We start from the raw sequence: 72,089 nt of genomic DNA on the forward strand, positions 1-72,089 counted from the left end.
AGTAACGTAGTATGTAGTACGAAGTGTAAATTTATAATTCAACGTCTTGAATTGAGTAATAGATAAGTAAAATGTACTAGGGAATATGATTTTGTACTTTTATTAAGTATATTAATAGAAGGTAGTATAATAACCCAGTGGGTTCGAATCTGGTCCGGGGCATGCACCTCCAACTTTTCTGTTGTGTGCATTTTAAGAAGTTTAATATCATGTGTCTCAAACGGTAAAGGAAAACATCGTGAGGAAACCTGCGTACCAGAGAACGTTCTTGATTCTCTGCGTGTGTGAAGTCTGCCAATCCGCATTAGGCCAGCGTGGTGGACTTTTGACCTAATCCCTCTAATTCTGAGAGGAGACTCAAGCTCAGCAGTGCGCCGAATATGGGTAGATAATAATGATAATAACAGATTTATGATCTGGTCAAATCACTATAAAATATGTGGGTATAAAACAGTTTATAAGCTAGGAGCATAATTTGGCACCGCTTTCGGAATTTAATTTTCGAAACGGTGCCAAAGAACAAAATTCATTCCCATATGCTTCCCTTCTCTTGGTTAAATGTCAAGCCGTCTTCAGAGTTCAGAGTAGCCTACATGTGGTGTCGTAATATAAAATAATAACATCTCTTTTGGCCTGGGGCCAGCTGTGGATGAAAGTGGTGCAAATACCTTGCTAAGTAACGGCATTTTCCGGACAAAATTCCGTTATAGCTTGAACTTACAAGAGTGGTCTACGTTTTAAGTCAAAGTTATGCCTTAAACTACCAGACTACAGGTATTCGAGCAGCTTATTTTTATTTGTTTATAAAAAGAATATATATTCCCCCAATATTCCCCTCCAACTTAACTAATACAAACTACCAACAACTTTTTTCTTGGATATTTTTTTATTAGCGATTTCAGTCTCTACTTTCATCAGCAAAACTCTACTGAAGGAATGAAAACAAAGATATTTTCACACAATAGAACACATAGCTGCAAACGTCACGTATATTATTACTTGATGACAGTTGACAATGTCAATGTCTTAATTTTCCGCCATTGTGTATTGTTAACCTGTACCTCTATTATAAAAATAATATTCTTTACTGCAAATAATACTATAGTAAGAAACAAACTGTATGCAATAACTATATTGTCACTCTTAACATATTGAATTACTGTACTAAAAAAACAGGAAAAAAAACTACTGTACTTATACTTAGCTAAGGCGTCATACATTTCTGAAACAACTTTCTTGATATATAAATTGTTAACTTCCTGACATGGAAAAACTGAAAAATCCATATACCAACGCATCTCTGAGTCTGAACCAACTTAATATTCACATTGAAAGTTTCACTTTGACACCGTCACATCTTCAGAAGATATTGGCAATATCGACAATATTCAATTGCTAAGTCAAAAGATATCGCATGTTATAGTTGAGATTGAACGAAATAAAGCCAATAATCGACCTTCTCACGGAAAAAAAAAACATTTTAATTATTTTTTTATTTTTAACTGACCAAAAAATAAAACTGTAACATGTCCAATTCTGTACATTGAAGAAATTTTGAAAATTTTGTTGGAAGACGATATAATCGGTAAGGAATCAAAAACATATATTTTTTTTATTTATTTGTCGTCTGTCCGTCCATGTTTTTGTTGAAACTTGGCATGATTTGAGACCATAATACGGTTATGTGACACTTTTATTTATTTATCCCGAAAATATAATCATATGGGGGTGAAATAGGGGTTGAATGTTTGTATGGAAAGTGCTTAATTTTTCTAGTTAGGTATAATTATAAAAATTGGTATAATATGTATCTACTACTAGAAAAATACTAACCAACCAACCCCAACCCCTTAAGACGTGAGCACAGCGATGCTGCTTGGCAGCAGAAATATTCATGGCGGTAGTTCCTAAGACTATAGTTCGCACACCGAATGATGATCCCTATGACGTTTCAACTGACAGTTGTATTAGTGATGCGAAACAATTTCATAACAGTCATAACATAAAGTCGATAACAGCTTGACAACTTAATTTAGATGTCAGCACGTACACGTGCTGCAAAAGTTACGTCGTCAAGCTGTTATCGACTTTATGTTATGACTGATAAGAAATTGTATCGCATCACTAATACAACTGTCAGTTGAAACGTCATAGGGATCATCATTCGGCGTGCGAACTATAGCTCGTAGTATAATGAACAATGTACCTACTATTGAGTTTATTGCCGGCGTTTCTCAGCAGACCCGTCTGTCTTAAAAACCGGTAACGTCGAAATAGTCGTTACAAAAGAACTTGTAAACTAAGCCTAATTTAGAATTTGAATTGTATCTGGGTAATTAGGTATAAAGTTGCTTTTTAAATCATTTACTACCCGGCCTTGGTATTTTGTAAGATGCTTATATAACACTCAAGTAATTTTTCAACGGCACGAATCCATGAATTTCAAATATGTTTTTTCGGGATGGGCCGATGTTAATATAAATTACGATTACGAAGAGTAACCACGCGAGCTCGACCCGGCCGTAAAAATTATAAAACGAAATACCAAAAGAAGAAAATCGTGTACAGTCAGTTCAAAATAATTTAGAAGTTGAAACTTTCGTTTGTTTTTCACAGTAATTAAATTAGATGTAAATTATTGTTTTGATGATATTATTATAATTAAGTAAAGGATTGCAAATGAGAATAAGTTTAATAACAGAGGACCTCAGATATGATTGTAACTTATCGGGTACACATCATTATGTGTTGCCAAGTGAAAAATTAATTCATTTAACTGAAGCAGATTATTTAGACAGCATCTATGAGTTGTTCAACTGAACAGGATTATGAAGACGTGACTTAAAATCTACCTTGTAATATACTTTTTACTACTAAATTGAAAAAAAAAACCATTAAAATTATTTATTATTCAGTCATTTTGCGAAGATCTCCGTAAATGTTAAACGGATTTTCATGCTTTCTAGACTGTTAGATTTTATTATATTATGACGGGTTTATTAAATCAAGATCGTAAAAAACAAATCTTTTTTTTATAAATTTATTTGGGTTAACAGATTAGATTTAATTTTTAAAATATCAATAACTTATAAACTAGATCGTCAACCTGCACCGTTAACCACAGATTAAAACCAGATTAAAAAAGTTAATATGAAAGAAATTTCCACAGAGAGAGTTGTGGATGCCTGCTAGTATTGGTACTAAAACATATTTTTTATAGATTCAAGTTGGTTCTTAGGTATTTACTTTACCAATTCAAATGTTACGAAATATCTGAATAATTACGTTAGGACTACTTACAATCCGTACATTGATAAAGATCTGACGTCAACTGTACACGAAGTTATACAGATTTTATATTTCCTTTTATGATGAAGCATTATTTTTATACGGTGATCCGCAGTTTATTCGAAGTTAAATGTAAATTCGATTGCCGCTGGAGACATTTGAATATATTATCCTCTGCACACAAGTACCTATGCTGATTTGAATACAACTTGACGTAACCTTTTTATGCTAATTCTGTTTTATTCCTCATCCGTTTGTATATTTTGATCTAATTACGCACAATTGTTTTGCTATTGTTAAATGTTAGCACTTGGTTGCTTAAATACAAAACATTTCTCCTTTATATATAATAATTTATTTATTTTGCTATTATCCGCGAAAAGCCGACGAACCCACGCGGCAACGTCACCCAGGTCCGACGAAATACAATCAACATTGAACTGAGGATGCTCCGGTTTCGGGGTGAAACGTAGGGGAGACCGGGGCTGGTTGTGACATTTTTTTTACAAACTGTCATATTTTTTATTGGTTTGATTGTTTTACCCGAGTATAGGCTTATTTGATAAAATAACTATCCAAGATCATTATTTAAAATAAAAGTTATATTGTAGACTAACAGTAATGACATATATGTGTGATTTGTGGAAAAAGAACCGTGTAACATTCAATAATTCCTTTTATATATAATAATTTATTTATTTTGCTATTATCCGCAAAAAGCCGACGAACCCACGCGACGTCACCCAGGTCCGACGAAATACAATCAACATCTCCTGAGGATGCTCCGGTTTCGGGGTGTAACGTAGGTAGAGAGTTTTTCGTCGGACCTGGGTGACGTTGTCGCGTGGGTTCATCGGCTTTTCGCGGATAATAGCATAATAAATAAATTATTATATATTCATGATGAACTTCCGCAAAGTAACGCCTGCTTCTATCCAATATCTCCTTTTCACATTCATATAATTGACAAACCATATTCAGCACACTGTTGAGCACGAGACTCCTCTCAGAATGAGAAGGTTGCCTAGGGGAATGCTCATAAATTTAGGCAAATAAGCATACTAATGTTAAAATGTATTAATGTGTCAGATAGATTAATATTATCTAGATTAGTTATAGATACAGAAAGTACAAAAAAATATATATTGAGTATTATTGTTCATCAATTTTTATAGAAGGTAAAAACATAAATTTCCCGCCTTGTTAACGATTCATTATGTGGGAACCAATTCACAAGGGGAAGGGCGGATCTCATACAAACAATTTTACAAGGAAAAATAATACTTGACGGCCTTTTTGCAAATTTTTTGAAAAAATAATGCTCCACACAAATGACGTAATCTTATTGAAAACTTTGAACTTTCCAATTTTGGAAGTATTATGTGGATACTTATTTGATTATTGTAGAAATTCAAATTTGCAAGAGTTGGTATGATTTGTTTGACTATACAATATATTTTACTCAAAATTATATTAGTTATGAAGTACCATTTCAATGGTGTGCTACAGGGATTATCATCATCATTAACAACCCATATTCGGCTCACTATTGAGCATGAGTCTCCTCTCAGAATGAGAGGGGCTAAGCCAGCTTATTTTAAGAAATTAAATATCACGTGTCTCAAATGGAGAAGGAAAACATCGTGAGGAAACCTGCATACCTAAGAATTTTCTTAATTCTCTACGTGTGTGAAGGCTCAACCCCTCTCATTTTGAGAGGAGATTTATGGTCAACAGTGAGCTGCATAAGGGTTTTTGATGATGACGATTGTGATATTCAAAATTTTAAAATTTAAATAGTCGAGGAATAAACTTATTTGCTTGAGTGATCTCTACACTGGAGACTCGAAAGTAAATTTAGCCGAGAGCCTTCATAAACATGGCTCACAAAATACCGCAAAACAAGGCAACGGCTGCAATATGCTCCATTTTAGAGCATAAACAAGATAGCACACGATCCAACGAACAAGTGCCCCTTGACATCTCTACAGCTGCAGACGATGTAGTCCGTAGTCTGTTAGCGCCCCATACATAAACAGCTGAAACGAAAGCTGGCAACTCCATTTCTGACTTCGTTACATTTTATGCTGTAAAACTTCTTTTTAATTTTGCAGCTCAAGTGAGTGTGAAAAAATGCTGACTGCTTGCTGAGTTTCAAAGGAGTGAAAGGCTTTGTGTTTGTGAAAACGCTTTATTAACGGACATCAAAAAGGTGGAGTTTTATACGTATATACTAGCGGACGCCCGTGACTTCGTGCGCGTGAAATTCTGTTTTTTACAAATACTGTAAGAGCCATGTTTTTCAGGATAATAGCCTATATGTTGCTCCATAACCTCCTCTATCTTCCAATGAAAGGGACCAATCTGGAAGTATACTCTTTCAATCAAAATAAGAATTGGTTAATAAATTAAGAAGTTCTAAGGTAACAACCATTAAACAAAAAAAAAAACATACGCGATGAATTACAACACCTCTCCTTCTTTTAAGGTTAAAAATAATTTTTATCTAAATTTATTAGAACGTACAGAGAAAATAGTACAACATGAAATGTAAGTTAGATTTAACGTGCAATGAAGTCAGTAGGGGTGCTTTTATTACTGTAGTCGTTACAATAAATAACTCGTAAGTCTCTTTAGTCAAGACAAACAGAAAAACATTTAGCCATTTCTTTAATCTCCGCTGGTAACGTTGCAAGAGCGCCTTAGTAGTAAGTCTGAACGACACAGAAAAAATAAATAAAGCAGCAAGATACAAGGAAGGTATTTATTTCAAGCTAGCATTTTTGTCTAGAGGGATTATATACTTACAGAACAGCCTGCGTAGCCAGACGTACTTCATTTTGAAGCTAAAAGTTCGTTCGCTAAAAACCTATGCTCCTACACTATTTAAGTAACTAATAATTATGGTAATAACAATAGGGTTTAATCGTTCTAATATTATAAGCGCGAAAGTTTTTATGAATGTGTTTGTTAGTCTTTAACGCCGTTACTACTTAAGCGATTTCGCTGAAATTTGGTATGGAAATAGATTTTACTCTGGATTAACAAATAGGCTACTTTTCATCCCGGAAAAATGCATGGTAATATATAAAATAATTTCGTATAGTACATGGAATAAGGGTCCGAAATACATCGATATCAATTTATAAAAGTCAAGCTAAATTTATTCCGGCTCTCTCTCGCAAAATACTTCTTAAGCGAACGTCTACTAACTTTAAACTACCTCCCTACCAAATTTTAACTTTGTACGTCAAGCGGTTTCGTTGTTATTTCGTTACTTAACATATTCGTGCAATATAAATACAGAATGTATAGACAGATTAATTTTATGGAATCCTCTTACTTGAATTTATTAAAACAGAAGCGTTAAGTGAGGGTCGAAATAAATTCCAGTTTTTTTATTCCCCTTTTGAATGCCTTTGAAATGGAAATTTTAATAATGTCTCTCTCCTCAGGCTGAAGCATCTAATTTCTTTAGACATTCCCACATTCATATTTTGTATGCTTTAGTTTTGAAGTATATTAATAATCTACTAATTTGACATTTTTTTATCTTGAATTTAATATACTTAAGATTCACTTATACATCCAACTTTTCATCAAAATCCAAAATTTCATTTTATAAAATCTATATAAGAAAATATAGATTTTTTTAAATTCTAATTATAATTGATCCACTATGTTATGTTTAGGTCCACACAAATTTTCTTTTCAAGTCCGCACGAGTAATTTTTATAAATAATTATATTGTTGTCTGAAACAAATCTATTTACTCGCAGTCGTAGTAGCAGTTAATACTTTTTTCTATTATTCGTAGTATGTTCTGTATATATTTTTTTGTATGTATATTTGAGCCTCAATAGCTCAACAGTAAGAGCGGTCGAACTCATCACCGAGGGGTAGTGGTTCGATCCCCGCCCGTTGGTCTATTGTCGTACCCACTCTTAGAGTCTTTCCCGACTAGTTGGAAAAAGATATGGTAATTGTTTTTATAACACAAAATTAAAAAAATGAATTATTTTTTGATATTTCCATGTACCTACTTACGAAATATAAGCAGTATATTTCCACGCAGACGAAATCGCAAACTTATGCTAGTCACAATAACAACAGAAAATTAGGTATTTTTCTCTGTACGCTCTTATTTTTATCGTAATTTTTCTTCATTCGTAATTCATAACATCTAACATTGTTATATTCTTAATAAGCTATGGTTAGGTACAGTTTTAATTCCATTTTGAGTATATTTCTTATGATGTGGGTCTCATTAAAAAGTTCTTATTCGAGTAAATCTCATGTCAAGGGATTTTCTGTTACGTTGTAATTACTCTGTACCGCGAAATCGCTTCCCGGGAAACATTGCCTCATTTGAAGCAAACGAGCTAACCGAACTTGTTACAAACCAAAAAAAGAATTTCGTGGTTCACGTGCCATACCCTCTTGATCATGATCATCATGGTTCTTAGCGTTTCTTCAGTTGATTTTAAATATTACTTTTTATTATTCGAATCATTATGTTAGTACAAGAGCAGGGTTAACATTATCATTATCAGCTTCTGTTGATGGCCTCCGTGGTGCAGTGGTATTTACAAGACAGAGGCCCTGGGTTTGATCTAGTTTTGGTCCAGGTCTGGTACGGCTGGCAAAGACATATCGCCAAGCGATTTAGTGGTCCGGTACGATGTCGTGTATAAACCAAAACGGGTGTGAATTTTCATCCTATTCCTTGTTGGAATAGTTAGCCTGCTTCCATCTTAGATTGCATCATCACTCACTATCAGTTGTGATTGTAGTCAAGAGCTAACTTGTAGAGAATAAAAAAAACCGTCTACTACAGCTCTCACTTTATAAATAAATGAATAAATATACTGTTGAAGCCGTGATAGCCCAGTGGATATGACCTCTGCCTCCGATTCCGGAGGGTGTGGGTTCAAATTCGGTCCAGGGCATGAACCTCCAACTTTTCTGTTGTGTGCATTTTAAGAAATTAAATATTACGTGCCTCAAACGTTAAAGGAAAACATCTTGAGGAAACTTGCATACCAGACAATTTTCTCAATTCTCGGCGTGTATAAAGTCTGCCAATCCGCATTGGGCCAGCGTGGTGGACTATTGGTCTAACCCCTCTCATTCTGAGAGAAGACTCGAGTTCAGCGGTGAGCCGAATATGGGTTGATAACGATGACTTTTGGAAATAAGTAGTCTGAAAAGGGTATGACGTCACTCGACTATTGTCGGAATCATTCGGCCGGCTTGTGCTGACGCTAGGTGGCGCTAGTTGTTTCAGTTGGGAATAGTGAGTAGGGGCAAACTGGCGGGAGTAGCTTGTGATAACCCAAACACTGGAAAACACCTTTTCTCATTACACAAACATTTTCCAGTTGTGGGAATCGAACCCACGACCATGGATGCAGAAAGCAGGGTCACTACCCACTGTGTCACGAGGCTGTCTGAAGCCGCCCGTTAGATGGAGTTTAGATCCACTACGCGACTCTAATGCATGTTACAAACATTTTTATGAAGTAATAAGTCTATAACTGTGTCATAAAAAACTCTACTTCTGAAATGTAAGTAGGTACATAATGGGGTTAATATAATTGAATGAGTTTACACTTTTCACGTGGACGAAGTAGCGGGCATTTGCTATTCTATTATATTTTCATTATATTTTTTCTTATATATATATATTAATCTATACTTATATTATAAAGCTAAACAGTTTGTTTGTTTGTTTGTTTGATTGAACGCGCTAATCTCAGGAACTACTGGTCCGATTTGAAAAATTCTTTCTGTGTTAGATAGCCCATTTATCGGGGAAGGCTATAGGTTATATATTATCCCCGTACTCTTACAGTAACGGAAACCACGCGGGTGAAACCGCGCGGTGTCAGCTAGTTCTATTATATATTTGACATTTCAAATCAATGATTTACAATGATAGGACTAGGTACAATATAATGTCGTTGAAAAGGATATTGAAAAAATTATAACCAACAACAATCGCATATTTTGGAAACACATATTTTCTTGAGGAAAATTGAAAATGATTAAAATAAACACTCGAACGAAAACAAACCCAATATTGGAATACAAATTATTTAAAAATATTTTTGTTTAAATTTACATCAATATACCATCGAATATGAAAAGCTCACCGCTTGACGCTTGACGAGCCATTTTTTGTTTTACAAGACACATGCTCGATACTCGATCGAAAATATAATTTGTACATTTTTTCTTTCGAATAAATGCCCGATCAGATAAATTTCAGTCAAAGTGTCAATAACGGTTTCAACTCACTGACTCAGAAATCCCTTTCCGGTATCATTGCAAAATTGATCTTTATTTCTGTCCATTGATGTAGAAATTAAGCTTTAATTTTCGTGTTGTTAAGCAACACGGAATTTTCCATTCGAGCATATGGATCGAAAGCCTGCGAGGACCTGACTTACCTCAATTTAGGAGAGATAGAGTTGGTTAACTATGGTCCTAATCCTCTATTCATTATTCGTCATTATCGAAAGAGGGTAACTACGGTAGCCAGTACTGGAGTTTAGATCGTGAAGGCATTTTTTTGACTACAATCTCACATGATGATGCAATCTAAAATGGAAGCGGGCTAACTTGTTAAGAGTAGGATGAAAATCCCTTTCGGTTTCTACACGACATCGTGCCGGAACGCTAAATCTCTTGGCGGTACATCTTTGCCGGTAGAGTGGTAACTAGCGACGACCGAAGCTTCCCACCCCATCAGCCAAAAACCTTTACAAGGTAGATACATGTTTCAAGGGTTCTGTCATGTCATAGATTTGTGAAATCATCTCTACAGTCGTCAGACCATCAGCTTAGTGCCAACCCTTCGCTACAGACTCTTAGAGTTTCCTTAAAAAAATCTTTAATGGTATTTTTCGATGGGTCACCGCAAGTACCGTAATAGTTAGCGAAATACTAAGATTAAGTAATAATTGAATGTTATTTAAGTTTAGATTAAAGTTAAATTACTAATTATTCACATAAGTAGGCTAGATTGTAATCCTATGAAGTACCAAATTGGTATTTTACAACAGAAAAAAAAGCTAAGCGGCTATTTATATATATATTATAGAGGACATGATCCTGAATTAACTGAAATTAATTTATAAATATTACATTCAAGTAATATTATTTAACTAAAATTTGATTAGGGTTTTACTTACTATGCGTTAAACAATAAGACCTAGAATTTACGATTAACGCTGATATAATTTACAGGGCATGTTTGCCACACGACCCGAGGGAAATTATATTAAGATGAAGGTCATGTCCATCGGGAGCTCAGTATTAAAACAGTATTAATATTATCTTAGTAAGAACTTAGGAAAATTTTCCGCCGTCCATATGTTTTATTCATCGCCTTACGCTTTTCAAACATTACGTAATATTTTAATACATTTTGTAAATTAAATTAATTTACACAACAAAGTTTTTGTCATTAAGCAGGATTTTCTTTATATAGGTATTTTGTTCATATAATTGTTAATCTACTAAAGGCGCTACTATTATTATAAATATCTACTAATATAATAATAATAATAATAATAAAGGTTTTTTAAAAATCCTAAATCCTTGGCGTTTAGTTCTAGTTGATCTTTGAACTTAATGTTATTAAGTTTTATTAGTATTTTCTTTACTTACAATTTTTTTTCTTTTACTTTTTAAAAGAACATAGGTTTAAATTGTTAGCTAAAAATTACATTCTTTTTTGAATATTATTAATTTAGAGTATCTTAATTCCCTTATTATTAATTTAGAATTGAATATACAATTTTTTTCTAATAATAAGGTTGCCTGTCAAATATAGCTGTTGAGCGATAAGGCCCCCTTTATATCTGAACTCTTTATTTTATTTATTTATTTTTATGAATTTATAAATAAAGAGAAAAATTATAAATAAATTAAGGTATTACTGTATCTTTTTACTCACACGATTACAGCTAAAAGCTATAGGTAAGTACTTGCACAGGTAAAATAATTTGCATAAGCATTTTCCAGCTTTATAGCTTGCGTCACGGCATCTTTAACGACGGAGAAGGTATTTTGCGACGCCTTTAATGCTGCAATTAGTGCCTCGGGTGTTAAAAGTGTTTTTACTAAATAAAGCGAAATACTTTGTTGCAATACATTATTTCGGAGTTTTATTTCTTTCTTTTATAATAACGTAAGAAATGCATTATGACGATTAAATAGTTAATAATAGTTCTCTAAAATAAATAAAAAAATCTAGGCTTTTGTTTTATTTATTGTTTGACCATAAATGTGACCAATTCTTCTTTCTCTTCCAACTATGCCTAAAGCCTGTTGTACAGAAATGTTCATACCCACATGCAGGCAGCATTTGAGCGAATAATATGTCAATATCAATATCAAAGCCATTATTACTTCATAACAATAATAATTGTTAAGAATAGAATAATTCTAGGTATAATTTTAATAAGTGATTCTTTAAATTTATTAACCCATAAACATAACTAGATAATATAGGTCAATTAGACATAATAGTCTCTCATTTAATTTAATATGTAATAACGTATAAAGTTAAAAAACCTTACAAGGTTTTTGAAGCTTCTCAAAACACACACCAATTCAAAGATTACCTGCCTTCTGTTGCCCGTCTTTGATCATTTTCTCATCATCATCTTTTTTTTTATTTTTTTTGGATGCTTCGTGTTGGTCGAAGCTTTTCACAATAAGACTTTACCCATTGATTGAAATGACTATCGGAATAATAATGATGATCCAACATCTCACATAATTATAACAAAAAGTTATAGTAGAACCCGAACGAACGAAGACGTACCGCCAAGCGATTTAGCGTTCCGGTACGATGCCGTGTAGAAACCGAAAGGGGTGTGGATTTTCATCCTCCTCCTAACAAGTTAGCCCGCTTCCATCTTAGACTGCTGCACTTACCATCAGGTGAGATTGTAGTCAAGGGCTAACTTGTAAAGAATAAAAAAAAAAAGAACTGTAGAGAATTCAATTTCCTACAAAAATGTCTTAAAATTAATGTTTATGAGTTCTGTAAGTATGTTGCCCACTCGAGCGTTGCAACTTCGCGGCATATGTTTAGGAGTTAACATCCCGAAAACTTCAATTTATGCTGAGATTATGGTGAAACGAAAAAAAAATTATAATTTTCCGGAAAACGCACTGTTGGTCAACCCTCCACTAAGTGGACCGAGGACATCCGGCTGGTTGGAGGGAGCCGCTGGATGCTGGCGGCTCGTCAGCGTCGTATTTGGAAATCCATGCAAGAGGCCTATGTCCATGAGTGGACGTTCATCGGCTGTTAACGATGATGATGAACGTTGTGGAGTTTGCTATGGGCTCTTCTCGGACCAAGGCGCTTTTGGAACCCTCGTAACTTTAATTGTAATTTTTCCTCTATTATTACCACCATTAGATTAAATTGAATTTTGAATTTTTTGAATTTTGATAATGATAAGTTTCCAATGGTCAATGTAGTTTTCAATGGCGATAATCTCGTGAGCAACGTTTAAGTATTAGATTACTTTTTCCTTTTCAGCTTTTACTTATTTATTACAGTTAGATAAAATAACATTAATATAAAAATTTTGATTACCATTACAATGTGCGTAACCGTGAACGATGATGGCACAAGCGGGTTAAGGCTGTATAAGCCCAATTATTTTTTTAACAAAAGCTGTTTTATATTCGAATCAGGAGGCCTACTTAAATTTGCATGACGTTGTTCAACAAAAACACCATTTGTTTTTGTACACCCTGAGGGAATTAACACTTTAGATTATATCTAGGTAGGTACATATAATACTGCCTATTGCCTGTATCTTTGTCTGCTGGAAAAAATCGTAATGCACGCCATTGACGATCAATTATTCTCACGTTTCTGCAGCACTCACGACTATAACTGATCGTGTATTGGTCACTGCGTGCATGACGGCTCGACTTATGATGACGAGAATGATTGACCGTCAATGGCGTGCATAATGACAAATCGTTTCTAACTTTCTGTAGTTTTTAATAATGACCCCAAATTCTTTGTGAGGCAAAAAGTAGAAAAGAACTAACACTCAATTCAATCACCGAACACAAACCTATAAATCATTCTTCTATACTTGTAATATATCTAGCAGGAAGCAGTTGTAGAAAACGCGTATCTGTACCTACAGTAATATCAAAAGAGTTAAAATACTATATAATTGGATATTATTATTTACATTTATGTACAAAATTATTCTTGAAGGATTTACTCGTATATTAATTATAATTCTTGCCACCATTCCACGTGGGCATGATTTGTATAGTTATTAGGATAAGTTAGCTTAAGTTCCATATTGTATTCATTATAATTATTAATGTAAAATATGACATTTGCCTTTGATTCGGAGGGCGTATGTTCGAATGCGGTCGTGCATCTCTAATTTTTCAGTGTTTATTTTAATAAATTGAATATCACGTGCCTCAAACGGTGAAGGAAACACATCGTGAGGTAATCTGCACACCTCAGAATTTTCTTGATTCTGTTTGAAGTTTGCCAATTTGATTTAGGCCAGCTTGGTGGACTATTAGCTTAATCCTTATCATTCTTAGAGGAGACTCTTACTCAACTGTGAGTCGAATATGGATTGTAAATGATGACGATGTAAAAACTCATGTGTGAAGTATGTTTTAGCTTAGATATTTTACGAGACTATATTTAGGTGTAGATCAAAAGTGCAAAAAAGTAATTTTGAGAAGTACAGAGTTTTAGGCCGACAAAATACCATGCATAATATGAGAGTAATATTATTAGAGTAATATATACTTTTTTAATACACGACTCTTGTTCAATATTGTACCAAAAACATGATTCGAATAATGTTTTATTCATTTCCTCTTCATGGGGATATTTGAAGATTTTTTTATTCTGTTAAGAGTAACAATTTCTATTTTTTTTATGTTGATTCCCTCCTTTGAGATTTGTCGTTGTTATTTGTTACATTGAAAGGCCTATACTGTTTATATTATGTTCTACTTAACTCAAATGTTTCTTAACAACTCTTAATACATAATCTTAAAAGCGTAAGAGGGTGTTTCGACAATTGATTCACATTAATAATAAACGATCTCTTTACCAAATAATACAGAAAAAACAAAACTCCCATTGCTTATGCGAATTTCCCCCCTCGTTAATAGATTCGGCTAATCTTACAAAATCCCCTTACTTATTCAGTCGATGAGGAAGAAAAAAGCCGAGAAAAACTTCGTCCCTGAGTTGAATGTTTGATTAGGGTAAATTAAATTATTGGAGATTGGGAGTAATTACCTACGCGGTAAATGAATTACTTGAGCGTTGATTTATATTTTTTTTTCCCTAGTAATTACAAAATCAGGTAAAAAAACCCTTTGAAAGTCTTTTTTTACACAGATCTTCTATTTGGAGAAAAGACGTTAATAATATTAATAATTACCGCGGGCGATGGAGAAAGCTTTAACCGGAGTTTTTTTGATACAACTTGTTGTGTTATGTCAAGCATACTGACTTCCACAACTCTACAGACCGATAGCCTGCAAGCCAGACCTACCTCATACCAGAATACCACTTTATAGGAAGACTTAAAGTTTGCCAACCATATTTAATCTCGTAGGTAGGTATTACGGTAACCAAGTATAAAGTTTTGACTGTCGTGGCTTTGGAAGTTTAATTGTCTAAGTATAAAATGTAGTATTTTGATATTTTAAGGATGTGAAAACCCTGTTAATGACTTACGCTTCAGGGTGAAACTGGCGTAAAGGCGGAATTATATTTGTCTGACGTGTCGTGTCGTGACACATCAGAACAGAATGGGTATCATACATTTTGTATAGCAACGTTTACAACTTATGTGTTGTGACATGTCGTGATGGCTTCTGATGTGTCGCATACAAAATGTATGATACCGATTCTGTTCTGATGCGTCACGACACGACACGTCAGACAAATATAATTCTGCCTTTAAAGGATTTTCTCTCGGATAGGGGTGACGTTGTTGCTTGTATCGTTAGGTTTGTATGGGCGTTCAAACAAAATTACTAATATCTTTGTTATTTGTGCGTTTATGTTTATAGTTCATTTATTGAAAAAGTCACATTTAACGTAAGGAAGCTAAAACTGTATGAATTTTCATCTAATGACGATAAAAAAATTAATAGATTTTGAAATTTTATAATCTTATTTATTTTGCAAATATCCAGACAATCATTGCTTTTTATGTATAAATTAGTTAACATTGACCTTATTTACCCGAATGTATCATAAAAATCAATATATTCAGACCTAGTCATCATCCCCATTGTCAAATTCATAAAAATTAAACGGTTATAAAACAAAACCTGAAAATTGGTCACAAAACAAACGCCTACCAGTTTTAACCCCGAATAACAACAAAAATACCCACTGATTAGCAGGTATTAACTGGAGTGCCCAGCGGAACAAAGGCCTTGATTTTAACAGCGTAAATGGATTACTGGGCTGATACCCGTACCCGTTTCGATTGTCAGCTTAATCACAGCCTGTATTGTGGTAAATGCACAAACGTTGTATCGGTTCACTTAGACGCCCACCCTTAACACAACTCTCTCATTTGCTGAAAAATAACCAAGGACTGTACAATCTACCTCATAGATATTTAAAGGGGCTCGAACTTTTTTGTATGGAAACTTTTTTGTATGAGCTGCTGCCCCTTGGATTTTTTTTGTGGTCACGCGATGACGGCCTCCGTGGCGCAGTGGTATGCGCGGTGGATTTACAAAACAGAGGTCCTGGGTTCGATCGCCGGCTGGGCAGATTGAGATTTTCTTACTTGGTTCAGGTCTGGCTGGTGGGAGGCTTCGGCCGTGGCTAGTTACCCTACCGGCAAAGACGTACCGCCAAACAATTTAGCGTTCCGGTACTACGCCGTGTAGAAACCGAAAAGGGGTGTGGATTTTCATCCTCCTCCTAACAAGTTAGCCCGCTTCCATCTTAGACTGCATCATCACTTACCATCAGGTGAGATTGTAGTCAAGAGCTAACTTGGAAAGAATAATAAAAAAAAAATGTAAATGGTCTATGTATTAGAGGACACTTATACAAACAAAAAATGTCAAGTATGATACCCCAAAGTGTCACGATAACGTAAATTTGGAAGCAAAGGTCAACATAATAAGTAAAATTACACTATAGGTATATTGTATACTCTACATATCTCCAAGCCGTGTCAGCCCAGTGGATATGACCTCTGCCTCTGATTCCGGAGGATGCGGGTTCGAATCCGGTCCGGGGCATGTGTGTCCAACTTTTCAGTTGTGTGCATTTTAAGAAATTAAATATCACGTATTTCAATCGGTGAAGGAAAAACATCGTGAGGAAACCTGCATACCAGAGAATTATCTTAATTATCTGCGTGTGTGAAGTCTGCCAATCCGCATTGGGCCAGCTTGGTGGACTATCGACCTAACCCCTCTCATTCTGAGAGGAGACTCGAGCTCAGCAGTGAGCCCGAATATAGGTTGATGACATATCTCCAAAACGTGCCACTTTTAAATCTCCTAATCTATTCTTGTCTGAGACGCATACTCCTGCATTAGACCTGATATAGACAGATGATGACGAAGTGGATATTTCAAATTACGCTAATGTTAAAACAAAAATTAAGTCATTCTTTGTACCAATCACAAGTTCCTGTGTATCGTATAATAATTAATTAATATTTTCCGACTGTAACTCAGCAGTTTGGTACAAGCAGCTCAACAATTACACCATTAATTAATATAATTGTACGAGTATCCAATATCAGTTTCAACACGATACTTGACCACAACATGGTATCGAATCAGCGCGTACGTGTCATTTTCGCTATTTCTTTATTATTGCTATGTATAATGTACACAGTTTGCGTATTTTGCATGTTTTTTTTTTTTTTTTTATTTACATGTTAGCCCTTGACTACAATCTCACCTGATGGTAAGTGATGATGCAGTCTAAAGATGGAAGCGGGCTAACTTGTTAGGAGGAGGATGAAAATCCACACCCCTTTCGGTTTCTACACGACATCGTACCGGAACGCTAATTCGAAGAAACGAGATTTCGTATTTGACCCGTATGCACCAATGCGTTTTCGCAATATTTTCTAAAACTATTGATACCTACTATTTTCATGGGGTATTTCATTATTTTCATGCATATTTTTAAGATTTTGGTATGGTAATTGGTAGGTCTTTAATACTTATTATTTCGTAAATAAAGGGAATATTCAGTTACATTGTAAAATATATTCGCGCATTATAGAAATATGAAAATAATCTAAACAATCTATAACAGAATTTACGTTCAAAAACCTTACGACAAACTTAAGTATCATATTAATAATACATCAATAATTTACGTTACGTATTCCTACGTTCGTTACTTATACACCTTCTACTCGTATTACATTATAGTATACTAGCGGACGCCTGCGACTTCGTCCGCGTGGAATTTAATTTTTCACAAATCCCTCGGGAACCATGGATTTTTCAGGGATAAAAAGTAGTCTATGTATTAATCCAGGCTATAATATATCTTAAAACCAAATTTCAGCTAATTCGGTTCAGTAGTTGAGGCGTGAAAGAGTAACAAATGTTCATATCATTAAAATCATCAGTTTTCGCAAATCTTAGGAAACCATGGATTTTTCGGGATAAAAAGTAGCCTATGTGTTAATTCAGAGTAAAAACTATTTCCATTTCAAATTACAGCCAAATCGCTTCAGTAGTAGCGGCCTTAATGAGTAACAAACATCCAAACATCCATACAAACTTTCGCGTTTATAATATTTGTATGATAGTTTAGGATATACGACAAATTAACAAAGTTATCGTTTGGCTTTCCTTTTATTTATTTTAAAGTTTACGAATCTTTCTTTAAAGCATATTCTATTAAAAAAAATAATTTTATAGATATTTTTAAAGTAGTATTAACGAACGAGTATATTGAATCGAAGTCATGTCTTGAATATACCTATTTGAAAATCAGCATTGTCTTCAAAGATTTGTGTCCAGTATTCCGGCATGAAGTAATGAAGTCTGACGACAATGTCAATCCATCACGCAGGTCTATTACGGGATAATAGTGGATGGAAATACGAGATGGAAGTCAAATGTCCTGTCAGGCTCACTGGGATGCCTAACACTATACAGTTCGCGCGGCGAGAGTTTGGCTTTGACCGTTATTGCGCAGAAATCAGAAATTGGGTATCAACGGGCATTAGCGGGGTGCGGGGCGGGTGCGCGGTGCTCTGATTGGCGCTCCAGTCGTTACCTGCCTCTCGCACCGAAACGACGTACCGCGCACTCCTGTTGTACAATCACGTTCACAAATGAATTGCTATTTTCGTTAATTGTTGTCGATTGTTATTATTTGTTGAGTTTGTTTGTTTAAGTTTTTTTGTTAAATATTAATATTACCCCCTTTTGGTGTTGCAGATTATCCAGGGACACACTGTATTTAATAATTATTTTAAGTTTTCTTTTGTTCTTATGTACCAATTTTACATGTATCTTGGAATAAATAATTTTATTAAAAACAATTATTTAGAATTTTCATTGCTGTCTCTGTATAAACATTTTAAATATGTAAAATAACTATCAATAGTTTTAATAAATGAAGAAGTTTATCTACTTCGTATTATTTTCTAGCATTATTACTATACATGAATTTTGACCCACTCAAATATCCAACCTGGTACATAAAAAAGGAAAAGTATTGTGTGCGTGACAGTACCCATGCGCAGTAATCCCCTCCATCCGAAGGTCAAAGCCAAACTCTCGCCGCGCGAACTGTACCACTACTACTCCATGCTACAATTCTGCTAAATCCTAGAATACGTTTGCGACTATGTTCTCTATAATCAAAAAAAAATAGACAGAAATTAAAACTTTTTTTTTCAAAAATAACACATTCATAACAATATGCATTTACTGTAGCAAAAATCTACTATATTGACAATATAAACAGATAATTCAATTTTATCTATTTGTGTAGAAGTTTCTGAATTATAAATTCGTATAGAGAGCGGACTGTGAAAAAATATCGAACCAAAAAAATTTCCACTGTGTCGTCGCATGGAATTTTTTAGATGAGAGGTAAATACACCGCTGATATTAGGTATGTTTTTATTAGGCATTACACGAATAATAACATTCTGAAGCAAAGCAAAACACAGGTGTACAAAAGAACAAAGTTAAGCTAATCTTAAAAGATTAATTCAAAAGGCCAACATGAAAAATCGTTTGGCCTAAGCTGTTTCATACAAAGTAAAGTACTTTCTATCGGACCAGTGTCGTGTTAAGAAAGCCCTCATTTGATTTTATTATACAAAATGAATGGGAGTGGATTTGCATTGAATCGGTGGTCACGCACGTCCAAGGGTTACCCTTTCATTGTTCGACGTCGCCTTTAGCGTTTCTTGTATGTAGTTCAACTACTTCGCCTCTAAGTGCTTAAGCAGATTAGCTATTCTTTTGTATTGCTTTAATATTAGAAACTGAACGAAATTTTTGCAATGTGTGTCCATAAAGTGCGACCAACGATCCTCAATGGTTCTCACAGATTTGAATAACGAATATAAGTTGGGAGGAGAGGAGTTCTTCAAAAATTGTTACTAACCAGCTGTTTTCTTTACTGTTGCTTAATTAATAGTTATACAATTTAATAGTAGTAGTAGTACTAGTTGATGGAATCTTTTAAAATCAGCCTTCAGAAGCGGTCACCATTCGACAATAATTACAAAAATATATGTAAAAAAACTTAATTACATTACTGGGCTTTAGTTAAAATACTATGGTATTCGTGAAAGTGTGGCGTCATAGTAGTGATTTAATGACATAGGGTCATCATCATCATCGTCATATCAGCCGATGGATAGATGCCGTTTGGAAGTCCCTACATCAACTGCATCCAGCGAATCCCTGCGACTCGCTTGATGGGGGGTCAACCAACACTGTGCTTTCTAGTGCGGGATCGCCATTCCAGTATTTTGCGACCCCAACGTCCATCGACTCTTCGAACTATGCGCCCCGCCCATTGCCACTTCAGCTTCGCAACTCGTTGAGCCATGTCGGAGACTTTGGCTCTTCTGCGGATCTACTCATTTCTGATTCGATCACGCACATATTTCTAGAATATCTCGTTTCATCGCCTACTGTGTGACTATGAGCCGTCTTATGAGGCCCATAGTTAGCCACCAAGTATCGAAACCATAGGTCAACAGTACTGGTAACACGCGCTATTCGAAGACTTTGTCTTCAGGCACTGAGAAATTTCGGGTATTGGATATGCATGAAAATTATTAGAATATATTTTCAACAACCATACAACCAGACTTTCTTGACTTTTCCCACCAAGTCGCTAAGTCACAGATCGTGTTTTAGGTTGAGTAATAGACAGATCACAAGAAAAACTTCTAGAGTTATTAAAAGCATTCATAACTCTTAATAAACACAATAGCAAAATCTGTCAATCTCATGCATACTTATCCTCCCGTACTATTTACACACTCTCAGGGTTTCCCTTGTGAAAATCTCTTACATGTGATCATAAATCGCTTCGCTTGACATATTAATAGCGTAAAGGGAGCGGTTAAGGTTTTTGAATGTAAGATTTACACGAAGCTTTACTAGAGATATACCTAAGTGCCTACTCCAGTATACGCCTAATTATTATGGCTTCGTACGTACGAATGTTTTCAGCGTTGTTTCTGAGATTCTTTGTCAAGGGTCATTAAGCTCCGCACTTGCAGAATGACATGCGTCTAAAGTACACACACTCTTGTTCCAAGTTGTTTTGTCTACTTCACGTTAATGTAGATACAATGATAGCTAGAATTTTGCAAAGTTATTCATCATCGTCAGTCTAATAGGAATCTTACACGTGTGATTAAGATTTCTTATTTGAAATAATAAATTTTGACTGGTGGGAGGCTGGTTAAATATCACGTGCCTCAAACGGGCAACGAAAAAGTATGTGAAGAAAACTGCATACAATGAGAATTTTCCCAATTGTCTACGTGTGTGAATTCGCATTGGGGCGGAGTGGTTGACTAAGGCCTAATCCCTCTCATTCCGAGAAGATACTCGAGCTCGAGCCGAATATGGGTTGCTGATGATGATGATGACTATAGGGATAGGCGTTTGCTTTATAGGCAAAATAAGACAAAATATTAATTTGTACAAACGAAAAGGAGATTTAAACCCACGTCTTACTAGACACGGGCATAAGTTAGTTATTTCTGCATATCGTCTCCAAAGAGTTAAAAAATCTTTTGTAGGTTTGGGTGTACTCTTCTATAATAAGATCCCCAAGACTGTGATGGACCTGCCAATGCATAGCTTTAAGCAATGTGTTAAAAAACATCTACTTAGTCGAGGGTACTACAACATTGATGAGTTCCTTAATGATAAAGATGCTTGGAGGTCGTTGGATCAGCATCCACCTTCACACAGAAAGTAAATCTATAAAAAATGTAAACAGTAATTGTTATTAATTGTAAATTATAATACTGTATGACTTTTTCAAAAGAGCAACTGTTGAGTTTCTTGCCGGTATCTTCTCAGCAGAACCTGCCTTCCGAACCGGTGGTAGAATCTTTACAAATAGTCAACTGACGTGTCAAAAGTGCTTGTAAACTGAGCCTACTTGAAATAAATGATTTTTGATTTTGATTTGATTTTAGGCGTGCTGCCAATCTTGAGGTTTAGTAGTCCTTTAATTAATTGTTCATTTTGTAACGATCAAATGATTATCACTACACTTGATAGTGATATCACTATAATTGATAGTGATGTTAATAAACGAAACCGACAGCTGGTGTACTTTCCAAGACACTGGGGTGTGTTACACCACAAACTTCCCAACTCCTAGTTGGTTTTAAAAATTCTTGTAAGACAGAAAATCTCAATACTTCATAACCAGAATTCGACACCATGACCTCATAGCCCGAAGACAAAAAGGCTAATCACCAGTGGCGTGCACAAGTTTTTAGCTGGGGTATGCACAATAGGTACAAAAAGGGAAATAATTTACTATACAGGAGGTAATGAGTCCTCAGGGATAGGCAGGGCGATTTCGCATCTATGAAGTCTTTTAATACTTACTACCACTAAAACAAAACTACAAAAGCCACTAATCACTGAACTAATGAGGCTGTTGTTTTACTCATACTGTACTTTATCTCTGCAAAGTTATTAAGCTGATTTTACTCATGAAGTTATCTTTGTATTACTCTAAGTTGAACGCAACGTTTGTATGATGTTGTTAACCAACTACTTTGGTACATCTTAGTTAGTTTCCGCCCGCGAATATTTGCGTGGAAATTACTTTTCTCATGGAAAATTTCTTGAACATTTCCCTCGTTTTAATATTCCAGACTTTGTTTTACTGGTAACGATATTATGAATCGAAATCTTTTGATGTCAAGAGTTTAGACATCTTCAAAAGACAGGTGACTAACGGACGACCGCCATTTATTTATCATGGATTTTTTGGTATAAAAAAGAAACACGAAATCCCATAACAAAATAGTCTTCTATACGTGTACTATTATAAAGTTATAAAGAAAAAAGATTTTATTTGCGAATCTGCGATCTTTTTTTATATTGCTACTTTATTCTTTCTGTATTTAGTAAGTTTTCCTTTCTAAATAAATAATTAAATTTGTGTATGTATCGAATTTACTCAAAAACTACTGAACAGATTTGAAAAATTCTTTCAGCAATAGAAAGTTACATTGTCAAGGAGTAGCATAGGCTATATTTTATCCCCGTATTTCCAATGAAACCGCAAGACTTTCTTTAGAACCAGTAAAGGCAGCAGTCAGTTACGTATATTCGTATACGTATTATTTTATTTTGGACTAGCGGACGCCCACGACTTCATCCGCGTGGAGTTCAGTATTTCACAAATTTTGCAGGAACCATGGATTTTTATTTTTTGAAAAGTATCCTATGTATTAATAGAGTAAAAACTATTATCATTTCAAATTTCAGCTAAATCGCTGCAAAATTGACAAAGTTTGATACAATGATTCATCCCCTATTTTATCCCCTTGGGGGTAAAATTGATCGAAATCCTTTCTAAGCGGATGCCTACGTCATAACATCTACCTGCACGCGATATTTTAGTCCCGATTCGTCCAGTGGTTTGGACTGTGCGTTGATAGATCACTATGTCAGTCAGTCACCTTTGAGTTTTATATATATAGATGATGCAAAAAATGTTTCTTCTACCCAAAACGTGAACTACTATATTTATAATATTAGCAGTGATATATTATACTTGTTTGTAACTACCAATAGGTTTTATTTACGCAGAGATATCCCCCTCGGGAAAATATCTTAGATGCGGTCATAAATTGCGTCGGTTGACATAATAGCGCCAAAGGACGTAGATTTATGCATGTTTCATTTTCCCAGCATTGAAGACTGTTTCTGCTTGAACAAAGAAAATTGTACAGTAAAGATATTAAGTTTTCAGAACTTTAAATCATATTTTTAGTATGTCACATAAAACGAAGGATAACTATAGGTTTGTCATCTCTGTCTCTTTAAGTACTCGTATTCTATTGTGTTAATGGTTAGCTTATCTCTACGAGCTTATGACAAAGGTTATAATTTCGAATAGAAAAATAAAGTTAAATTTATGAGTCACGGGATTTCCAAATTTAAAATTTTGAATTGTTCTTTCATCACAAATTTTGTTGATTTCCAAAGTAGATACTTTTCGCAAACGGCATAGATAATTATTAATGAGGCAAACGGGTTGTTATGCATTTATTTTTAACTCGCATTAAATTATAATCTTTGATAATCATTTGTTGCAGCATGTAAAATTATATTGTTACATATTGGTACTGTTGGTTCCTACAGATAAAACCAGGCAGCATTCAAGTTAGCCTCTGAGAGAGCTTATCTCACAGAATAAAACTTCTATTTCTATGGCCCACCATTCTGCCTTTATCACGTCATGTTTGATACGATTGCTCATTATAGAGACTACAGCAAATTTGGAATGGCTAAAAAAGTAGGCTTATAGCTTTTAAATGCACTACTTTAAGATTTTCCCAAGTAAACTTCATGGTCCTGAAAACGTAGCGACTCTATAATCCGACTATTTCCGAGCGTTTGGGCGGTCACAAACACTGTCAAAAGCTACTCCGAGCATTCAGTCGGGTATAAGCTTTCAATGGAGACGGACGTAGTTATTTGCGCCACGAAAGCACGTATCACAAAGCTTGACAAGCATTAGAACAATGTTTGTTTATTTAATTAGTGTACAGTGAATATATTTTTTTAAAACAGTGTGTGTGACTTGTGATGGACCAGTGTGGATTTTATTGGAGAGGATGATTGTTATATACGCTTTATTCAGCTTACTACTTATAAAAGGTAATACGTCTAAATAATATTTAAAATAACATGAGAAATAATATAAATTCTCATCATATCATTTAAATAGGCCAATACTCCAGTTCTACTTTGTAGGAAATAATATTTTAGAAAGTTCGACGACGCAAAATACAAGTCCACTTTCATAATATTGTGTAGTTTTTCATGTTTTCTAAATGAACATAATTAATAATGCCGTGAATACTTGATTTTATAGATTTTATACATTTATAGATAAATACCTAGCAAAGAAGTTTTGCGACGCCTATTTTAAACCTATTATTAACATCTCATTATAATTGCTTAAAAATTCTTTATGTAATGTGACCAAGGTCTGTTGGTAACTCACATAATAGGCATTGTTTTCTGAAGCTCTGCTAGTAAATTGTAACTTTATTAAAAACGGTATGAAATACTACGATTTACTGTGGGGGATTACTATTCACGGGAGAGTGCTTTGTGCGTGTTTGGAATCTCCGTAGTTTTATATTTCAACTACGTATCTAGTAGTTTTACCTCACAACAACTGAAAATTGTTAAATAAAAATCATACGCTGGAATATCCACACAATGAAATGGTGTAATAAATATTTATCTACCATTTATAATGAAAAAAGGCTGTAAACTTTTTGAACGTAGTATAAAGTAATTTTGTATTTTTTTTTAATTTCTCCCCTGCGGGATTAAGCAAAGGTCGGTCGGCCACAGAGCTACAAAATATTCAGTCGTTTTAATATTTTACTTTGTTATTTTCGTATGGAACAATAAAACCATGATTGAATATCGTGCTTTTCTGGAGTTTTATTAAATTTAACTAAACGGCATATACCTAGGCTTAGTATCCAAGCACCTTGAAACGTTAACTTTGTCTGTTTGTAGTAACTGTAAGTCTATCATAAGTTCGAATGACTATTTGCTGAGAAGGGTCGGTACAAATTCAGCAGTTGCTCTTAATCAACTTAATCATTAGATATAGTTTACAATGGTTGAATTAATTATAATTTATTTTACTTCCCTAAGAAGTAATAGTGAGACTTAGTAGTATAACACCTTGCTTAAATGTATGCATTGGTACCTAGGTAGATTCAAAACAGTTTTGGAGATCTTTTAAAAGCTGATACCATCAATAGAATTACACCTGTTTTCTAGATGAATAACCATTGTCAATGTACTTTTTTTTAGTTTATGAGTGTATTTTGTCTTAGGAAATCTATAATTTGTAATAATAGATACGTATCTATACTAATATATAAAGCTAAAGAGTGTGTTAGTTTGACTGAACGCGCTAATCTCAGGAACTACTTGTCCGATTTAAAAATTCTTTCAGTGTTAGATAGCCCATTTATCAAGGAAGGCTATAGGCTATATATTATCCCCGTTTTTCTAAGGGAACGGGAACCACGCGGGTAATTCGCGCGGCGTCAGCTAGTGTATTATAATATGTAATGTTTACTAATACTTATGATATAATATGAAAAAGAGGAAATATTACCGATTTGATTGACATTCTTTTATTGTTGGGAAGCTACATTATTCCCAAGTGCTTTAAACCTAATTTATCCCCGTATTCTTAAGAGAACGGGAATCACGCGGGTGAAACTGCTAGTGTATTGCTAAATGTGCTACGTAGCTACGGCTACGCAGAAAACAAAACGAAATCGTTTTATTTTAAGTTTTTATTATTTACTATTTTTAAATTACCTACTTTATTTTGAATGATAAAGTAGGTTTAGAGAGAGAGGAGGAAGTTTGTATCTGACCGATGACTTGGGAGTTTCTTCGAAAATTCGCAATTCTATTTCGTAGAACGGCGTAGAATTCTGGGATACTGGCTTCGGCGAACAACGTTTGTTTTGATGCAAATGTTAACAAGTTGGCTTTACAACCCTAGTTTCTTGGCCTCTACGAGACGTTTTAAAAATTATTTCGCTATGTATCACATATAAACAAGGTCGTCTGATACATTTTCTGTTGCGTTTTTTACGCAAAATACTCGCTAGTTACACTCACAAACTATCGAATATTTGAAAATTTTCCATTATAATATAATGCACCAGTATTTCTTTAATCCAAATTGAATCACATGTGATGCAGGGATAGGTAACGTGTTAAAGAAAATGTAAGCAAGAGGGAACGAATATCTAATCAATATTAAGTACTTATTTGCTTGTTAATTATAGGGAAGTAGCGCTTTGCTTGCACTCAACTGTTGTTTTATTCATTGTAATTACTTAATTAAAAACACCGTAGTCTTTCTGTATTGCAAATATTAATAGTGAATAGTTTTAAGGAAGCTTTCTCGTTTGATTGTCTCGTGGATTGATTTTGATAAAAAAAATTATACTAATCTTATTATAAAAACAAAAAACCCGACTGCTTAAGCGTAATGAAATAACCTATATAAAATTCTTACTGTTGCCGCAAACGGTAACAAATACAGTTTAAGTAGATCATCATCATCACCATTATCAACCCATATTCGGCTCGCTGAGTTCGAGTCTCTTCTCAGAATGAGAGGGGTTAGGGTAATAGTACAACACGCTGGCCCTATGCGTTTTGGTAGACTACACCCACACAGAGAATTTAGAAAATTCTCTGGTACGTAGGTTTCCTCACGATGTTTTTCCTTCACCGATTGAGACACGTGATATTTAATTTCTTAAAATGCACACAACTTAAAAGTTGGTGGTGCATGCCCCGGACAGGATTCGAACCCACACCCTCGGTTACGGAGGCAATGTAAATATCCACTGAGCTATCACGGCTATATAGGTAGATTATAGTAGGTAAAAAAGTGTTGTTTATCCCCGTCTGCAGCATCTTATAGTAGGTAGGTACTTTTGCACACTTTAGTATGTAAAAAAATATTAAAATAAAACAAAGCTGTATATAACCTAAATTTAATTTGGAATGGTACCCTAGTCTGAGTATTAAACTTTAGAGTTTTATTGGTCATTGAACTATTTCAATTAATTTTTAATGATGAGAAAATCATGTCGAAAAAGTAAAGTCAAAATAAATTAGTGATTCTCGCCGTGGAAATTCGGAAGATCTTGAAATATTAATTTAAACATCATCTTTACTATTTTTTTACCTGACTGCAAGAAGAGTTATGATTTTCGCGCGTATCTCGTATGTATGTATGTAATTATGTATGTATGATATAAAATTACATACTAACGTACATACATACGATATCTAATATTCTTTATTACCTCTTATCTTCCAAACCTCTGAATGGATGTACGTTATTAATATATCGTTAGATTTTTCTTAAATAACCTATGTGTTCTTAGATAGGTGAAATAAAAAAAAAACCAATACGACGTCGGTATTGACTCGAGGTAAAAAAATATTTTTTTCGAATATTGCGATTAGGGTATCAACTTCAAGGGCTCATCAAGAGGATTTGAAAATATCATGGGCATTGGACATATTAAAAAAATGGTAAAATTAGAAAAAAGTTATTTATTAATCGATATATACAAAATAGCAGGTTAGGCAGTCGAGTATTTAATTTTTTAATTACTGACTTGTTTTATTTGGGTGGTTAAAATATGTAAAAGCTTAAAGTTCTGATATTATAAGGTATACTTAAAAAGTTTTTAAAAGTCTTTCTCAGTACAGACTGTACTTTGAATCTACAGTACAAAGTAACTACTTCGTAATGAAAGGAGTTTGAGGAATGCTTCGCTTGAGTCAATTAGCGGAACCTTTTAAAAAGCCTTTTGATGAACTAAAAAACCTTCTTCTTAGAATAAGCCAAAGAAGTTATGATTCTCATAATATCTTGCACCAATTTTTTAAGGTAAGCTAGTTTTTTTTTATCTCTCGTAACAAGTATTATAGTTTGATAGAGAATTAGCATAGTGAACTGAAAGGCAATAAATAAAATTCATCATCATCATCATCATTATCAGCCAATGGACGTCGACTGCTGGAAATAGGCCTCTTGCATGGACTTCCAACAAAACGGTCTCGAGCCAAAAATATATATTTTTTTTCAATCTAGTAGAACGCTTATGCATGATATGAGATCCTTTAAAATAAGTGTCACTAGCCTGTTATTGTCGTAGTGGATCCCCTATTACTTAGACTAAACGTAAAAATAATAACTTTAATTAGTACGCTCAAGTAATTAATATCCGTTTTAAAGCAATCAAAAACTATTTACTATTTCAAAATATAGATATTGTAGAAAATAGTAGTCTGAGATGGCTACGAAGTCGCTCGATCTCGTTTTGGCTCGTGCCAACGCTTGGTGGCGCAACTTATTTCCATAAAGAGTAGGGAGTTAGAGAGGGTAACGATCGGTTGGCGGGAATGGCTTGCGATATAAGGCGCTCGTCGTTCGGTCGGCTTCAGTATGCTCGTGGGCTTCGAGCCTTATCTATTTGTGTACTTACAACTTGGGATAGGCGGGGAGAGTGACTTGAGTGGAAAAGGGGAGCGTTATTTAACTGTCAAAGGCGCCTTTAAACCTACATACAACGGTCACAAGTCCGCGACTTCTTACTTTGGTTACAGTTTGATTTGTTAAATAAGTTGTCCTGACAAATATTGTGAATCATAACCTTTGTTCGACATTTTTATAATCCACTTTTGAGTGTGCTAAAAATATTTTAATACTTTTAAATGTTTACCTTTTTATGTGTATTAGATTACAAGGCGTTGAACAAAAATTACATGTGAAATAAACCAACATGAATACCGCTTAGAAGGTTGTTACTATATCAGAAAATAACTCTGAACACTATGCCGTGCCGCCGTTATTTCTGGTACAGGTGAGTACGCGAGTGAAGAGTAAGGTTTCCGACTCTTATCTTTCGACTCCCGCGCTGGAAATATGTACGGCGTTTACGGGTAAAGTATCTCTTTAAGTCGTCATCAACCCATATTCGGCTCACTGCTGAGCTCGAGTCTCCTTTCAGAATGAGAGGGGTTAGGCCAATAGTCTACCACGCTGGCCCAATTCGGATTGGCAGACTTCACACACGCAGAGAATTAATATAATTCTCTGGTATGCAGGTTCCCTCACGATGTTTTCCTTCACCGATTGAGACACGTGATATTTAATTTCTTAAAATGCACACAACTGAAAAGTTGGAGATGCATGTCCCGGACCGGATTCGAACCCACACCCTCCGGAATCGGAGGCAGAGGTCATATCCACTGGGCTATCACGGCTCACGCATCTCTTTAAGTGTACAAAAGTAATTGCACAAATGCCGTACAGTAATAAATGACCTATTTCGCTTCTGCAGTTATCGACGAATTAACATTTGTACTGACTTCCAGCACCACCATTTTAGTACGGCACTAGGATTTTCAACATTTATTTTTAATCATCTTTAACAATATAACAAAGCCGTACATTAATAATTAGTCGTAATTCATAATTTGTTCCTGAGAAATTCCATTTACTAGCGTACTCACCACTGTTCCGCTCAGAAATGACGGCATAGTGTTTAGAGTTATTTTCTGATATAGTAACAGCCTTCTAAGCGTTATTCACGTTGGTTCATTTCACAGGTAATTTTTGTTCAAGGGCTTGTAGTCTATATAAAGTCACTAACAGTCGTTCGAATAAATAATGTAAAGTTTTATTCCGTCTTTGTTCTTAAATACAGACATCTTAACGTGGGTCTCATTTACCTACTAGAAGTCTATTCAAAGCGATATCCACTTTCAAACTGCCGGTAGCTTCTTACCGTCTCCAAACTTGTTTGAGTTAGTTATGAGTTGATTTATGTACTTACGTATGTTACTTGACTTATAACGACTTTAAGCCCGAATCTCAAGCCTCGGGGGAAATACAAGAAATAGACACATTCAGCAATTACTTGGTTATGTTATATTATTGTCTCGTGAATGTGTTTGAAAACTTTATCCAATTCAGTTTTAACTTATTCGCAACTTTCCCTATTACGACGTATTTGTTCGTAATTCCCAAATATCAGAGATACACATCTTAATCTTAACACGTGTAACAGAAGTTCGTGAAACATTAAAAGCTAACAATTAATTTTACATTGAGATGAAAATGTATGATATAAATTCATGGCTTTTTTTCAATAGATTTTCCTCTGCAAGAGTTGCTTGTTTTAAAGATTCTTCTAAAAACATTTCATTGTAGCTTATTTTCAATGGTTCAATTTACCTTTTTGTCTTTCCATATAATTATGAGAATGACTTTTAAAGCTTCGTTATCAACCCATATTGGGCTCACTGCTGTGCTCGAGTCTCAGAATGAGAGGGGTTAGGCCAATAGTCCACCACGCTGGCCCAATGCGGATTGGCAGACTTCACACACGCAGAGAATTAAAAAAAATCTCTGGTATGCAAGTTTCCTCACGATGTTTACCTTTCCTTTACCGTTTGAGACACGTGATATTTAATTTCTTAAAATGCACACAACTGAAAAGTTGGAGGTGCATGCCCCGAAGTGGATTCGAACCCAAAGCCTCTGGAATTGGTGGCACGGCTATTTTAAAGCTTAGATCCACAATACTTACTGTTCCAATGCTGGTTGGCAAGCTAAGGTCATCCGAAACTTGCCAGCCAGAATGAATAGAGCTATTCACTAATTTCAAGTTTTCAAAAATGGAGGTTGGCTACCGCATTTGTCAATTAACGTGTTCCAAAAAGCTGATTGAACAGATTGATTTCAATATAATATTTCATAGATAAGCTTAACAAATAAATGTTAATTGAGATTGGTAGCGTTCATTTCTTGAAAGGAATAAATCGATCACAAGAATGTAAAAGCTATTCAACTCATTTTTCAACAGCCTGACTGTTGACAAATTACCTACAGGTTGGGGACAATAATATATTAGGCTTTGTATTATGATAAGATCTTGGGAGCGAGTTCCAAATGATAACATTAATAATTTTGCTGTGCTAATGATAGCAAATTTACATTGATCGATCAATCGATCACAAAAATTACATAGCTAATTACACACACACTATTACTATACTTTATTATTACCTATACTATAGCCTAACCACTGCAAAGAGGCATCCAAACATGTAGATAACACAAAAGCGACATGATTTATTTATTGTTACAGAATCGCTATTACTAAGGATAGTCCACGTAACGGTCCCTTCCTATCGGATACGTGGCCAGCCAGCCCAGTTGGAATGCGAGTTCGAGTTAGGCGGCGATACGCTATATTCAGTGAAATGGTACAGAGATAACGAAGAGTTTTATCGCTACATGCCGAAATACGACCCTCCTAAACACGCTTACAAACTTGACGGCGTTAAAGTCGAGGTAAGTCCTTTTACAGTCAACCCGATAGTAATGGGTGAATTATTTTGTGACGTCCGGAAGCGGTGTCGTATAGATAATGTTTGGAATGCCTTTCCGGTGTTTATGTTTCTTTACACAATTTAAACACCTTCATAGCAAGAGTGAATAGACATCTTCTTGGAAAGCACACTCCGAAATATTATATCGCATTACTGCTTGCCATTAGGCATAATTGTAGTTAAGCGCGAGCTTATCTTTCATAGTCCACGTAGCGGATAATGTCCAGTTAAGTATATAGTAATCTATATATTCGTGTCTATGTTGCAGCCACCTTGTTGAATTGGCCAGCTAATAGGACGCCCATTCATTAACTGCCAGCATTCAATGCAATCGCTAAAATGCAACAAGTCAAAACACTGATAGCAATGTTTAACCAGATAGCTGAATATTTATTTGAATGAACGAATTGTTAAAAGCTGAATATCAGAATACTATGAGTTTCATGTTGTCATTAGTTTTATCAATTATTATAAACTAGCGGACGCCCGGGACTTTGGAAATTCAGTTTTTCACAAATCCCGCGGGAACCATGGATTTTTCCGGAATGAAAAGTCTATGTGGTAATCCAGAGTAAAATCTATTTCCATTCCAAATTTCAGCCAAATTGCTTCAATAGCAGCAGCGTAAAAGAGGAACAAACATACTTAAACACTTACACACAAACTTTCGCCTTTATAATATTATTGTGATTGTGATGTGATTGTGATTGTGATCATAAATGTTATGTTCTCTTTAAAAAAAATACTGTGGTAAACATATCCCCTCTTTCTCACCCCTCTTTCCATTTCCATTATTTAGAAATTGTTCTAAAACCTTCCTTGTTTCTTTTTTATATTTATTTAAGGATTTGTACTTTCTATAAAGCTGTCAAAATCGGATAAAGGAAGAGTGATGCTTCACCCGGTCACATTGAAATCTTCTGGTCTATACCGATGTGAGATATCGGCAGAGGCGCCTAGCTTCGCCTCAGTAGCTGGTGAAGGAAAAATGGAAGTTATTTGTGAGTACACATAATATATTATCACATTATAGAACAATATGTGACACGTCGAGACTCTTTCTACGATTTGTAACACTTCAAAAATTAAAAAGAATGACATTAGTAATCAACAGGTCATATGATGAAGTTAACGATCGGATCTGTCATTCTCATATGTTTTTTTAGATTTCGTAGCGTTAGCGTTTGTAGAATCGACGAGCCACATGACTACAGGCCTAGGTTGCATAACGCATTATAATTATGTCATTGTCATTAATAACAGTCTATTTCAAGTATTTTTTTTAATTTGTTTATTTTAAGAGACGAAAATATCCAAGCTGCCTAAATGTGACTTGGCGGGGTTAGTTGATACCGTTCGATTTAGTAACGATTATACTAGATGTTAATGATAATGACCAAGAGTTTATCGTGTTTTCCAAGGCACTTTCTCCATCTTTCCAATTCCAGATTTATTGATTACTCACCAGAGTGAGTCTTTACAAGTAACGTGTGAAGCCGGTGCATATTTAAAAAAATTAAAAAATATACAATATTTAAAAATGGGTCAATTTTATGCGCTTTCTTTCATTTCATCACTTTTCTTTTACGTATTATTTACGGGATATTATATTATATTAACATAACTTAATTAAAGAAAACTTATAATTCAAACTAAACATATTCCTGAAAATACAATATATTCAGAAATAAAATTAATATCAAGAGAATTTTGTGGATAAAAATTACGGCTTTGAAATCCAAGTAAAATACACACATCATTTTCTTGCTTTTAACATCTCATTAGCAGTACCTGAGGAGGTAAAATAATTAAAATGTGTTTTTAAATTCTCATTTATAACGTTTTCTTAATTAGATCTACCACGGGAAGGACCAAGAATAACAGGCAACGAGCAAGAGAACAGGCGGGGGGATTCTTTATTTCTGAACTGTACTTCTGGTCGCTCGTATCCGGCGGCCATTTTAAGTTGGGACATTGACGGTGAGAAGGTAATGCTTATTTTGGGCTTAACCTTAATTATATTTAAGAATCTCTTTGTATTTTTTTTATTTAGTACGTCTTGATTCAAACATGACCGATACTGTAATTATCAAGAAACTAGCGGACTTCGTCTGCGTGAAATTTAGTTTTTCACAAATCCCTCGGGAACTATGGATTTTCCGGGATGAAAAGTAGTATAAAGTAGTTATGAAAATCACCACCCAAACCAGAGTAAAATCTATTTCTATTCCAAATTTCAGCCAAATCGATACAGTAGTTGTGGCGTCAAAGAGTATAAAACATTCATACAAACTTTCGCGTTTATAATATTAGTAGGATTCTCACAGCCAGAACATCTTTTTTTTCTTCAATGAGAAGTAGTAGGTACAGTATCCGAGGAGCATTTTTACAATTGATTACTATATAGCCTCAATAACTCAATGGTAGTAGCGGTCGGACTCATCATCAGTCATCACCGTTTGTCTATTGTCGTACCCACTTTCACAGTCTTTCTCGACTAATTGGAGGGGAATGGGAATATTGGTCATATTTTAAAAAAAAAGATATGGCAAATATTCTGTTTTTTTTTAATAGGCAATTTTCCGTGAGAAACTTCTTAATTGAGACGCTAAACTTTAGTATTCACGAAAATTCTTGATTTTGGTAGATAATAGGGTTTATAGCTAATAAAAATTTGTGAGCTTAAGAAAGCTTGGCTGTTAAGTTGTATAAGTATTTAATAAGCAGCAGTAAAGAAAAACCAGCTCAATTTTTTATACCCATACCTCTGAAGGTTTCTACGCGATATCGTATTAATGCTTCGCTTGGCGGTACGTCTGTGCCGGTAGTGTGGTAACTAGCCGCAGTCGAAGCCTACCAGGCCAAACCAAGACAATTCATAAACTATAAAATCCTTAACTGACCCAAACTGGGAATCGAACCTAGGACCTCTCTGAACTATAGCAATACTTACCAACTGCACCAGAGGTCGTCAAAATCGTAGTCATCATAATTAGATTATTTCAACTGCTCACTATAGGACCAAGTCCTTCTTTTAGACTCCTATGCGAATTGATGGGCTCGCAGACTTAAAAATATGTAAATAAATAATTCTGCTTTGTTGACGTTCAGTCATATACAATAAACGGGTCCAACTAACTTCATCATCATCATTAACCCATATTCAGCTCACTGGTGAGCACGAACGACTCTCAGTATTTAAGGGATTAGGGTAATAGTCCTCCACGCTGGCCCAATGCGGCAGACTTCACATACATAGAGAACTGAGAAAATTCTCAAGTATACAGGTTTCCTTACGATGTTTTTCCTTCACCGTTTGAGACATGTGATGTTTAATTTCTCAGCTAACAGCTAACTTACACTTGTTCCTTAGGTCGTTGACCCGACACTGCTAGTGGAGTATCCACCATTGCAGCATGCGCATGGTCTACTGTCATCAGCATTGGGCTTACGAGTGCCAGCTGGTCGGACCATGCAAGTGAAATGCACAGCAAGAGTCGCTCCCGCGTGGCGCGAGGGCAGTGAAGCTATCGTGGGGAACAGTAAAGAACTGGCGGATAGTAAAGAAGCCATGTTGTTAGGTAAGTAACTAAGTTTTTTTTTTCTTTACATGTTAGCCTTTGATTACAATCTCATCTAATGGTAAGTGATGATGTAATCTAAGATGGAAGCGGACTAACTTGTTAGGAGGAGGATGAAAATCCACACCCCTTTCGGTTTCTACACGACATCGTACCTACTCGTCGTAATCGTACGTGGTAACTAGCCACGGCCGAAGCCTCCCACCAGCCAGACCTGGACTAATTAAGAAAACCTCAATCGGCCCAGCCGGGGATCGAACCCAGGACCTCCGTCTTGTAGTTTAGTTAATCAATACATTTAATTAAATTAAACTGTCTGTCAGTGATTTTAAAATAACTGTATTTTTTCAAGTATTTTTTCTGTTTGTACGGATTAATCTTTCGTACGTCTGAACCAATTTTAACTGGATTTTCACTTGAAATATACCTTACCGTATATATATATACGGTAAGGTATATTTCAAGTGAAAATTTCTATACCGTAGGTACATACTTTTAAGTGTAAGAGGAACGGAATTCTATAGGTTTGCTTCATATTATTTTGTATCAGAAATCCCCTGTTATGAGTTAAAGAAAATTTAATATGAGTTGAAAACTATCAGGAAGATGATAAACCGTTAAAGCTAATTTAAATAATTAGCTTAGTGCTTTTGCATAAACATCGATATTCAATCCGCTTTCAGCAACAAAATTATATTTTATAGGTATATCCTTAATCCTATTTCGTTGATCAAGTGGTTAGCATTAGACGGTTCGGATCATGATGTCCTGGGATTGATTCCTGGGAAATATTGTCTTTTCATTCTTTCGAGAAATTCTCAGAAAATTAGTGATATTCAATCCTGGATTAGCCTATATTTAAGCAATTGCCAAGGACACCCGAGATAATTGAGTAAAAAACATTATATTTTTTTCCTTTGTTGTATTGTAGTAATACAAACCTATGGATAGGTGAAGATTGCTTAGGGCAATTAGTTATCATAATCCAGCGCTGGTAGTGTTGTACTCTATGTCTGGGAGAGCATGTCTAGCTGTGGCTCCTTCATTATCATTGTCAATAGTGGGTGTTATAATCTTGACGTGTCTGTCTGTCTGTCTCGACTTGAGTGGGCACGGAAAGAGACTTAATCGTGTGTTTAATTAATAACTTCATGACCTTCGGGAGTTTATAAAAATTTTAAATTTTTTTTAATGGTCTTTATACAGTGATCGTTAAAAAGTACCTACATGATCATAACCATAAGCCCACAAACTCACAACAGAACAACGTGGTAGGATTAAGTCTATATAGTCTGCTTGGTTACAATTTTTATTATTTCGACAGAAACATCTGTTATATATGAAAAAAATTGATAAAATTCCTTTGAAAGTCATAGCGATAGGTGACCTTTCGTTAGAAGAAAATTGTGTCATGCAGTATTCATTTTATCAACGCCTCGGTGCTGCTTTTCAAAGGGTTATTTTCAACGTCGATTCAAAATGTATAGAAGCTATTACCGCTCGTAGTGAGACTGCGAGTATGATTTCGTGTTTTCGGGAGAATAATTCTCCTTCTATATTTTTAACGCTCTATCAAATATATTGTGTATATGAAAAACGATTTCGTGTTTTCGGGAGAATAATTCTCCTTCTATATTTTTAACGCTCTATCAAATATGTTGTGTACATGAAAAACGAAGTCGTGTTTTCGGGAGAATAATTTCCTTCTATATTTTTAACGCTCTATCAAATATATTGCGTATATGAAAAACGAAGTCGTGTTTTCGGGAGAATAATTCTCCTTCTATATTTTTAACGCTCTATCGAATATATTGTGTATATGAAAAACGAAGTCGTGTTTTCGGGAGAATAATTCTCCTTCTATATTTTTAACGCTCTATCAAATATATTGTGTTTATGAAAAACTTAAATTATTTTAAGTCTTATTGCGTGTAGGTACAAAATAAATCTTAGCCTTGTCCTAATATTGCATTAGACGTACCTTAGCTTTGTTTAAGTCGAATCTTAGTCATCATCATCATCATTAACAGACGTTGGACGTCCACTGCTGGACATAGGCCTCTTGCATGGACTTCCAAACAAGACAGTCTCGAGCTGCCAGCATCCAGCGGCTTCCTGCAACTCACTTGATGTCCTCAGTCCCCCTAGTGGGGAGTCGACCAACACTGCGCTCTCCGGTGCAGGGTCGCCATTCCAGCACCTTGGATCCCCAACGTCCATTGGCTCTTTGAACTTGTCTTAGTGTTATCGTCTTGGTCTTCCGATTTAATATTACAAGATACATAATATTTATTACATTCCAAGACAACATTGTCTTGGTCTTTCAAGATTATATTACAGTATATTAAGACAATGCTAGTAAGTGTAAGACCAAGAGTAAGTTGATTAACAGTTGAAAATATGTTTATTTATTTTTATTTAATACTCTATGTTTGTACACCACAATAATTAAAAATACAAGCAAAACAGAAACATAAGAAGAAGCAGAATACAAAATGCAGCCTATCGCTTAGTAGCAATCTCTTCCAGGCACCCATAGGTTTAGGAAATTATATCAAGAATAATATGCCCCTTTTAGACCGTTTATAAAAACTTTTTTAAACGACTTAGACAAAAGATATTCTTTTAATCATTACATCGTTAATCAAAACACATTCAAAATGAAGTTAACGTTTCATTGTGTATTCAGCCCATCCTTTTAATAAGCTCTTACTTCGAAACGTCAAAACTTGTTTAATATTTAAAGAGGCCGACAACAAAGTTTTTAAAGGACCATCATCGTTCCATTTTCAAAAGTACTTTCATTAACTGGAATAATAATCATCTTGTTTGTTACAGTTCGGAGCTCGAGTGCGGCGCTTACATTAAATATGACGTTGTTAACACTTTCACTCCTTCAACATTTACGCTTCTCAACGCCATCAATTACGTGATAATTATTATTAAAACAATTTATTAAAATATTGAATAATCAATAAAAAGATTTATTGATTAATCGTTAAAACAGTTTTATCGTAATTATCACTGAATAATAAATAAAACAATTTATTGATTAATTGATAAAACAGTTATTAAAATGTACAATGAGTAATCAATAAAGCGAATTATTGATTAATCGTTTTTATATTCCAAATTATTTTTCGTTTGTGCAATAAGTAAATTTATGAACACGAATTTTTGTATCTGTGAATTCATAATGATGTTTTTTTCTTGTATTTTATAAAAATTAAATGTTGCATACGTACATAATATATTTTTTAGATTAAGTTATAGTTTCAAGAATAGACATATCATCTGTAAACTTATTTTTATTAACATTCTGTGAATGAATCTGTTTTTGGTACGTGTCGTTTGTAAATAAACAAGTCATAAAATTCGAACTAAAATCTATTTAAATCCGAGATATGTGCTCGTACATCTTGGAAGTACACCAAACCTTTTATCATCGCTATCAAGCAACTTTGCTGTGCTTTGAATAAAACTACTGGCCCATTCACTAACCTATTGGCCTGGTGTAGTATAGTGGCCTATTACCCACCTAATATAATTAACTTCAAATCAAAAACCATCTCATTTTCATATTTCGTAAACGAAAATCGCAATGACACATAATCATCATCATTATCAACCCATATTCGGCTCGTTGGGTAAATATTTTCTTCAGTATATCAGGTTTATTTTACAAAATAATACTTGAAAATTCTGACATCGATGAAAAGCATTACAAACAAAATTATGAACTGTTGTTTTTAAGCTGCTATTTAAGACATACCTGTGTTTTTAATAAATACTGTTATAGCTTGTTAGGCTAAATGTAAATATATTTACGATATATTTTTTTTATTATCGAGCATTTGGACACAAATTTTATAAAATGAATCAATAATTGCATTGACAAAAGTATAAAATAATACGCAATAAAAATATAGCTTTATAATTTTGTTGATTTCAATTAATAAAATATATACCGAAAAATATCAATCTTGTGTTATAATATAATGCTAGCCACCCACAGTCTGTGTGCCCACAGTCATGCCTGCAGCGCTGCCGGCATGATATCCGGTAAAATTCATCGTGCGTTGGTCGTGATTTAGGCTTTATGTCGAGCCGTCATGCACACCGCAACGAACACAATGAGTTTAAGCCTTCATTCGCACGAGAATTTTTAACGGACGTTAAAAAAGCGTTCAAATACAACAAATGCATTCCCAAGTATATGTTCACGATAGCGTTTTTAAAAAACGAGGTTTTTTTCGAGCAGTATTGCATTTTAAATTTTGAGCGTTGAAAATAGACCTTTATATAACTTCATAATTTATTTGAACGCTTTTTTAACGTCCGGATAAAAAGCTCTTGTGCGAATGAGGTCTTATTGGAGGCATGTGGGTATATAGGACCGTGGTTGACTAGCATAAGTCCCCATGTTTAGGGTTTACTGAACTTTAGGGCCAGTGTAGATGAAGGGAGGTTTATAACAACTTTAAGGTATTTGAATTTATTAAATAGCGTGCTATGAGTAATTTGCTTTAAACACCTTTAACCTTCTGAGCTTTGCTCCTTCTTGGAATTTTATACCTCATCTAAACCATGTTTATGAGAAAAGTTATTTATTTTGAGCCAATATCATGTTTTTGCTACTAATATTTATATTACGTGTATGGTATGTTTTAGTGAGTGCTTCGAATTGTTAACATATTTGTAAATACAAACTTTAGGGATGCCTTCTTAGATAGAAAGTACAATACCTAATTATGTAAATAGTACAGTCTTGTTCTTTTGTAATGTTGCATACTTTAGTCTAAAAAGAATACTTGTATGTATGTATTTATTAGGAAACTTAATGTCAATTTAATAAGTGTTTAAACTCTATTATTTTATTAATAAAAAAATGCTGATAAATTTTTGTTTTTAATAAAATCCTATAACTAACAAATTCAAGTAAATCTAATGAGAAAGCTGGAAGAAGCACTCCCTTACAGGACTTAGGAACTATAGGATCCCGTGATGCAAAATTTTCAGTTAATAAAGCGTCAAGGAGATTTATTAAATGTAGTAAATTATATGATAGGAAGAATAAATTATTAATTACTTTGTCCCTTGCAGCGGCGGAGAAAATGACTAAAAATATCCGCAGAACCAAAGTCTATTACTTTAGATTACTGAAATCGTAAGAATACGAGTATATTAGCTATTATTTTTTCAAATAAAAACTTGCCGCGTTGGTGGCTCGAGAACCGAAATAAAATATAAGTGATTTTTCTTTGTATTTTTATAATGAATTAAAAAATAAAAGTCATGAGTAACTAGTGATATGTGGTAGATATAATAGGAATATTACGTTTACAGAGTTATTACAAAGAGTTTGTAAGTATTGCTAAATTTACCTTTTGATTTTTCTACTTAGCATTTTCCTTGCTGTAGCGAGATGAAAAATTTGTAACTATCTCGCGTTCTTTAATGCCTCGTGATGCTCAAGATTCTTTTTTGAACCCCTCGCTTCGCTCCTGGGTCAATTTCAGAATCCTTTGCTTTTTTTGACATTCAATACTCTCGTCACACTCGGCGTAAAAATCTATTTTGCTGCCTACAAATAACTATTTCTATCTTTATGTTGTGAATGCAAAGATATTGCTTATTGCATTCCTCGGACCAGCAAATAACTCATAAAAGAAAGGAGGGTAAAACCGTAGGTTATCGATCGAAACGACTATAAGGTACCTAAGTCAGTAGATATAGTTCAAGGATATTAAAAAGTGTTAGTTCTACTTTAAAGAAATGTATTGAACCGATTTTTTAAGTTAAGTTAAATATTTTAAAGTGCTAAAAGTCACGCAAGGTCATTACTCGGTCTCCGCTAATAAAATAGCTAGATATTAATCTACGTCTTTATTTTGTGGGCAGGTCATGATAATGAGTTTTTATTTCTTTAGATTACCATTTAATTTTATCGTAGTCAATAGGTCTGTAACTAAGTATATAAACATTGTACTATTCTTCTTCTTCTTAAGGTGCCTCTCCGACTAGCGAAGGTTGGCAGTCAGATTCTTGAACTCGTCTCTATCCTTCGCGAGGCGAAATAATTGTGCGGCGCTCGCGATCCCGGTCCACTCTCTGATGTTTCTCAGCCAAGACTTCTTTCTGCGACCAACGCCTCTTCTACCAGCAACCTTTGCCATCAAGATGAGCTGTAGAAGCTCGTATCTCTCGTGTCGTAGCACGTGCCCTAGATACGCGACTTTTCTCGTCTTGACGGTCTACTATTACAAGGTTTATTTTCTACAATAAAATAAATCTTGTACTATTACAAGGTTTATTTTCTACAATATCCATAAACATAAAGTTTTTCTTACTCTGGAACCTTGATTATCTTGTGTAAAGTACTTAGAAGTCCAGCAAATGGGGGAGCGGATAAATTATTATTTACATATGTTTATGCTTGATTGCTTGAGCTTTGTTGTTATAATAAATGTAAATAAATTAATATCAGATGATTATACAGCTTAAGAAGAAAGATTTATACGAAATTAAAGTTATTAACTATCCATTTAGTTAACTATACATTTATAAACACGACACTTGTTACAAATTAACTAGTATTGAAGTATATAATCTAAAAGCGTAGATCATTATCGCTGTTTTGTTATTTAAATAAATAGGAAAGGTTTATTACTTTGACAACATGTACACCGATATGATGAAACTATGTTATTTTCCATCCTAATTATACGTGCTACACTTTGACAGAGTAGGCCAAAGTTAAAGCCTTACCTAACGGTGCGGTTACACGGATAAAATATGGAGCAATTATTGCTTGGCAACATCAAGCTAGCATAATTTTAGCAATTTAAATTTTTTTCGGCAATTTTTTTGCCGATAATGATTCACACTTTTCCCTAATATTACTCAATGTTGCCCACACGTTGCTCAAATATCCATTCGATTGGGAAACTTTACTAAACTTTCTTTCTATCTTCGTCATAGTGTGTTGATGGCACTAAACTAATGCTGTACTAAATTGATAGTGTAATGTATTGTCTAATTGATTAATAAGATTCCATATGGTGTGGCGCTACATGGACCAAGTTTATTGTTTACAGGAATAATAATTGTAGTTTCATGTAGGCATGATATCTGTACTAATATTATAAAGAGGAAAACTTTGTTTGTTTGTTTGTAATGAATAGGCTCAAAAACTGCAAGACCAATTTAAAAATTCTTTCACCATTCGAAAGCAACATTGTTCACAAGTAACATAGGCTAAATTTTATTTTGGATAAAATAGGGTTCCGTAATATATTTAGGTTTTTCGAACACAAGGTGTAAAAAATCAACCAGAAAAGTTACTTAATTTGCGTACGGTGCCTAAACTATACAAGATAGAACCATAAAATATTAAATTAATTGTAGATCTTATTAATATTTCCAAAAAATCCGCAACACACTATACCTATCTATGTCGAGTGAGCCACAACAACCATTTTTTTATTTAAAAATCTTGAACTTTTTGAACTACATTTAAACGCATTTATTTATTTAATCATGCTATTATACTTATCAAAGTAAAATACTTCATCACTAAGTACAGTTTATGTAGATATTGGTCTATGAATGATTAAAATTAAGTTATAAAAAATTCAAAATTCATTTATTTCAATTAGGCTTAGTTTACAAGCACTTTTGAAAGGTCAGGATTATGTCATAATTTATTTTTATGTAATGGTAGTAATAATAGTGGAAAACTTAAAATTAAAGTTACGAAGGTTCCAAACGCGCCTTGGTCCGAGAAGAGCCCACTACAAACTCAGCTAAGGTTTATATATTATCCCTACCCTACCCTACCCATATTAAATGGGTAGGGTAGGGTAGGGGTAGTTGAAAGTTTACATCGAGTTTCACGCGAACGAAGTCGCGGGCGTCCGCTAGTAACAAATATTGTCGAATATGGAGCTATTTAAATTGCTCGTGTAAGTGCACCTTTAGGCTGTTGGAACTAGTAACACGAAGTTTGTCAACAAAATAATTTTCAGTTCGTGTAAGTGACGCGTCAGGGTTGCGTGACAAAACACCACCACACACTTCAAATTATTCAGATTGTTTAATTATTTGGCACGATTTCTTTGCACAGAAGTTGGATTGTGTTTGGAAGTGATTTGTTTTACTAGATAAATACTTTGTTTGTTGTTTTGCCGGATATTAAGGCTAGATAAACTACTTATACTATATTTTTATAAAAGATTATTAGGTATTATAGGTTTCACGAGGTAAAATAAATGTCGTAATTTTCAAAATCGGTTCGGTAGATACGAATGATCCCTACAACCTTTCAACCTCACAGAGTTTGACTTTTACTTTGACCTCAAACACTTCTTCATAGTAAAGATTACTTAAATATCTTATCATTTAGAACTCATCATCACTTTCAGCATATTTTTAAAGCCCAGACTACCTTCTTTAAATGTGAGGAATTGGAATATGAATCTTAGATCTACCAGCCCCTCCTATGACGGTCAGCGGGCTAAGGGTGATTATGTTTATCATCATAAACGATCACTTTTATAATATGTCACTGATAATAATGAGTACTGATGGCTTGACATGCTCACCGAGCAATGGTGAAAGCATGAACTTCCTAACTCCGAGCTGAATTTTTTTTCAGAAGAAAATAAACTTCGAAGAAAATTTGATAGTCTGACCCCGAGACTCGTTTCCTAGCCACATAGTATTGGACCGTCGAACCGATTAGACATTGATACATATAAGTGAGAATTATATGAATAACGATTTTCGCATACTCAGCACATCCTTGCTATATGCTTATTTTTCAGTCTGAATCTAAGCAAATGTCTAAATTGCTCAATGACTTAAGACTACTACAAAACTTCAAAAACACTTTAATCTGAAGCTACCCAAGAAGTATGCGTGGGTAGTTTGAGAAAGTATAATTTAAATGCTTAGGTATCTATAAATTCACGCCCGATAATTGCTTGACAAAGAGAAACTTTCATTTATTGTCTTTAACTTGAACTAATTACTGGAGTAAGAAGTCAAAAGCCTGGCTCCTTATCGCGAAGTTAACCAAGTTATTGTAAGACGCAAACTTGGTAATCATGCTTTATTCAGAAAGTGCTTTTATCCGAATTCCTATTGTATTGTACAGTATTTAATACTTTGAAACAAACTAATTCGTTACGCAAAAGTTGTTGGAAAATTGTTATCCACAATTGTCATTTTCACGATCCATGATCCCTTTATATTTTTATTCAACCATTTGGGCTTGAAACCAATTTGATCACATTATTGTGTAGCTTATTTGTCTTAATTTTTTTTCTACCTAAATATTATACAAAAGCCAAACTCGATGTGGAATGTTTATTAACAACCCAATTAAAAATGAAGGTATAAAACGCATTTCATACCTTATTTATTTAAAATAATGTACTTTTTTTTTATAAAATGTTACTTAAAGATATCTATCTTATTGTTCCTTATTTATCAAACTGTCAATAAATTAGGAACAAGTTAATAGGCGTAAATTTGTATGTTGATAAATATTTCACATCGAATTTGGCTTTAGACAGTATTGAGGATGTCAACTGATTGATAAGTCTTATCTACTTATTTCAAAGATTAAGTAACCATTTGATTAGTAGTAAAAGGGCGTTTCGTGTAAAAAAATGTCCTTCGCGCTGTACCTATCTCTTAGCGTAGTGATCTATGGTCGGTGGTCACGCAGCAAGTTTGCACGCGATTGGTCAACTCATTCTTTAACTAAGCTTCTGACACTTTCTTTTGTAGATTATTGAAGAAAATTCAAAAATGTACTTTTGGAAATTACAGGACGGCTACAGGAAGGTTTGAGGGAGGTACACTGTCGAGATATCAGTGAACCTGTACCGCGAGAATTGGGTGGAATAGTCCCTAGGTAGGAATGATCACCCACCTGATGAGGAGATCCGCAGAAGAACCAAAGTCACCGACTTGGTTCAACGTGTCGCAAAGCTGAAGTGGCAATGGGCGGAGCACATAGTTCGAAGAGCCGAATGACATTGGGATCCCAAGGTGCTGGAATAGCGACCCCGCACTAGAAAACGCAGTGTTGGTCGACCCCCCACTAGGTGAACTGACAAAATCAAGCGAGTCGCAGGAATTCGCTGGATGCAGACGGCTCAGGATCGTGATGTTAGTAAGTCCCTACAAAAGGCCTACAACCATCGGCTGATATGATGATGATGATGATTGTCTGTCACACCAAACAGAATGGACTTACAGTTTAGAAATTACAAAAAATGCAATACCTGGCGCTAACTTTCAGCTGAGACCCAGGGGACATCACAGTCAGTTATAAGAAAATAATTTAAACACTTGAAAAAATAAATCATACATTTTGGCAGAAAAAGGAGTTTTATGAAAAGTTGCACTGTTGCAAGTGGTTGGTCCGTCAATTAATGCTATAAAAAAATCTATAAAGATTCCGAGTACAAATTTCAAAGTCATAGAGAGTCAATGCCCTGTAATAAATATTGACTTTGCTATTTTTCGTGAAGTTCTTTTGCGTTCGTTATAAAAAATATAAACTTTTGTTAGAACGGAACTTTGTGGGAAAATATTTGTTGGACTTATTATGGGCTTATTTTGCAAATTATGCTTTTCCTAAACGGAAGAAGTACTTGATGTTTTTAAGGGTTCCGTACCAGAAACCCTTATAGTCTCGCCATGCCCACCCATCTGTCTGTTCGACTGTCCTTCCGTGTTTTAGCTCACAGACTATTACTTACTACTAGACTACAAGCCCTTGAACAAAAATTACCTGTGAAATGAACCAACGTGAATAACGCTTAGAAGGCTGTTACTATATCAGAAAATAACTCTGAGCACTATGCCGTCATTTCTGAGCTGTTCAGTGGTGAGTTATTTTCTGTTAAAGTAACAGCCTTCAAAGCGTTATTCATGTTGGTTCATTTCACATGTAATTTTTGTTCAAGGGCTTGCAGTCTATACTAGAAATCTGTAATTTAGCACGTACACTAAAAATGTCGACAGTGTCGCAAAAAAATCTTTAAGAATATTTTACCTCCCCTTCATATAAAGTGGGGATGATTTATTTTACTCGTTTATTGCATAGGGGTATTGTTGGATAGGTCTTTAAAATTATTTATGGTGAGTCTGTCAAACACTATTTTTCGATTTTGGGAATCGTCTTAAAATATTAAGGGTTAATATATATATATATTTTTTTTTGGAAAAATTAAATGAAAAGTCTTTAAACCGATGTGCTAATTCTTGTGTTGTTTTTTGTTTGGTTTTGGGTTTAAAATGCTAATTTAACCCACAGATACACTGTGCGTAACCCGACATGCACTTGGAGGATTTGCGAATTTAGTATTTCACATCACTATTAACAATGAAGTAAGTGCCTGTCAATAATTCCAAACTTCACAAACGTCAAAACGGCCTTCAAAATGCGGGCTAACTATTAATAAAGTCCAAGTATTTCCACACACAAAGTCCTGCATACGAGCATACCGTATCTGTTACAAGAACTCTCAAAATACCAACCGAGCCTCTTCATTACGGGCTGCTTCATTTAATGGGGCGATGTTTGCATTGGAATCCGAGGTGGGAAAACGGTGTATTTTGTAAATAGTTGCATGCATTTAAGTAAGTCACTCGGGAAGATTGTTTGGCCTGTGGTCTGTTGGGTCGTTGCCAAATTCGTATATTAGATGTTATAATTATGTTGTATTTTCATTGTGGTGCCGTATTAATTCATTGGACGTTTAAAATATGTCCTTTTCGTCCATGAGTTATGATGTAATATAAGTTTAGCTTACGCAAGGTTTATCAAGTCGGAATTTGTAATGCGGTTACGCTGGTTTGAATGGCCATTTTGATAATAAGAAAAAAAAAATTTAAATGCCTCAATAGATCAACGGTAAGAGCGATCGGACTTATCACCGAGGGGTGGTGGTTCGATCCCCATCCCGTTGGTCTATTGTCGAACCCTAATACAGTATTTCCCGACTAGTTGGAGGGAAATGAGAATATTGGTCATATTTCAAAGATATGGCAAATATTCTCATATCTCTCTATCTATTCTCATAATAATAATTTATGTTTCATGTACAGATGGTGACTGACCCAAGAACTGACTAATGTGGTCCAATACTTGACACGCTGGTACTCTTGTTGTTTAAAATAAACAGCCATCCAGAGGGGTTTCTGGATGGCTGGCACATATATTTCATATGTTTAGATAGAATTAACGAAATAAATTGTTATTTTGAAGAAATTATAGAAAAATCTAACATAAATATTTGACATCTAATTTCAATTCGAATGGTAAATTAAACCGAATGTACCGTATCTATTGTTTTAGGACTACTAAGTAAATATATTGGGCAAATAATGGCAAATTAAATATCTATGATTCACTCATGATACCGAATCAACAACGATGTTTACTTTGTACTCTTATAGTATTGATAACTTATAATACTTGTACTCTGGTCTCTGTACTTACTTTATATTGTACTATTTTTAGTCATAGTGTGTTTTCGGACCTTTAAGAATAATTACTTTGGAACTATCAACTGGTGTGTGCAAACATAAAAGTATGAAAAGATGCAGGTACCTACCTGCTTTATCCTACTTTTCCTACTAATATTATAAACGCGACAGTTTGTATGGATGTTTGTTTGGAATGGAAATAGGCTATTATTAACACATAGGCTTTATCCCGAAAAAAATCATGGTTTCCCGAGATTTTCGAAAACTGATGATTTTGATGATGTATGTTTGTTACCATTTCAAGCCTCGATTACTGTACCGAATTAGCTGAAATTTGGTATTGAGATATATAGCCTGGATTAACACAGGCTACTTTTTACCCCGGAAAAATCCATGGTTCCCGAGGAATTTGTGAAAAACTAAATCCCACGCGGACTAAATCGCGGGCATCCGCTAGTATTATTTATAATTAGTTATATTAAAATTTTAATCTCATTAAAGGGAACTTTTATTCGACCAAGAGCCTGCAATAGGCAGACTTACCTCATTTTATGAAGGCTGAAAATTTGTCAGTCTGTGTCTACTATAGTTATTATGCTATCCAATAGGCTAGTTGACACTTTTTTTAATGGTCTTAAATTGATCATTATCGTTCTACTATATTAAAAAAATAACATATGTTTTTAGAACGTGATAACAGAAAATTTTAATTTATACATAGTTATTTCTCAGTAAAAAAAAACCTGTAACGTTAAATATCATTAACAACGCATATTCGGCTCACCGTTAAGCAAGAGTCTCCTTTTCGAGTCACATGGATGGTAGTCCACCACTCTGGCCCAATGCGGATTGGCAGACTTCACATCATTATTATCAGCAGATGGACGTCCACTGCTGGACATAGGCCTCTTGCATGGACTTCCAAGCACAACGATCTCGAGCCACCATCCAGCGGACCCACTTGATGTCCTCGGTCCACCTAGTGGGGGGTCGAACAAAACTGTGCTTTCTGGTGGGGGTCGCCATTCCAGCACCTTGGGACCCCAACATCCATCGGCTCTTCCAACTATGTGACCTGCCCATTGCCGCTTCAGCTTCGCGACTCGCTGAGCTATGTCAGTAACTTTGGTTGTTCTGCGTAACTCCTCATTTCTGATACGATCACGTAAAGAAAAGTATAGCTCGTAGATTCCACATCATGAGGAATCCTGAGAATAAGAAAATTCTCAGGGTTCCTCATAATATTTTTCCTTTACCGTCACACGAGATATTTAATTTCTTAAAATGTACATAGGTAACTGACAAATTGGAGGTTTGATGAATTGAATTGGCCAGGACCAGATTCGAACCTACACCCTTCGAATCGAAGGCCGTATTATCTCTCTACGACGTTTCGACGGTAAACATGACATGACATAACTATTTATAGCCACTAGGGCACAAAAGGTTTATTCCTGCTAATCGAGACATTAAGTGGACTTATCTTACCGGCGATAGCGAAGCCTGCCTATCAAACTGAGTGAGCCGCGTAACAAGGGTGAGCTACTGGTATTGCCAGATTGTATGATAAGGAAATAGGGGGACGAGGTGTCTCATACTACGTATTATGTTTTTTTTTTACTCTTCACAACAATCTCACCTGATGGTAAGTGATGATGCTATCTAAGATGGAAGCGGACTAACTTGTTAGGAGGAGGATGAAAATTCACACCCCTTGCGGTTTCTACACGACATCGTACCGGAACGCTTAATCGCTTGGCGGTACGTCTTTGTCGGTAGGGTGGTAACTAGCCACGGCCGAAGCCTCCCACCAGCTAGACCTGGACTAATTAAGAAAATGTCAATCTGCCCAGCCGGGGATCAAACCCAGGACCTCCGTCATGTAAATTCACCGCGCATACCACTGCGCCACGGAGGCCGTTTTTTTAAGTAAAACTCGTTTACGCGCTCTAGACTTGGGGAGTAAGCTGGCCATAAAGTAATTTTAAAATCGCTTCAATAGATCTAAAGATCACACCAACAACCTACTTGTAATAATCTCACTAACTTTTCCTCTACTCATAATATTAGTATGTACCTTTTTATAATCTTAGTATAGATAAACAATCATCATCATCATCTTTCATCATTATCAGCCGATAAACGTCCACTGCTGGACATAGGCCTTTTGCATGGACTTCCAAGAACTCTCTCTCGAACCGCCAGCATCCACCGGCTCCCTGCAACCCGACTGATATCCTCGCCTAGTCGGGGGTCGACCAACACTGCGCTTTCCGGTGCGGGGTCGCCATTTTAGAACCTTGGAACCCCAACGTCCATCGGCTCTCCAAACTATGTGGCTGGTCCATTGCTACTTCAGCTTCGCGACTCGCTGAGCTATGTCAGTGACTTTGGTTCATCTGCAGATCTCCTCATTTCTGATTCGATCACGCAAAGATACTTCAAAAAAGCAAGCAAAAAATATTGTTTCACTATCAAGTGTATTACATTTGCACAATCCGGTTTCAAGTAAAATATAGGGAAAAATAATAATCAAAGGAAGTAATTTCCTCAGGACTTTGACCCTCTCTGGATGAGAGTTCACACCTTCACGGTAGCTGAGCGCGTTTACTTGCCTTGAAAAGTCTGTCGAGACTGAAGAGCCGTAGACAAAACGTCTGACCTACCTCATTAACATTCACGCGTCGCACTCAGGAATCTCTATAGAGGAAAAAAATACCTCTGTATATACATATATTTTTATGCAATATGCTTGCGCTTGACTGTACTTAATAATGAAAAGCTGTGATGAGTTCGTTGTCGTACGCTTGTGTAGAAAATGCCAAACTATATTATTTTCTGAGAATTAAAATTATTGTTTTATGAGGTTTAAAAGATAGTAAGACAGCTTTGTCTTAATTATGAGTACCTACCTAGTAGTAAATTTCTTCTCATTTGGGGAAGTCCCCTAAGCTTCAGTTTTCCCCACCACCTACAATATGGGTATCTTCAAGTCAAGAGTGAATAGGCATCTTTTAGGCAAGCGCGTTCCACAAGGATGCATCATCGCTTACCGTCAGGCGTGATTGCAGCTAAGCGCTTGCTTATTCAAAATGAAAAAAGAAGTAGTTTCTGTGTGTACTTGTCGTATCTGGGTCGTTAGGCGCATGAACAAAATATTTATTAATAACCAACTACCGACTTTGGCCTATTATATATATTTATAAAATTGCCTATTTCCAAATGCAATCACTTACCTACTTTGTTTTGGATCACCTAAATTATAAACATTATTATCACGAAACTGTTTATTCCGAGCAAATTGTTGAAACCAGATATCAATTAAAATCCTAATCTTATTACGATAAACCTATTACACTAATGGATTATTTTCCAAATTGTAACGGCGCTCATCTCGCTTGGGGATCAGGGTTTTCTATGGAAATGTTTGTGCCTATTTCATTAAAAAGCATTAATTATACATTAACCTCTAAAGGGTTTATTAAAATCAGTATAAATTTATAATATTCTAATGAAGTAAAGCAGGTAGGTACCTAAATAACTAATCTGTTGTGAGGTGCTAAAGAACAGTTTCTACTAATTAACTTGTTTTATATCTCATAATAATGCAATTCATAAGTAATGGTATGGCAAGTAATAGGGAATTATAATTTAAACTTTATAATATAATTTTCTGTTACTATAGGAGTATATTGCAAGCATTACTGCAATCAACGAACGGAAAATCGAAGATAGCGTGCTAACAAAATATCAAATCTAACACCTCCCTAAGACATTTGTTTTTATTAGTTCCTGTATTTCTTTTCAGCTTAAGATAGTACATAGACACGCCTGACAGCAGAACGTTAAAAAAATAGATATTAAAGTTATCTCATCTATCTATCTAATTAAAAATGGTACATCATCATCATTATCAGCCGATGGATTTCCAAACTAAGCTTACTTGAAATAAATGAATTTTGATTTTGATTTTAACGCTTCTTCTTCTTCGGCTTCTGTAACCATCTTAGTGTCATCGGTCTACTTAGTTGAGAGTCAATCAACACTGCATTTATAGGATTCCCATTCTAGCACCTTGAAACCCTCCGCCTATCGTCTCTTTTGTAGTTTTGCGATACATTGAGCTGTTTGTCGGTAACTCTGGTATGCTACTGCGGATGCCCTCATTTATGATTCGATCACGCAAATAAACTCTAACCATAGCTCGCACATCACTCGCTGAGTGACTTTGATCATTCTTATTGGACCCATAGTTAGATAACGATAAAAAATTGGTAGGTAAATTGGGTATGGCCCTATCTACTATCTTAATATATAAATGAGAAAGGTCATTCATCACGAAATCTCGAAAACCACTTGATGTACAAAAATTAAATTTGGCAGGGAGTTAGTTTATTGTTAGTAGGTATCCACTAAGAAAGGATTTTGCGATAGGGCTGAATTAAAGAAGTCTAAGAGCGGACTAAGTCGCGGGCGTTCGCTAGTTTATCTATAATAATATTAGGTCATAGGCATCATCATCCTATCAGCGGATGGACGTCCACTGTAGGAAATGGTCCTTTTGTAGGGAGTTCCAAACATCACGATCCTGAGCCGTCTGCATCCAGCGAATCCCTGCAACTCGCTTGATGTCGTCAGTCCACCTAGTGAGGGACTGATTAACACTGCGCTTTCTAGAGCGAGGTCTCCATTCCAGCACCGTGAACATTTGTGCTGGAATATTAGGTACAGAGAGGAAATGTTTTTTTTTTAATCTCACCTAATGGTAAGTGATGATGCAATCTAAGACGGAAGCAGGCTAACTTATTAAGAGGAGGATGAAAATCCACACCCATTTCGGTTTCTACACGACATCGTACCGGAACGCTAAATCGTTTGGCGGTACGTCTTTGTCGGTACTAGGTAACTGGCCACGGCCGAAACCTCCCACCAGCCAGACCTGGACCAATTAAGAAAACTTCAATCGGGGATCGAACCCAGGACCTCCGTCTTGTAAATCCACTGCGCATACCACTGCGCCACGGAGGCCGTCAAAATGGTTGCATTGAATAGGCTCTTAAACTAATACTAACTGCCTACTACCTCCTGTACTGTACCGTTTTGAAAAATTGTTTCACTAATGGATATTTACATCATGGGCGAGTAAAATAGACTACATTTATCCCCGTATGCCTTGTTCATACAATTATTGAGTATAATATTTCAGATAAAGATTGAATCGTATGCTTTTATTAATGAGCCCTTATATAAAATAACACCCTTTGAAAAATGATGCTTTAGATGCAGCAGACAAAGAAATTACGCTTTTTCGCATTACATTAATTAAAAAAGTAATATAGAAATATATAGGCAAGCACTTAACGCAGCGCGCAGCCGTGATTTTCCAAGACGAGTCGTCAATATTTGCATCCACCGGCATAAAATGAGAAGTAAAACTCGTCTCTCCCTAGATGTCATAATAAAAGCAGCAGTCACTTAAATTACAGAGCATATAAAATATGCGTTACCTCAGGGAAATCTTGCCTTCACTAGAATGTAGTCGCCTCGTAAAACCATCTAACGAAGCTCCGTTGAGAATATACTATTCGTTTCCGTCAAGAGGACATCTTATGCTAGTTTGTGCATGAAATGTGTATTGTGTATGATAGCGATACAGGATGTGGTAATTTTTTGATCAACACTAACGCAGATAAACAAAAAACCAATATCCAGAAGACTTATAACTGTATATCGAATAGGAAAACTAATGTAAGTAAATGTATATTGTGTTAAAAGAATATTTGCCATATCTTGTATAATATGACCAATATTGCCTTTGCCCTCCAACTAATCGGGAAAGACTGTGCTAGGAGTGGGTACGACAATAGACCAACGGGGCGAGGATCGAACCACCACCCCTCGGTGATGAGTCAGAACGCTCTTACCGTTGAGCTATTGAGGCTATTATTGTGTTACTGTAGAGTTTTTTAATGTGTACAATACTTAGTACATTATTTTGATAAATCTCGTAGCGTCCGCAAATTTTGCGTTTGCCATTGCAAACGCAAAATAAGCAGAAAAAATGTAATTATTTACGACATCACATTAGATACTTCAAAAATAACAGTATTTCTCCATTATTTAATGGATGTTATTATACAATATACTTATAAACCGTCCTCTTCAATCACTTTACTTATTAAAAAACCGCATCAAAATCCGTTGCGTAGTTTTAAAGATTTAAGCATACATTAGGGATATAGGGACAGAGAAAGCGACTTTCTTTTATGTTATGTAGTGATGTCTCATGATTTGTTTTAAAATAATCAGCAATGAAAACATACGAATACGGATTTGTGTGCATTTCAAAACTTATAATAATAGAAGCAAACAATGTATCTTATATCATTAATTTCAACAAAAAGAATGCCCAACAATGTTTAACAAAAAGTATTGCCCAATATGTCATAACAAAAAGTACTGACGAATATGTCTTAACATCTGCCACTGCGCTGAATTATTATAAGACATTTTCTGCTTACACAATAATCCCTTACATCTGACGTTTATGACTCTACAGGGTATAATAAATAACGATTAGGCAGGAGGAAAAAATATAATCGCAGAACATAATTATAGATAATGCTCCGTCGTAAAATTATTTGTGGCAGAATGATAGAGTGTTATTTGTATGAAAAAGTGAAAGTTTAGTACTAAGGAGAAAATGTTTTTTTTAAATTAATTTCTATTATGGTGACTCTACAGTGTCTAAATAATAACATGAAAATCGTAATTACACAAATAAGATAATCATGCGACTCAAACCAATAAAATATTTTACTACTAAAAACCTAAAAATAACATCATACTATACTATGCACAAAAATTAAGGGAGCAAAAAAAAAATCCAAATTTTTGGGGGATTTTCAACAGGCTGTAACTTATACAAAAATGGTCGTACAGCAAAAAAATAAATAGCTAATTGTAGCTCTAAGTATTTAGTTTTTGGATCTGAGTTTGAAATTTTTTTTTTGAAAATATTTTTCGAGTAATCATAAGAAAACCACTGAAAAAAAAATTTTCGAAATTTTTTTGGTTTTTTTTTTAATCTACGGACGTGGAAAAAATTTTTTCGACTCAACCTCCATATGGACCGGATAGCTTGTTTATTCAGATTTAATTTCGTTTTTTTTAAATCTCGATACGAGCATTTCTCGCTAAGATATCGATGTTTGAATGGAAAAAGATCATTTTGTCTTTGATTACCAATATCTCAGCAACCAATGATCGCACAGAAATTTTGAGGTTGGTTTCAAAAACTTGAATAAACTTTCTACAAGGATTAGCAATTGAATTTTGAACAAAAAAATTTTTTTCAATCATTACATGGATTTGAAAAAGCATCCAAAAAAGGGCTTTTTGTCGTTTTTTGGAAAATCAAGCGCCCAATCAAAAATATTGCGGAAACCACTGACGTTAAGTGTGCCTTTTACTGTTCAATATACCCACAAAAACCCTACAAAGTTTCAATTCAATCCAGCCAACCGTTTTTTTTTCCCACTTGATCGAATTTTTGAAAAAATTAAAGGAGCAACAATTTCGCTCTGAAAATGTCATAATTTACGCTTTTGTGCTTGCGCACGTGTATGTGTGTGTTCCACAGTATTTTGTGACTCCAAACTCACTCTCCGAAGATGTATGTGTGTGTGTGTGTGTGTGTGTGAAAGTGACGAACCACAGGGTCTCAATCTCTGATAAAACCACACACATACACGTACATACATAGTTAGGCTTCATTTCAATATGGATTTTGTGGGATATTATATAAATAAAAAAATTAATTTGGTGGTGTTAAATCCCCAAGCTTCGAAGAGCACTGAAGGTCGTTATTTTCGGTCATTATTTCGCGAAAGTTAAATCGGTGAATTTTATTATTAGGTACATATAAGTACTAATTATAATGTATTTACTTATAGCTACTATAACCTATTTTTATAACTATATTTGGTATAATATTATAATAAAAACGTTGTATAGTTTATTTATTTATATAAAGATTTTAGATTGCTATAAAAATTAGTTTGTCGCCCTTTTCGCTGTAGTGATTAATACGTTTCATTAATTGAAGCTTTAGTTCACGCAAAAAGCCGATTACAGCCTGTCTTATTTCTGAATTGAGTGAACTAATCACGAAGGGTCGTTCTCGGCGTCGTAACAAGTTTCTTTGTATAGAGCATCTATTTAGTACTTATCTAATTATAATATTACAGTGAACAAAAACCATATAACTTTTAGGTTAATATGAAAAGTTAATTAGTTTTTAAAAATATAAAAATAGAATATACTTGTTAACTTTTAAAAGCCTCAATAGCTCAACGGTAAGAGCGGTTGGACACAAGCAGCATAATGAGAAGCAGCGCGAGTAGCATAGTGAGGAGCAGCGCAAGTAGCATAATGAGAAGCAAGGCGAGTAGCATATTGAGGCGCAGCAAGGAACATAGTGTGGCGGGACCATTACATTTCTTGTCATCATCATTATGAGCCCATATTCGGCTCACTGCTTAGCACGTGTCTCCTCTCAGAATGAGAGGAATTAGGCTAATACTCTGCCACGTTGGCCCAATGCGGATTGGCAGACTTCACACTCTTAGTTTTTACTCTGAATCCCTATACTTATTCGTATGTCTTAAACCTAAATCAATTGCTAAAATTTATAAACGATCTTTATTACAGATAATCATCATTTTTGACGGCCTCCGTGGCACAGTGGTATGCACGGTGAATTGACAAAACGGAGGTCCTGGGTTCGATCCCCGGCTGGGCCGATTAAGATTTTCTTATTTGGTTCAGGTCTGGCTGATGGGAGGCTTTAACCGTGGCTAGTTACCTTCCTACCGGCAAAGACGTATCGCCAAGCGATTTAGCGTTCCGGTACGATGTCGTGTAGAAATCGAAAAGTTAGCCCGCTTCCATCTAAGATTGCATCATCACTTACCATCAGGTGAGATTGTAGTCAAGGGCTAACCTGTATAAAATAAAATAAAAAATAAAAATAGATCGATAACGATAGCTTTTTATGTTTTTTTGAGTGGTTTCGGAATGTTGACTACTTACAGTTCGTTTCATGTGGGATGGTGCGGATGACAGTTCGTTTCATTATTGAAAGTTTGCCGCGATTCATGATAGTAGTACGTGTTATGTACGTCATAAAGGCGACTGTCACCGTACCCATGCTATCTGAAAAACACTTTAACTGCGTACAACACTTCCCGATAATTTTATATCCTCAAATGCCTACCTACTACAGTAAACGGCAATATTTTGAAATAAATCGAAAGTGTGTCACTACTTGAACACCGGAGAAATACACATTCAAATATATACAAACTTTATTACCTCCATGCGGGTTGCCGGGTTTAGAGATTAAATATTTTCACCTCAAATCAGTTTTTTTCTGTATACTTAAGTACTGTGTAAAATTTACAACGCAATTTCATAGGTATTAAGCTTTTACACAAAGCGTTTAAATTTTCAAACTATGTGGTGCTTAGAAGGTAAGAGAAGAAAGCCAGTTGAGGGACAATTTACGATCAAATCCCGACCCATTGTCGCATTAATTCTACACAGAGCTGCCGGATAACCGCCTCGCCCGATTTATTGCTTTAATCAAAGCAAAAGCTGACGAAAAATGCGCTTAATGTAATATCCGAGCACTCCGAATGTCAAAGAACTCATAAAATAATTGTTGTAAAAATGTTAATTGTAAAAATAATGAATTTATAACCGACTTCCAAAAAGGAGGAGGTTCTACGTTCGGCTGTATGTATGTTTTTTTTTATGTTTGTCCAGCGATAATTCCGTTATTTATTTATTTTTTTATTCATTTAAGTTACATTTCCATTATAATATTTAACACATGTCATAAATAAAATGTCATAAGTATTACAAATGGAACCCTGTGAGGGTGTTGTAACTACAAAGTAAAACTTAACTTAACATAAGATAAGATTTATGGGACGATTTTAAAAATTCTTTTTGTATATTATATTGCAATTGTAACTTTATTTTATTTTTCATTTAATTTGGTATTTATGACAGTTGGTGTTATTTTTTCTTTTTTGTTTGTAATTTCTTTTAATTTAATTTAGTAATTGTGACTGTATTTATCTTTTTCTTAATTTCATTTCATCTATTTTGGTAATTGTGTCTGTTTGTATTTTTTCACTATGTATAATATTTGTACACTATTAATTTAGTTGAATGTTGTAAAAAACAATAATTCTTGCAAATAAACAATTATTATTATATTATTAATGTTAAGGTCTCACGTGGAACTTCATCAAATCAAATCTATTATAAAAATACTAGCGGTCAAGCTTCGCTTTGACTCACAAGTCACACGTACCCTACTCCTAGAATTTAGGGGTTTGAAAAATAAATGTTGGCCGATTTTCAGACCTACTGAATATGCATATAAAATTTCATAGGAATCGGTTAAGTAGTTTAGGAGTATGGGGACAAACATTGTGACACGAGAATTTTATTTATAAATATATATTCTTTCATCACCCTCACAGAATTATGAATATTTTTACTTGGTTTGGAGAATGAACTTAATTTCCTTAATTATGAGTTGTTTATTCTATATACATTTATATTTTTTTTATTTTTATATAAAATCGAATTTATATTAAGAGAAATTAAATTTAATTGAGGTCATATGGAGTACACTTTTTACACGCATTATAATAGCATCACTTGTAACTATGTATGTGAGAAAATCTTGGAATCTTAATTTGACCCACTTTCCGGTCTTCGATAAGGATGAAATTTTGCACACGCTCTGATTGTCATCAGTTCTGATGACAATATAATCTAGCTAAGAAACGTCATTACAAATCCAATATGGCGGCCTCCCCAGGCTTTAATACTTAACTTGTTTTGTGCAATGCAACCGTGATATTATAGTACTAACTAAAACTTATTAAATGTAACCGTTACTATAGTATATTTTTTCATAATATCAACACTTCATATATGAGGATACGCGGGCCCCGCCCCCTTGGTCTTTCTATTGCTAAAGCGTAAGCCTGTACTTCTGTGATCATCTACATATTTAAAGACTACACTTCACTACCAAGCGACTCTTCTTAAAGGAAGTGATGTGGATCTTGCTTTTGTTTTTATACTAGCGGACGCCCGCGACTTCGTCCACGTGAATTCAGTTTTTCATTAAGCCCGCGGAAACTATTGATTTTTCCGGGATGAAAATTAACCTTTGTGTTAATCCAGAGTAAAATCTATTTTCATTCCAAATTTCAGCCAAATCGCTTCAGTAACCGCAGCGTAAATGAGGAACAAACATACACACATACATACACTTACACAAAACACTGTGTCATTGATTTATTATTGACTGACCAGACAGATATTACCAAGGATTAAAGAAGTAAATGGACACATAACGCGTCAATTTACTTACCGAAACCAGCAAAAGCGTTGCTTTTAAGCGTTGTCTGTTCTGTGATAGAAAACCAGGTGTACGCCTAGTAGGCGTAAGTATTAAGCCTCAAGTGCATGTAACTAAGAACAAATTTTGCTACAGATTAAGGAAGTCTAAAGGCAGAAGAAGTCGCGGGCGTCCGCCAATCTTACTTATTATCTATAATTTGGATAATTTAATTACATACATTAAGTTAATTGATTGGCAATTAACCACAATATCATCACCATATTACGTGTAAAATAGGAACATAATATCCAAATCCGATTAAATTAATTGCTTTACTGGCAAAGCAACTTCCCAAATACAATATGTGATATAATTTGCATCTATATAGAATGGTACATATTATTGTCTATGTGTTTATTAAGTTCTCCAGGGTGATCGCTATATCTATATGAATACAATGATTTTCAAAATTTATCCGATTGGAGAGAAGGACAAAGAGCTTTTGCCGATTGCATTTTTAATGTAAAGTGTGATTTCATCATCGCTTTTAAGAGCATTTTTAAGAATTAAAACCAACCAATCTGATGTTCAAAGAAAATTATTCAAAATTCACCTAATCTACCAAATAAAATACGTAGGTTTCCATTAATGGAAATTCATACCTGAGTTTGCGGAAAAGATTCCGAGAAAAATAACGAGTCAAATCTGGAAAATTCGAGAGTGTTTATTGGTTAAAATATTATATAATTGGGGAATTTAAATCCTAAATCGCAATAATAGCCTCCGAAAGCGTATTTAGGGGTATTATAAAGAATTTATGTTTGATACTTAAACGGAAATTACGAGTGTCCCGCAGTGCGGTGTTCGGCCGACGAATTATCTTCGTCTTGCGTCGCATTCGTTGATTCGTCCTCTGCTCTCAAATAGAGGACACTGATTCATTGTATTTCAAAAAGTATTACTGGAAATAATAAATCTACGCTTCAGTCATTTACAAAAAAATACAATAAACTGCAAATTGTAAATCAAAAAGACAATTAAAATGTTGAAAAGTTGGAATTACTCATAAGAAATAATAATTAGGTAAATATAAAGATTTACTTTTGCTTTGGAAAGCTGAAAATTTAAAGCTAATATTGTAAATGACGATACATATTTAGATGCATTAAATACATTCAAACGATAAAATCCGCTATTTTATTACCCATAACACAAGCTATACGCTTACTTTTGGGCTACTGATGTGTGTATTGTGTAAATATTTATTTAATTTAATAAATCAATCATTCATCACTATCAGCAGTCCATTGCAGGATACAGGCTTCCTATTCTTCCAAAAACCACAATATTGAAGCTGTTTGTTTCTACCTGCAACTCGCTTAATGTCGTCAATACATCCAATAGAAATGATCACCCAATACTGCGTTTTTCGGAACCGAGTCATTATTCAAACACCTAGGCAAACGTTGTAGGAGAGCCAAAGAGGGGATTTTTGCAGTTACTCAAGTGCGGCAGGTGAACATAAAGGAGTATACCTTGCACGTTGTTCAGTACCACCACCAAGTATGAAATCTTAATATTGGTGGGTACGTTACGAGCAACCAAAAAAAAATTACTTCAGAAATACCCAACCAGCACGTCAGATTAAGATAAGGTGGTAGAGTTGATAGCTATAAGGTGTGTATTTCGAAAATCTGACGGTTTGAGCGTAACGTAATGGAATGGGAGCAGTCCGAAGCTCCAAAGTTACAAAATAAAACCCTTAATATCTGTTATCGAGCTACAAGCACGAAATAATCTCCTTTATAATCGCTCATGTTAACTGATGATTTCAATAAGCCAAAGTAATAAAAATTGTCTTTAAAGCCTGTAGTTTTTCCCCACTGCTGAACGCGATAAAGTATATATAACCATTTATTATTTCTATTATCTAATCTACCAAATCTTATCGATTCCCATGATGCTTTAGTAACTGCAAATTTAGCATCCCGGGCTCTCCTACTATTGTGCAAACTTCCCCGATTCGACATCGCGTTTGTTTGTTTGTTTGAACGCGCTAATCTCAGGAACTACTGTCCGATTTGAAAAATTCTTTCAGTGTTAGATAGCCCATTTATCGAGGAAAGCTATAGACTGTATTTTATTCCTACGCGAACGGGAACCACGTGGGTGAAACCGCGCGGCGTCTACTAGTACGATATACTTTAGATACCACACACTTTGATCGGTGGTTCATGATGTGTACTGCTCAATGCGTGTAATTAAACATTTAAATGTCAAACATGTAAATAGCTCATCTGATTTTACCTAAAAACCATCGTATTTATAAAAGAACTAGTGGACGCCCGCAACTTCGTATGTGTGGAAATCATTGTAAACTTTCAAGGCCTATTTCACCACTTAAGAGGTTTAAATTTTAAAATTTTTAAATCACATTATATTTCGTATTTTCTTTATGATTTATGAAAAAAAATTAAAACTGTAACTCTAAAAACCCCTTCTTATTTTATTTTCGCAATAAAAGTATTAGTATCCTTTAACCTTCTCCGTCTTATGGCTGTATAATTTCAGCGTGATGCCTGATTAATAAAAAAATACGGACAGACAGACAGACAATCGGTCTTCAGTATCGATTGTATACCCTGCAATAAAAATTTTCAAAATAACTTCAATGAACAGAATTCGTATTATAATTAGATTCTAGATGGCGCTGGCCACGGTAACGATTGGTGATGCAAATGGCATAAGTAAAATCTCAAATTGCGAATAAATGTATAAAATTCGACCAGTTTTATTATAAGTATAGATAGATATCACCTTGCAGACCATACTCGCTAGAAAGACAGCCGAAAAATACATACTTATTCCTCCACATTCACACCTAATATGCCTCACGTATAGGCAACCTCGAAATATGTCTGTAATTTCACCGGCAACTATTCTCTAGAGACACAACAAAGGTCGCTGACAGAAATTAGAATGGCAGTAAATTTGAAGTACTTGTACGACAATCGGCTTATTACAAATCTCCAGTAAAATACCTTCTATTACTATTCTCAAGTAGAGGGCCTACTATAGGCCCTTACTAGAGAGTAATAACGAAATAGCTATACAAGATTCAGAGATTTCTACGTAAGATTGATGAAGTAGATTTCCTTGTCTCGCACAGCTAAAATAGGAGTACCACATAAGTGGATACCGACTACTACACAGGAGTTTTATCTACCTACTCTCTAAATTACAATACCCTCTTAAGGCAATGCTTGCTTAGACACTCGGAATGAATCAAAGCGCGCAAACGTTGCCACAAAGCCTTTGTCCGCATTTAGCTTTGTGTTTTCCGTTCATATAACAGCTGAAGTTTTGTTGAAGACATTTTCAAGCGAATCGACTCAGTCCCACTGTCAAACGTACTGCTTGTCGATATCTAAATTTAAAATTCGATGTCTACGTTGTATGCTTTCCTTTGTTTAGGGTTCCTAATATTTTAGGGTTATAAAGGTAAAGTTTAAAAACGGGATCTTATTACTAAGACTCCACTGTCCGTCCGTTTTTCCATCCGTCCGTCTGTCACCAAGCTATATATCATGTATATCATGAACTGTGATGTATATTTAGAAATTTCACAGGTTATTATGTATTTCTGTTGTCGCCACACAAACAAACACTAAAAACTAATAAAATAAATGTTTAAGAAGGTTCTTATATAACAACCATGATTTTTGCCGTTTTTTATAGAATACGGAACCCTCCCTGCGCGGTTCCGACTCGCACCTGGCCTGTTTATTAAATTGGGAATATATAAGTTATACCCCTATTACCTTGTTTTGGTTAGTTATTTATTGGTCTCAGATTGTAGGAGAATGTTTATTATAATAACTGTATTTAGCAGCACCCCAATTCAACAAGTTGCAACTAGTTGCATTTTAAAGATTTTGTGGTTTAATGATAAAGATGAAAGTAAAAAAAAATTAAACGATTTTTATGAAGTAACGTCGTAGATGTTTTAAAGGATTTAACAATAAAAAGCGTCAATAAAAAGAATTCAAGATCTTGAATTTATGAAAGCCATCTGAAAGCAAACAGCTCCATTTAATAATTAATTTAAAAGGATCTTACGTATGTGTCTCATTAAGCATTCGCGTCTTTTAAAAATTAAATAAGTCATTTTCTCTTAAGACGTCTTGAGAATCTTTGAAATGTAAAAGCGTAGGAGGAAAACGTGGAAATTAAAAAATCACGCTGTGGCGTTGTACCTACAAGTATTTATAAAGATTTCTTCTTTTTATTTTTATATGAGTTTAACATTAAAAGTAAACCAATAATATCCATATAAATTTTTATATTTAAAAAAATATTTGCTTTACCTTTTTAAATATGACCAATATTCAATCAATCAATCAATTTATTTATTTGCAGATACATGCTTCATATATATACACGTGGTCGGTGGATGTAGATGGTAAATGTAATTTGCCAATTTGGCATGCAAATTATTTATAAAGTATTTAATGATTCAAATGACAATTTCACCATTTAAAATTTACATCTTTACAATAATTTTATAAGTAAACATTTTATAATTATATTACTAAAAATAATTAGTGTGTTTGCATGTCTAATTCCCATTCCCCTCCAACTAGTCGAAGAAGACTGTATTAGGAGTGGGTACGACAATAGACCAACGGGGCGGGGATCGAACCACCACTCCTCTGCGTTAAGTTCGACCGCTCTTACCGTTGAGCTATTGCGGCTATACTACATCAAAGTTTCTTTAAGTTTTTTGTTTATACAAATAATAAAAGAAAATAGGCTCTGTATACTATGACGCGTTATCCGCCCGAGATAAATTGATCATTTTCCAAAAGATAAAGTGTCTGGATGGGGCCTCGAATATGGTCAGCATATCAATCAAAAGTCGCCGCAAACTACCCCTTTTTCCAAATAACAAGTATATAAAAATTGTTATTTCTTGAGAAAGAAAGTGAGAAGAGAGGCTGAATAATATTTTTCACCCAGATACAAAATACAGTATTTGACACGTTTGTTTATGACTAGCAGACTCTTCGCGGTTTCACTCGCGTAGTTCTCGTTCCCGTGGGAATACGGGGATAAAACATAGCTTTTGACAGTCGCAAATGATAGGCTTTTTTATTGGTGTACGAAATTCCAAAATCGGTTCAGTAGATGAAAAGTTTACCCCTTACAACACCACAAACTTTTCCTGTTTGTAATAGTAGGTACCTACCGATAGATAATGAGCAAGGAATGCCGAGTTGGTCTACCATATTATATACCATAGACCAGTATATGTATACTAATATTATAAAACTAAAGAGTTTGTTTGTTTGGTTGAACGCGCTAATGTCAGGAAGTTTTGGTCCGATTTGAAAAATTCTTTCAGTGTTAGATAGCTCATTTATCCAGGAAGGCTATATTTTATCCCTGTATTCTATATCCCTACAGGAACGGTAACAACGCGGGTGAAACCGCGCGGCATCTACTAGTACCATATATATACTGGTCTATGGTATATAATAGACCAGTTCGGACTCCTGAATCCTAATGTTGCAACTGCTAAATACGGTTGGTAGAATGATCCTCTTCCGGCATTGGGAAAAGCTATGGCGAAGTTTTTTATGTTGAATTAATTTTTAAAACACTGGCCGATGTACTTTATTTTTATTAAGTTTTATTAAAGATGGGAAAAAGTATTCTAAAGGAAAAAAATTGTGCCTAAACAACAAACTTTAGTTAGACAGACTGTAGATAATGTTGGGTTCGTTATCAATATTAGCCATAATTTATATATATTTTTCTATATGAAGGATAAGTTAAAGGATAAGTTCGTGTTAAAACTATAGTAGCGCTGGATACGACGACAGTATTGTTTTTTTGTTGTTAAATATGACGTAAAAATATATACATTTTTTAACGAATATAATTTTATTCAAAAAAATATTCTGACTTTCTACAGTAGTTATAGTTTAGTCGGTAGAAAGAACAACAAGGGTAAGTAATTCCTTTGGTGACACTTCTGATGTGACAAGGGTTGGGATGACAGTCACGATAGTGGTGTTACGAAATCCGCGCAACCTAAAAACAAAATATTTGTACAATTATACCCGTTTTTAAATATTTACGATGAATTTTAGTTTTATCTCTTTAATTTTTTTTTTTAATTTTATTGACCAAAAAACAAAAAGTGTTTTATAATTAGGTACGTAAATAGCCTTCCTCATAAACTTGACGTCTTTAAAATATATAGATACATTTATTATACAAGGTGCTATGGAGTATATCCCTTAACTTCAAGGTGTTGACGAGTCCACATATAGGAACGACACTGCATATACAATATTTTTAACGAAAAAATTAAAGTATTTTTATGATTTCATACAAAGTAATTCAAATAATTCCGACTATCCTTGTAACACACGCCTGTATCTATCCTTGCATTTTAAAATTAAGTTTGGTTACGTTATATTTATACGAAATATTTACTAAAATATTAATTTCACAACTCATGTATTTTGAACATTTTTAATTAATTTTCGGTAAAGGATATAACCCCAGAGTTATGGGAAATACTCTCGAGTACCCTGTATAATGCTATACTAGTTTATAGGTTTGCTTCTTAAATTGTCTACATCATATGTTTTTGTATACAAACTCAGACGAACACAATAATGTGTCTGTTTGAGTTTATACAGAAACTAATCGATGCCCACGACTTCGTCCGAATGAATTTGTGACTTACTATTCCGTGAAAATTCAAGGTCGTGTTTGTAAAATTCTTTCTTAGTGCTTGCTTTCTTCACAATAACTACACATTTTTTTTTAAAGATAGATGATGCATGCCATCGTGGATTATTTTGTAAATCTATAGAAATAAATGAGGAATATTACCACCATGCATTTTTGTTATATCTCGAAGAAATAAGCACCGTTTTCAATAAAAACTTCCACGTTATATGATCTTCAACAATTATCGTCTTAATCCAATTGATTTACACAAAACTTATTGATGAAAATCACATGACTAATAAAATACTTTAATAAGTAAAATTTAAAAATAAACATTTTTCAAAATGAGCCCGCAATATTCGTTAAAACGTATTGTATCACAACAGAACAGGTGGTCTCGGCGTTGAGAATACCTATAAAGTGTATTTTATGCGCTTGTGCATTGGATAGATTTTACCCTCTTTGCCGTCTGATAAAGTCCGACACTCCTTTGTTCTGAAGCTGCTCTTGAAAATTTAAAAGCGGTCCTTGCAGTAAATTCACCTTCGACGGTCGCCACCGATATATTGGCAAATAAATAAATTCATACACGCTTTAGGTACATTTTCGCATACATTTTTGAAGTTTATACCTAGTTCTCAGTTTTGGGTTGGATTATTATGCCTTTGTTTAGGAATACTGTATCTGAGTTAATTTTCATTTAAACATTATTAAATTTTCGAGACGGAATTTTTAACTAGCGGACGCCCGCGACTTCGTTCACCCTTAGACTTTGACACTCCATATGTGGCGCTCTCGCAAAATCCGTCGTTAGTGAATGCCTATTAACTGCCTACACTGAAATATACCTAAAATTATATTATTATAATTATATTTAGAAAATTTTCTTATTTTTTTTTTTAATTACAATAAAATATATTTTTTAAATATTATAAAATATTTAGAACTTTAATTTAAATTTCTACCTACCTGCCAAATTTCAACTTTTTACATCAAGCGGTTTTCGAGATATCGATATGAGTGAGACATCGCTTTTATATTTTAAAAGTAGGTAGGTATTATTTTAGGAACAGGACAAGATAATGAGGGCAAGATATCTCGTTCGTATAATATTGTTATTTTTAACCTCGGAGGATATTCTTTTGTTGTAATTTCCCGTGACGTAGGTAAGAGTCGCAAGTTATTATCCCTCGTCAAACTATTTACCTAAAGTATCCAACAACGAAATTTGACCTAAAATTTTCATTTTTCCTTGAGAAACCTACCTGCATAATTGCTTATTACTGATTTAATAGAAGCGGTTGCTTTTTGTTACCCAAAAAAATATTTAATATCTGAGTTCTAATCAGAGGGTTAGCCTAAGTCTCTCCGGATCTCGAGGCCCTAGGTTGGGTTACATAGGTACATATTTTTTTCTTCTTCACAGAAATGCTCATTTAAAAGTCCTCAGACCTTTACAGACAAATTTAAATTAATTCAACTCCGAATCTAAAATAAAGGGTGTATAACTAAATAGGTGGGAAATTGTATTTTAAAAACTCTGCTCTATATTATTACGTACCTTCGGAATTGTTTACTTTCAGTGCTTTTACGAATTGAAATATATATGGATTTAATTAAGTTTTAAGGTGCCTCGTTTCAACTAAACGCTTTGCATGTGTCATACATACTTAAATCTTCGCATGGTATGGTCACAGTAGATATATTACAAGCAGTAGTTGGACTTCATACTAAAGGTCGAGGTGCGAGCTATACCTACGCACCTCGTACGTGGGGTGATCGTGGGGTGAAGACCGTTGCGACTGTGCCGCGGTGACGAACGCAGTGTATTGGATTTTTTAATTATGACGACTAGGAAAAAAGTTATTATTTTTATAAAGTTTGATTAATATTTTGTATTCTAAAGGCATAATTTAATAAATATATATATAAATAAATGCTTAAATGATAAAATTGTGTAAATAGGTAAATGACGTAAACGTTAATATAATATTATTAAATAATTATTTATTAACTTCTTCATTTAGGTTGTTTTCTTTGATTATTATGTAATACATAGATTTAAATCTTATGACATGTATGTTTTGTATACCTGTATTTTAATGTAATAAAGAAGTTACGTAAAGAAGTTGTTTGAATTTAACAACATTATTGTGTTGCTCATACTTTAATGTATTTGAATAAAAAGAGTAAAGAGCCAGCTGATATCAATATACCTATCCAGATTTTTTTATTAAACTACTAGCGAACCCGGTCAATCTCAATTTGTTTTTTGTAGTTCCTTCCCTACATGCCAAGTCAGGGTCAATTTTTTATCGTCTATTCTATAGTGTGGGGGTATCGTTATCGGTATTTTTGTACATTACATAAGGGATTAAAGTGCTAACATAATCTACGGAACCCTACACTGCGCGTGGCCCGACACGCACTTGACCGATTTTTTATTATTTGGTCACCTAGTGTGGTGGTAATAGATAGATGGCATCACCAAAATAAATATATGAAGGTCCTTCAAGATCATTGATTAGTATCAGCCTTATTTAAATCTACCAATCAAAAAACAACACGCATTTTATTGATCACTTCCTATTTTACTACAATTTACAAAGTATTTTATTTGTTTATTTAAAAAAAAGTATATTTACAATCACATAACTAAATGGAAACACAAAGTTGGCAAATGTAATTAAAATGCTGGAGTCGGGCAGCCCTATCACATGTTTACGGAGCGCGCGGCTGTAGGTATTTATTTCAAAAATACGGCCGAGTTATTATACTGCTTGTAATATATCTACTGTGGTATGGTTCTCATAACTAATTAAAAAGAATAAATTAAACAAAACTTTAAAAAAATGTAGTTTGATTGCAAAACTGGAATCTATTTTCACTATAATTGAGTGAGTTTAGTTTTTTTAGCGATTCGAATTAATAGAGCATTTTAGTCGTATTTTTTATTTCAATAATGAATTACTTACCTACAACGATTAGGATAATTTTAAGACGAAAATCAATATATAGATTTTTCGTATTATTTACATTATGAATAATTTGTAACAATCAGCTGTATAGGCATAACATTTATGGAAATGGTACAACAGTGAGGGTACGTACTCGTATGTTGAGAACAGACTGCTTAATCTTGCAAATTTATGCGCGTCACACTGTCTTCTCTTTGAGACGCAATCCAAATTCGATTCGGGCTTCATTGCAGCTATAAAACGCTTCAGTGTTGGAACATTTCGTTGCATAACCTCGATCTCCTTGTAGGCCTGTAACGCCCTAATATTATTATCCATAATATGGATTCATCGTAAGGGAGCGTTTTATGACTGAATCATATATAACTTATAACATTATGCGCAATGCTGTAAACTAATTCGAGTAGGTACGAGTTTTGGATTTATTACGACTGTTTAGATTGTGAGTCGATATTATAATGTATTTATTGATGATGGTGACTCTTTACCTATTGAAGCAAATCAATCAAATGAATTAATCGAAGTCATATCATTAACATGTCCTTTTATTTTTTTATTTACCTAAATATATTTATGCAAGCACTTGTACCTGATGGGGTAAGGGATAATGAAGCCTATGGTGTGGCAATATAAGTGGCAAGTACTCGTAGACATGCTGGTATTTGGCGGGACAATCCCACGAATGGGCTGTTCAAAGCACCGCTTCACTTCATCAAGAATGCCAAGTTTTTTGTCTGCTGTTTTGACTTAGACTCAATGAGTTTTCCGAAGTAGATGTTACGCCTAGAAGCTAGAAAATGATACAGATATGTTCCAGAAAGTTGGAGTCAGAAAGAAGGAACTCCTTTTGGCGGCGGCCTGAGTATTTGCTGCATTAACTGCATATATTTTTTTAATTTGCTGCAATAAATGGGCATCATTGTCGTCGTTTAGAAATGGTTTCGTTTATTATATAACAAAGAGCTATTATCTTAAGATGACAGAGCTTAATATCACTTGGGATTAGCACACGCACACATCATCATCATCATTAACAAAAATATATTCGGCTCACTGTTGAGCATGAGTCTCCTCTCAGGATGAGAGGGCTTAGTCCACTACGCTGACCAAATGCGGATTGGCAGACTTCACACACCTAGAGAATTAGGAATTCTCAGGTATGCAGGTTTCCTAAAAAGTTGGAGATGCACACACATTTCGATAAATAGAAATTTTGCGAAGAATTTCAAACAACTCTCATTGTAAAACTGTGTATAAAGATAAATAAAATTGGGTCATACAAACCAATGGACCCTTATAAATCAGCGGCGCCTCGATTCACCGCTGACATGGCCTTAGTATCCGCTTCACAGGCCACAACAAATTGTTTACGTACAAGAAAGTTTGTGTTTTGCCCGTATAAATCATGTTCCGATGGACAGCTATTGATTACAGATTAAACTGAGCATTTAATATTAAACCAATGGCTTGCTCGCGTGCACTCCATTATTGTTCGAGTTATTTTTTAATTGCGGTCGTTAGTTAAAGTGTTAGTCAATACGCGTGTTTTGAATTATGTATTAGGATAATTCGGTGGCTATTATCGACATTGTGTCATTAGATACGTGACCTTTTGACACAGAATGTATAATGTGGCGATAAACATGTCCTTTCTCTCATTGACGGCCTCCGTGGCACAGTGGTATGCGCGGTGGATTTAAAAGACGGAGGTCCTGGGTTCGATCCCGGGCTGCTTTTCGTAATTGGTCCAGCTCTGACTGGTGAGAGACTTCAGCCGTGGCTTTTTGGCCAAGCGATTTAGCATTCCGGTACGGGTTCCGGTACGGTCCGGGTGTGGATTTTCATCCTCCTCCTAACAAGTTAGCCTGCTTCCATTTTAGATTGCATCATTACTTGCCATCAGTTGAGATTGTAGTCAAGGGCTAACTTGTAATTAATAAAAAAAAATTCTTACATTGAACTAAGAGTCATTGATGACTCACTGGACTATTCACTATTTCGGTCCTTATTATCAACCTATTAAAATAAATATCAAATCAATTGATAAAGTATCATTTACCTACTGTGTGATATCCACCACTAAGCACCGGATGACATTTTTACATATAATCTCAATTTCGTATATGTTCAACTAACATACGTGAAGCATAGTGAATAAGCCTGGAGACTTTTGTAATTTTTATAAGCGGAAATTTGTCACCTCATGTAGAAGCTATGCTATTAATTAATTCAAATATATAATAGGTATCATAACAAAGTACGGTATGGAACTATAAGGTAAGTCACAAAGCTCGATTTCAAGTTTTCTTATTTAACGGCCCTGTATAAGTATTTACGTATGGGTCAAAGATGTCCGACTGGTCTCTTACTTCGTATACTTGCTCAATGCGCATCTTCATTGTTTTCACAATAACGACATCATTTTATTATTGCTCGTCACTAAAAAATATATTTTATATTCTAATGTAAGTAGGTACCTATATAATCGGAGCCTTCATTGGTGCTGGTCTGATGCTATCATTTAATACCTAATCTATTAATAGGGCCATCCTTAATTAATTCCCAGAATTTGATCATTTAAACTCTATCTGAATCTTTTTGGTAGGTACGCAATACGAATTATATTAAGACATCTCAGAAATGGCCTACACAACTTTTTAACGATGTTCAAAGTTTTCTTATGTCGCAGAAATACAAGAAAGGTACAGAACTATTTCCTCGATTCGAACTCTCACGTAACCAATTTATTCTCTATGGTATCCACACTAAGCAAGCAGATAAACTATCAAAAATATA

The 72,089-nt window shown here is 34.6% G+C and overlaps 1 protein-coding gene across 1 annotated transcript; it reads left to right on the forward strand.

The window, feature by feature from the left end:
* The first annotated feature begins 24,521 nt into the window (after window positions 1–24,521).
* On the forward strand, window positions 24,522–40,529 carry LOC112055885 (uncharacterized). Its single transcript, XM_024096176.2, has 6 exons — window positions 24,522–24,729; window positions 31,806–32,011; window positions 32,915–33,050; window positions 33,904–34,037; window positions 35,423–35,630; window positions 38,469–40,529. The coding sequence occupies exons 1-6, from the start codon at window positions 24,687–24,689 to the stop codon at window positions 38,561–38,563; spliced, it is 822 nt and encodes a 273-aa protein (XP_023951944.1). The 5' UTR covers window positions 24,522–24,686; the 3' UTR covers window positions 38,564–40,529.
* Window positions 40,530–72,089: the final 31,560 nt, after the last annotated feature.

The sequence above is a fragment of the Bicyclus anynana genome, chromosome 7 (genome assembly GCF_947172395.1).
Source record: "Bicyclus anynana chromosome 7, ilBicAnyn1.1, whole genome shotgun sequence".
NCBI lineage: Eukaryota > Metazoa > Arthropoda > Insecta > Lepidoptera > Nymphalidae > Bicyclus > Bicyclus anynana.

What these genes read in the sequence shown, in the direction of transcription:
- LOC112055885 (XM_024096176.2), top strand. Translation starts at nt 24,687, where the DNA reads ATGATTGTTATATACGCTTTATTCAGCTTACTACTTATAAAAG. An exon ending in GGGACATTGACGGTGAGAAG is followed by an intron (nt 34,038 to 35,422) that starts GTAATGCTTATT and finishes CTTGTTCCTTAG; the next exon opens with GTCGTTGACCCGACACTGCT. An exon ending in TAAAGAAGCCATGTTGTTAG is followed by an intron (nt 35,631 to 38,468) that starts GTAAGTAACTAA and finishes TGTTTGTTACAG; the next exon opens with TTCGGAGCTCGAGTGCGGCG.